This window comes from Xiphophorus maculatus, chromosome 16 (genome assembly GCF_002775205.1).
Source record: "Xiphophorus maculatus strain JP 163 A chromosome 16, X_maculatus-5.0-male, whole genome shotgun sequence".
Taxonomy (NCBI): Eukaryota; Metazoa; Chordata; class Actinopteri; order Cyprinodontiformes; family Poeciliidae; genus Xiphophorus; species Xiphophorus maculatus.
In genome coordinates, this window is record NC_036458.1 from 14,245,753 (window position 1) to 14,306,700 (window position 60,948).

General features: G+C 37.4%; 1 protein-coding gene across 2 annotated transcripts; it reads left to right on the plus strand.

The window, feature by feature from the left end:
• Positions 1–27,729: 27,729 nt before the first annotated feature.
• On the plus strand, positions 27,730–46,052 carry LOC102238414 (neuronal pentraxin-2-like). Of its 2 annotated transcripts, none has more exons than XM_023349082.1 (5): positions 27,730–29,067; positions 32,702–32,945; positions 36,498–36,742; positions 42,021–42,200; positions 43,531–46,052. In XM_023349082.1, exons 1-5 carry the CDS (start codon positions 28,618–28,620, stop codon positions 43,756–43,758), a joined length of 1,347 nt encoding a protein of 448 aa, XP_023204850.1. In that variant the 5' UTR covers positions 27,730–28,617; the 3' UTR covers positions 43,759–46,052. The 2 variants fall into 2 exon arrangements, with proteins under 2 accessions (XP_023204850.1, XP_023204849.1); XM_023349081.1 differs by having other exon boundaries at positions 27,732–29,067; positions 32,699–32,945.
• Positions 46,053–60,948: the final 14,896 nt, after the last annotated feature.

Consider the following 60,948-nt stretch of genomic DNA (forward strand, 5'->3'; position numbering starts at 1 on the left):
ATAATTTACTGGGTGCTTAAATAGCTCCTTGCTTCAGGTGAGTGGCATAAACTGCGAGGCCTTCTTGTTGGGCTCAGATAGAGGCTTTTGAGATTTGGTCTAATTGGTTGAATGAACTCAGATAAGATGAATCAACTCTCTTCTTTTTCACAGAATTACTCTCGACTTATTTTTCCTTTGTAACTTGGATTTGACTTTGTTTCACACACTCCTTTCTCTCTAAAGAACTCAGATCGTACTTTCTTATTTGATTTAATTCTTGCTTTTATTCACCTTCCTTTCTATTTTTCTTTTTGATTTTTCTCACATTATCTCGTCTTTCTGCTTTGTGCCTTCGTTTCTGTCTTATATTCCCCACCTCTTTTCCACCCTACAGCACTGCTATCTGGTCTCCATGAAACCATTAATAATGCAACAAAGCTTGGGTGCACTGAAGCTCATTTTTAAGTGTTTGTTTTTGCATTGAAGTCCGAATCATAAGCTTTCCTCAGAAGGGAATCAGTAACAACAAGAAGCCTTTAATCAACACCAATGACAGCTTACTTTGGCCTCACTTTCACATTTGTCAAGCAGTATAAATAAAAAGACAATTACACATTCTGATTTAATTTTATTGGCAATTAAAAATTAATTTTGAAGGACAGTCTTGGGTACTGTTCGTTGCATCCTTTTAGCTGGCGATCATTATTTGCTTAGAGGTTTTTGAAGTCTGGTTTTCTGATTTGCATGCAAGTGAAGGGATGAAGGGATTTTATAATGAGAGCCACTTTGGTCAGGAAGGTAAGTTTTCAATATAGTGTTGATTAACATTGCTGCATGTAAGGCGTTCGTTTTGCTAAATGTAACCACTACTTAATCGAATTAGCAAAGAACTCATAGTAAAGTTACTTATGCTCTAGGGTCACACAGGAGGATGATAAGCAAATAAGTTTCAACAACTCAAGTTTATCTCCCTTCCCCCACAAAAAAATAATAATCCAGGTAACACCAATTATCAACAAATAAAAAAAATAAATTGTCCACCCTTATAGAAATAAAATTGCTGTTTAAAAATCAGGATAGTTTTCTAAACTGTAGCTTTAAAGCTCACTTCCACAATTGCGCACCCCCTCCCAGGAGGAGAAAATTACATCTTCCAGTTAGCCCTTTAATATAACATTTCCTTCAGTCAGCTCAGTCAATGTGCACATAAGTTCTCAGTGTTTTTTTTGAAAATGTTCATGAAGGACTAATTTGTGGAATGAAAAAAAAATAAAGGATTGGGGCCCCCCTTTTTTTGTTCAGTAAACTTATCTGTTGTCCATTAAAACAGCTAGGTCCAGCAGCACCAGTCCCTCTGCGTTGTCCCAGGCTTCACAGTCACAAAGATGGCGGCGGGACCCTTCTGCTTCCGGAACTCCACTGGCTCGTTCAGATATCGGCCGTAAAAAAACCCCCCAACCTGCATGCAGAGCGTTAACCGGTCATGCAGGTACAGGTATGGAAACTGAATTAGCATTTAAAATAAACCAAAAAACGCCCAGTAATAAAAAAAAACCTTAACATTAGCAGAAATGGTTACAAACGTCACTTCATCATAAAACAGTCTAATTTCACACAGCTATGCTACTTACAGAGCTACACCTTGTACTCCGGTTCTAAAAAAACTGAGCAACGTTAGCTGAAGCTAGGTAGCCATTCCACGTAAGTGAGCAGCTAAAAATAAAACAACAGACTCACCGGAGAAATCCCAGAACAGAATGCACATCTTCCAGTTCAAAATAAACAGAATTAGTTCTTCTTCTTCTTCTTTTTCTTGTTTTATGGCGGTTGGCAAACAACTTACAGGTGCATTACCGCCACCTTCCAGGTTGGAGTATGGATCACACGCTTATACCCTCCCCATAATACCCGTCCTTCTTAGAAATCTAAAAACACTCTCAAATATTATATCTCCTGACGATTTCTGAAATATTTCTTCTAAATCTAATTTACAATTATTCATCTCATTAACCCACATCTCTCTCTCCCTTACATACTTATTGCATTCTAAAAATACATGCTGTATTGTTTCCATCTCTCCACAATATTCACAACAACCTGTACTGTGTTTATTAATTAACTTAAGAGTACTATTTAACCTTGTATGCCCAAATCTGATTCTAGAAATAATATCTTCTTCCCTTCTATTCCTATTACCTTTTCTATACCCCCCAATTCTTTTTTGAATTTTATAATAAAATCTCCCTTTTTCTCCTCTATCCCACTGCTGTTGCCATTTTTCCTTCATATACTCCTTAGCAACACTCTTTATCTCATTTCTACTTATTTTAATATTTAATTCAACAATTTTTTTATTAGAGGCTCTCTTAGCAAAACTATCTGCCAATTCATTTCCTACAACACCGATGTGAGCAGGAATCCAAATTAATTTAATCTGAGATCCTTTCTTCTTAATCCTGAAAATTACCTGAACTATATCCTCTATAATATCTTGTCTAACTTCCGATTTCATTCCTTGTGTACTAATTAATGCACTACTAGAATCTGAACAAATTACAAACTTTCCTTTTCCTATTCCCTCTATCCATTCTAAGGCTATTAAGATTGCCATTAATTCGCCTGTATACACTGTTAGTTTATCACTAATTCTTTTATTTTCCATAACATTTAAATCTAGAGCAATAAATGCTATCCCTATTTGATTATTTGACTTTTTTGAAGCGTCTGTATATACTTGGATATACTTTGAATATTCTTTATTTATATAATTTTCCACTTCATTCTTTTCCACCTCTCTTCCCTTTTCCAATAATTTTAAGTCAACTTCAGCCTGTTCTAAAACCCATGGTGGGATGGCAGGAGAGACAACTACTGAACTAACTTGAACTTTATCAATCCCAATTTCTTCTATTTTACTTAAAATTACCCATCCAAAACTATTTGTATTCTTCTTTTCTTTTTCCTGACATGGTTTTAGTGTTAAATATGGAGGATAATTTTTGCTATGACCTTTAATATTCGCCCAATATGTTACTGCTATTTGTTCTCTTCTAATCTTCATTGGAATCTCACCCATCTCAACCTGTAGAGCCCAGAACAGAATTAGTTCGTATCACAGCAGCACTTAAGAGTAATCCTAGTAAAGAAAACTTCTCTACGTCTGCTTAAACGTGCTTTGTCTACGTAGTTTACCATTTCTCTTTCTTCTTCCTTCTGCCTCACTCTTCTTCTCTGACTGACACAGGAGACATTTGGGTCTAGCGCCCTCTACAGGACATTCAAAGAACTAACAAAAAACACATAAAACATACAGACAGATCAACCTGGTGTGTGGGAGTTACATAAAACTGCAGTAACACTTTTCTATTTTGCACGTATGTTAATGAACAAACTGAAAAACATCGTGAAACGTCAAGTTCTACCATTTCTTTAGGTAATAAGTATTTGTGGCCAAAAAAACTTCACACCAGAACATTTTCGCTTCTTTTAGTTATTTTTAACATGCCAATTCAATATGTCACCTCAAGCCACTTTCCAAAACAAACAGATTCAGCTTGAAGATTTACTGTAGCTTTGATGCAGTTTAAGCCGCAACAAAAATGTCAGAGTGAAATGGAATTAATGGTAGCAACCAATCCAGATTAAGGCATAATTGGAAAGTAGTCGGAGAAATTAGCAAACATATTCTTAAAGTGATGTGGTGGTGGCAGAATCATGGAGTGAGGATGCTTTTTTTTAGCAGAGAAAAGGAAGCTGGCAGAAAAAGACTTCAGTCAGAGTTGGAGATGGGTGGAAATAAATGCATGTCAATACTGGGGTGGAGGTACACCTTTGTATAGGACAACAACCCTTAACATAAAGCCATCAAAGTATATTTATGTATTGGAATGACCCTTTGAAAGTTCAGACCTAAATCCAACTAGGAATGTGTGGCAAAGACTAAAAAAATACTTTTCAAAGACACAATCCAGTCTTACTGCTTAAGCTGTGTTGCAAAGAGAAATGGCAAAGAAATTTCTGCAAGACTTAATCCTGATAGATTTCAGCTGTAATTGCAATAAAGTCTGGTGTTAGCATCGACCATGGGGCTGTATGTAACATGCTTTTAAATTATTTTCCTGCCACTTCACATTTGTCCACTACTTTGTGTTGGTTACACTGAAGTTCATGGTTATAAGAATGTGAAAAAGATTAACTTGTATTTTAATGGAAGATGGAAAAGACAAACTTGCTTTGGTAAAAATGTTTATGTTCTTTCTTTAAGCTGGAATATATTTTAGATTAACAGACTTAAACACCACTCAAAGTAAATCGGTTTTGAAGCAGGACTGATGTGACAGACTGAACATGTTCATGTCTTGTGTTTTTGTTGCGTTTGTATTTATCGTTTTTCATTATTTACATTTGTTCAAATCACTTTAGTGCTGCTTCACTTTGTTCATGTAAAATGATGCTTCACGGCATTTTATGTATTGAATCTATCGAGATGCTTTACATGCATTTATTCTTAATGTGCCATGTGACACTCTTGTGGGAGGAGTTACAGCTCTGAAACTAATGCCAGAATTGGTGATATGAGCAGTCAGAGTAATATTTTAAAAGCTGGGATATTGTGAGGTCACCAGCTCTTCAAAACAACCACTACAGGATTGTTGTAACAGTGAGTTGTTAAAGAGTTGGTTCCTGGAAGAAGTCTTTCATGGACAATCTGTAGGAACTAAATAAATAGAAATGATAAAAAAAATCCTTCTGTGCAACTCAGCCTTGTGAAGTGTTATTGGACAAGAGTAAGTGGTTTTCTTCCACTGGTTATTGATTTTTGTCTAGGATTGTTTTCATAAATTAACTGAATGTACTTAAACTAAAGGTAGGACTTGTCTAAAATTGTCAATGTGAACTTATGCCACATATACAAAAGATGAATCAAATGAAGACTTTTTTCACTCATTGGAGCAACAAATAATCTAATAATGACAAAATAACAAAATAGGTAATAACAATGTGAAAACTCACCAGTAATGTAAGAAAGTGTTTTTTTAAAAAATACATAATATTTTGCTCTGAATATAGTTGCATCGAAATACTTCAAAGCTGTAATACCTTCAGTTTATTTGTAACATGATAATGCATAAATAAGACTCAATTTCTTTAATAAATAAAAGTTTATTTTTCTGTTTTGGTTACAGTTTGGTCACTAAAATTGGTGTAAATGATGTTTCAATTCACCTAATGATTGCTATTAGGTGAATTTGGTAGTGTGTTCACCCAGTCAAAGGAAGAAAGAAAATAAAGGAGGAAACTTGGAAGGACGGAATGTATTGCTATCAACCTTTCTTTTATACCTAGTGTTGTGAGTAAAACAAAGCTGTTTGTTACAGTTCTAAAATATGACAGATCAATTAGCACCCAATGACATACCCATTGTTAGACATTTTTTGTGTATCCACATGGGAAAAAAATCATGTTTAGCTCTACAACTTCACACATTCCTCCACTTTCCATCCATCATGAGAGATATTGGCAAGGCAAAAGAGCTTCAGGCGAAAGTCAATTAAAGCAATATTCTCCATGAAACTTTCATCTAGGAGATTGTGAAACTTTTCATGCAGTTCAGCATTCAGTGTTTGTCCTCAATTTCTTGCTTTGCCTGTTCTTACTCAGAGTAAAATAATTGCAGCAAAACCCCTTTAAATCCCCCTTCTTGATTACAGTGTGGACATTGCACATTATATTGCAGTCTCTTTCCTTTACGCCTTCCATCTCTAAATCTGTAACAAGCCAGCCACATTGCTACACTTTCTATGAAAGAGTCTCATGAAAATTCACAAAATCTAAAAATGTCTTTTCACTGCTGTTTCCTATACTTTAAGTTTTTAATCCTTCTGAAGAAAAGTTTAGAGAACGAGGTTAAAATATTCCTTGCAATTTAGTTTTTCCAGAATAATTTATACTAGTTGGCATGTGCTGTATTGTTTACATGAGTGGGAGTAAGTATCTTGTATGTAAGAGAATTGTTTTTTTGTTTTGTTTTTTCATCCCGTCTTATTACAGATAGCAGTAGCAGTTGGTTGGTATGAATGTGGTCATCTGTTCCTCCTCCACCCCTGACACTGTACAGTATGATTTCCATGAGAGCTGAATGCTGAAATGATTTTTTAGGGACATTTTTCAGATACAATGCTTGGTGTGAAATAGAACTCAGTTACTCCAAAAAGACACAATCCGCAATAAGTCTTCTTAAAGACTTACTTTGTCTTTGATGCTTACGTGCACACACAGAGAGACTTGGAGGCAGAGACAGCACAGACTGTCCTCTTAGATCATCCAGACATCAGTGACCTGTCGTCCTTGCTGTCAGTCCTCAGCAGAAGGGGATAAGTCTTTCTAGCAGCAGGCGAAGACAATGATACCTAGCCGCACTCTGAAAGAGCAAGAACATCAAATACACACGTATGCATGCACACATGCTGGATACACACCACGGAGCTAGTCGTTGTGAAGTCAAAGGAGAACTTCTGTCTTTAAGTTCACTTGTCACATTGCCAGATATACACGCTGCTGCACCCAGTTGGGAATACAGGAATAACACGCGCTGAAGACAAAACAAGAGTTCGGGAAAGAAGCTAAAAGTACAGACAGCCACTCTGGCAATGTTTTCTAACTTAATGATCCTTTTTTCCCCCCCTTTTAGTGATACGTTTTATGCAAAAGTTTTTAAGAATGCCAAAGAACATTTCACACACAAAATTCAACACTTTATATGCCCCATTTTGAGTCTAAACACCAAACGAAATATAAAAAACACATCCAAAACACCCTCCACAATCAGTGACTGACTCATCATCTGCTGAATCATAATTCCAAGCAAACTACTGCTCTGAATATGTTTTTTTTGGTGCTTTTTTCAGAGCCTGTTCAAGTACGAGCTGTTGTGTCTTTATTGTGTCTGCCTGTTTAGCTTGTAAGACGCAGAGGCAGAATGTGGGCGAGAAGAAATAGATTATGAGCCAACAGCGGAGGTGGCCTATAGAGCTGAATCAACTCTATTGACACACACCTAATTTGCTGATCCCAGCACTTGACACTTGATAGGGGGGGTGACACAGGGTAGTGCTGCAAACACTTCAGAAGACCTTCAGACCTTAAACTGAAGTTTAGAAATTGATTTTTAAAACCAAATTTTGGCTCTTTCTCTTGAAGGAGCTCTAGTCCTGAGCTGTGGAAGATTGTGTGTATAATAATGGTAAATGTGAAAAAAAAAATTGTTATGCTTTTGTTAAATTGGCTTTATTTGTAATGTTTGAGAAAATGGAAAATATATTCATGCTTACAAAAACCTTAAAACAACATTTTATTTGTAGATGTTTGTCACAAACCAATTTCAGGAAAACTATGTGTAAATTCATGCCTAACCTAACCAAAAATGTCAAGTATTTTTCTACCATCTAAATTAGTTTCATGACTAAAAACCTGATAATAACATACTGTAACAAAAAACAAACAAACAAAAAAAGAAACTTCTGCAGTGCTTTATTACATGATATTTTGATAAAAATTATCAACCATCATGAGTTTGCTATTGGTTTGATCACTAATCCTAATTGTGAGCTTTTGCTATTTTTAATATTAGTTATTATCATAATTCATTAGAGCACTTTGCCAAGATTACACAGAAGGGTTAGGTATGTAATGTAGTTTACCTACAGGTATGAAATTGAAGTAGAAAGCAAAGAAAGTGCAGCCAGACCGTTTATACTGGGGTGTAAAGTAAGACATAAACCAGACTGATGTAACAAAAAAGAAACTAAGAAAGACAGAATAAACAAAACTCAAAAACAACTCAGGATCCTAGCAGTTTTCTTACTGGAAAAAAAAAGTTAAGCAACGTTGTTACATATTTATTTCTGATAAAGCTGACATTTTTAAAGATTTTCAAGATTCAGAGGCAGCAAGGCTGTGCTGGCTGCTCTTGTTTGCATGAAGGATCCATGACCTCAACTTTCTGCAGCAAGGCATAAGTTAATATTTTTGGTAAGAAATGTAAAGGAATAAAGAAAGTCGAACTTGATGGAAACCATTGGGAATTCATGCAGAATTATGGGATCTAAAAATGCCCTTAGTTTTTGCTTTATGTATTTAAAGAACCACAAGTGAAGTATTTCTAAATTCAAGAAAAAAATATACCTAAAGCCTGAACATTTGCTAAATTTTCCAGATTTTTCCCTCATCTCCATTAAGGAGAATTTGCATTGAAATGACCTGTAACGTGTTATCATCGCCCTTTAAATTGGAAAGTAGCCAAAATTGTGTTATTCCACAGATGCAACAGCAACCAGAAAATTAATAGCTTTATCTTTTATTGGATCAATGATCCATTAAAATTCAAATCAGAGATGCTGGATCTATACAGCTGCTCTGTTTTGGCATCTATTTGCTCTGTAATTTACTATTGTACCCAAGGGTTTTGGTGAAATAATTACTTTACTTTAAAAAGGCTAAATAGGTAATTCTAATTCAGAAAATGTGTCCCAAAAGAGACAAGCACTTTAATAAATGCTTGGTCTAAAGCTCAAGCTCTTCAGAAATAAGAAGAGCTCATTTTGTTATGTTTTTACCCAACTCTATCAATTTCTGTAGGGCCATTTGACCTACCTGATGTGCTTACTTTTTATCTACTTATTTGCCTGGACATCATTTTTGTTCATTCTTGACTTGCTTTGCAATGGCTTTTTTTCTGGATCTATTGTGCATGCTCTAATTTTCAGCTAGGACAGGTGGTGGGTTCTCTTTGTTCACATTGCAGGCATTTATTTGTTGAATGGTTTTAGGGTGGATTAGGAACCAAATGTTATTTTCTTCCCCTTAGTTATCCTGAATAAACATGTTGATGGATATATGTAAAAAAGCATATTCAATATAGATGTGTTGTGGTTACTTATTTCTACATATGTTTAAATTAGAAGAGTTGTAATAGCAAATAAACAATAATTCTTATTTTATGCTAATTTTATTCAAATACAGAATTATTAATCAAATACAGAATTAGTAGCGGGCCTGTTGATGATGTATAAAATGCCTTGAAATATGTTTTTTCACTGCAATAACATAGTCTCCCATTGAAAAAATGTATGATTTAGAGAGAATGGACAAAGATCCCTCACTAAATGTGCTCCAACATTGCTAAATGCTATTTAAGAAGACTGAAGTGCTGCCTTGTTGGTAAAGGGGATTGTTAAAGTAAATGTTATTAAGAACAATTTCTTAAGACGGGATTTTTTTTTCTTACTGAATAAATAAATGCCCTTCGATTAAATGTTTGATTTTTCTAAATGCCTCAGTGTGTGCCGCTGCAGTAAAAATGAATATATACATATTGAACAGGAGTGCCAATAAATGTGGCCAGCACTTTACCTCTGCTCATCTCTGACATGAAGTTGTGTATCTAACAAATATCACAAACTACTGTAGTGTTGCAGTGACGCTTGTAAATGCTAAACAAATCCACTACAGTACTTATATTAACTTAGTCTGCAAGGCATTTTAAAACAAATTCAAAATGGCTTCATTTGATAATCTTTACGCACTCTGCTCTTATTGTTTCGGTTCATTCACAGCCTTCGCCTTACAAAACTCAACAACAGCCACTGGCAACAAGCTTCTCCATCAGTGACGAAAATATCAACATGCCTTATTCTGCCAAACCCCAAAGACTGAGTATGTTTTATTATTCCCTAATTAGAAGAGTAATAAAAGGATAGCTCAGATTTCATTCAAGTTTTTTTGTTGTAAATAATAGTAATAGTTCCCTTAACTTAACCATATTAAGAAAAAAAAAAAAGTCATATTGCGGTCAATTTGTAGAAAGAAAATCCTTATAGCTAAAGCTAAAAAATTGTTGTTGGCATGGAAATGCGGTCACCAAGAACTGGCTGTAAGCCGCATATGGCTGATGGACACCTGATGAGGTGCAATATGGGATATTTATTATGACTGGCAGTGGTTTTATATAAGGGCAGGCTATTAATAATAGATACATGACCAGGCTGGATACAATTGTATCACAGACCTTGAGCCTGATATGTCTGATGTAAACAGTGAGTAGCCTGACTTCTCTGTAGACACCTTAGCAATTATACAAACTCAATGGGAAATTATATCTTTCTACTACAGATAAAGGAGCTATAACCGAAAATAACTTCAAAGAACCTCACTTTAAAAATATGAATCTGAAAAATTCTTTAGGATTCAGAGCATGGGACTAAAATGAAAAAAACTCAAGTAGGCACCTGTTGATTTTTTTTGCATAAATTTTATGGAGTCCTATTTCTCCAAACGTAGAACCTGAATTAATAAAATAAAATAAAATAAAATAAAAAACTCAAGGAGAAGGGTTCATTTGTAGATGATAATCAGGCAGGTGGTCAAGGACCGACTGATTGAGGTTCTAATATGCATTCCAGACAAGCAGTGATACAAATAATAAAATAACAGCCTCACTGTATGTGGCTCAGCCATGCAGGGAAAAAAAAAGAAGATCCACATCCCGAGGTTCAAACAGGTGAGAGTGAAGCAGACAAAGAAAATCAGCGCAGTGGTGTGTTGTGGGATGAATGCTGTGGTGAATAATAATAATAAAAAAAAAAACAGGCAGAGAGCACAAGGGCTTTGAGCCGTTTTCATGTGTGTGTTTTAGTCTCAGCGTGTAACACTGTGGGTAAAATTAGGAATTAGAGCAGGGTGGAGAGGAGAGTTTCTGTGGACTCTCGGTGCGGGTCAGTACTCAGCGCGCAGCCTCCCTCTCTGTTTCCCTCGGAGACCGCTGTAAAAGAATATCTGATGGTGATGCAGAGAGTGAGGGGAGAGGCTGAGAGGACAAAAAGAATAAGATATCACTGGCGTTCAGAGCCAGTGGGTGTTATTTTATGCCAACAATCTCCACACTTTCTATTTAAGACATTTGGTTTAATGCTGTACAGTTGGGGGTTTAGGGGAGGGGGTATAAAGAGCAGAGAGAAAAAAACAGTGCAAGAAAGTTATTATGACTGAGATGGAAAGATGGAAGGCTGGGATTTATGTAAAATCCATTGCAAGAGTTTGTTGCCGACAGGAAGGACTTTGATTCTGAATAATTCAAGCTCTGTTTTTACACTGGTAGAGTTTAGGTTTGATGAGTTTCAGCAAATAACATGACAGGGGCATTAACATATTTTCTCTGCTACATGAAGGGGTGGTCTAACGTAAAATTGAAAGATAACTTTTAAAAATGTAGCATGCATTGATTGCATTCAAAGACAGACTTACACAAATAGAGTCTTTATAACATTTCCTTCAATGGCAGCTTGTTTCTGCTTTTCTGGCATGCTGTTGCTCATCCTTATTCATCCCTGAGGTGCAGCCAGAAGATGATGTCTTCTGTCTCATATGGGATTAAAATTCCATTAAAGTGTGTAATCACAAGTTGTAGTTGAGATTCAAAGTGCATCATTTAGATGCTGAAATCAATTTCAGGATAGACAGGCAACACATGAATGCGCGAAATCAGAATTTTGATTAGTCACGCTGTTTGGTGATGGCATTTAGGAGATTAGAAATGAGAAGGAATGACAGGCGTGGATTATACTCGCTTTGATGAAGTTTTTTGATGCTTTGTCCTAGTTTGTAAATGTATGGATCAATTATGAAACTGAAAGTTATTTTGCGAGTGAGCCTGCATTTAGAAACAGAGCAAGGATAAAAGCAGCTTTTAAATGAGAGATTCTTTGTCATCTGAATTAGTACTTTACCACTGCGACGCAGAGTTGACCTATTGTATTGACATTGACCCGAATCATCAAAAAACCCAGAGGTTTTTCACTTTACACAATTTTTTTTTAAAACGCAGTTTTCTTCAGGGACATATTTTGGGTTTTATTTAAGAAACTTAATTATGATCACAATAGGTGTTAATTTGAATTGTGTCTAAAATTTGATCCTTTTTAGTTGAAATAGTGACTTTTTCTCTTGTAGTCACAGTTATGGCTGAAGGAACGGGACAAAATGCAAATAAAAACCTTAAGAATGACTGTTTTTTCATGTCTAAATTTACATAGTTGTTAAATATCAAGGTTATTACGTTAACTTATCAAAGTCATGTTTCAAAATCTGGCTATAGTAAAACATATATTCAAGTCCACAATTTACCATATTAAACTAGAATATTCACTTGCAAGAAAAAAATCTGCTTTAAAGAGGTTTTTATAACAGATTTTTCACTATATAATGTCTGAAAATATCTTAGGTTTGCTATCATAAATTTAAGCCTTTAATTATGATTTGTTTTGGCATCCGATAATATCCAAGTTTTTTTGTAAATATGTAAAATTATTCTACACATTTTCTGAAAGATACTCCTCTGTGACCACATTGTTTTTATTTTATTTTATTTTTATCTACAACGGCCCTAGTGTTTGTCGTATGTTGCATGCTAATACTTCAGCAAATTGTTGAAAACACTTTTAATAGGACCATGGCTTTAATCTTCTGACCATTGTAGTTCAGTGCCATGCCTTGTACATGTGTAGAAACAAATGAACACAGGCAGGAACATGTACTATTCAGATAACGATGTGTAAGAAGATTGTAGTCGAATTCAAATCAGTTTTACCGTGTTTTAGTGAATTAAAACATGTTTTGGTGACGTATTAAGGCTGTATAAAATTCTGCTGAAGCAAAAATATCCATAACTGTCAGGGAAACAGGATAAAAGTGACTATAGTATCCGAAGCATCATTGGTGAGGAGGCATATGCTGTTTATTAGTACCAAAGAATATAAAAATGTTGTAAACTTGCATTTTGCAGTCATAAACATTTTTTACCATTCTGTTTTGACAGTTTAAGGTCCTCTTAATGAGAAACCAGAGAAAGTGTTGGAGTGACCGAAGTTTTCCTCTAACAGTAAAAAGCATAGAGTAGTGCTGTGCCACTCCTCCCCCTTCCTTTGCTGCATAATGACGGACTTAAAAGGACGAGAAAGTAAAATAAAGCTGTTTGGAAATATTTCTCACAGTGATGTTATGGAAACTTAGGGGACGACACATGTCCTTCGTCCTAAATTAATGCTGTTTTAAAACTAGAGTTAATAAGTTTTCACTTTTTTGGTTTGCAATTGTATAAAGTTTGCATTAAAAAGTGTCTGAATAAATCAATTCATGTCACGCTTATTTGTATAGCAAATTTCACCAATAAGGCAGCTCATAGTGCTCTACATGATAAAAAACGGAACACAGCAAGCAAGAAACTCATTACATGAGAGTAGCAAAACAGAGAGTTATCAAAATATCTATGTTCCATTTATTATTAATCAAAGGCAGGGGTGTGTTTATGTGTGTGTGTGTTTAGTATGGATTTAAAGGAACTCAATGTTTCAGCGCTATTGCATCTTTCTAGAAGTTTGTTCCAGATTAAACGTGTTTAAGGACTGAAATCTGTTTGTCCATGTTTGGTTCTGATTCTGGGGACTTGAACAAGAAACCCGAGTGATCGGGAAGGTTGATACAACAACAGCAGCCCTTTTATGTATTTGGTGTTAAGCCATTCAGTGACTTATAGATTGTCATCATTTTTTTTATGTCCGTTCTCTGAGCTACAGGGAGCCGTGTAAAGACTTTAAAATCATTGCTTGATGATAGTTTGAGCATGTGCTGTTTTGACAATATTTAGAAAATGGTATTATTTCCCCAAACAGTCCCTGAACATTTTAGGCATGTTTGGACGCACAGTTGTGTCCAAACTTTTGGTCTGTACTGTATATATATTTATATATATATATGTTTATGCAGTCAGTTCTATAGTCTTTTCAAAGTATGAAGGTTTTAGCAATATTCCTTTCAAGAAATTTGAAAAGATTGTAATTTTGTACTTTTTAAACTTGATTTGACTGTTCCTAAATAAAATACCACTTTATTCACAACCAGTGTTTCACTTTGGCTCTTATTTTTTAAAATAAACTATAATAAACATTCCTTTACACATGAAAGGTTTAGCCAGCCATTATCAACTGTTCTGCAGAGCACCTTAGCAGAAACGTGCCCAGATAAATTGACCAGTGGTGCCACATCTGTGTCACAGCATTATCATTTAATTTCTGGGATAAATTCTGCTCTATTTGTCTCACAGCTGCCTAAAATCCGGTCGTTGCCAAATCCTCTGCCAGACAACAAAACCCTGCGGATACCGGATGGAGGGAGAGACGACTGTGCATGTGTGAGTGCATGCTGGGGTGCGTGTGTGATGTGGGCAAAAGAACGCAGGAGCAGGAAGGAAAGAGGTTGAGTCAGCAGCACGGAGGACACAGAGGAGGTATGCGGCCTTCTGGGGATGGAAGCAACTCTGACAACTTTCAGAGACGCTTCACACTAATGATGACCACGCTGCTAGACGTGAAGGGCCAATTGTAGAAGAAGAGAAGTGGAAGTTTTACCATGCTGCTAATTAAAATTTCACTTTTTTTCTCTGCTTAATTTTTTCATATTCGATTAGGTGCTGCTTAGTGCTGCCAGTAGTAGATTTGCATATTTTCTCTCTGGGTGTTTAGGTTAATTGTCTGCTTGTGAGCTGCTTCAAACTTCTTAGTATGAGCTGTCACCCACACATTGACAGCATCAGGAACTGCAGGGATGATTTGACTATTTGGAAGGGTGGGTACTCATCCGCAAAACCTTACAAAAGTGTCTCACTGAGATATTTTGGTCTAATTTGGAATGTTCCCTGAGTTTGCCAGGATTTTATCCCAATATGGAGGGTGGAAATGTAGTAGAACATATTCATTAAGGCTAGGGCTTCTGGTTGCTTAAAACAGACAATTTCTAATTCAAATAAGTTAAAATACAAAGGAAAACGCCAGAGCGTTTTATGTCTTTGCAAATCCTCCAATTATCCTTGAAACATTAGCAAGTGTGCAACCTTAATTTCAGTTCAGCGGGACAACCGTGTGCAGACATACAATTACACAATAGTAAACACCATCCACACATTCACAGAAACAGATGCCATCACCCAAAACACCAACCACTGAGGCTGCCAAGAACACAGAGGGCTGCAGGCCAGCACACGATGGAGAGCATCAATAATGTTTGCTCAATGACATTCAAGCTGTTTATCAGCAAAAACACAACTTGCTCTTTGTATATCACTGTGTTAACATTATATCTGTTTGTGAGTTTTTTGCAAATCAAATCAAAACCCCATGCTGCCTTTTCCAAGCCCATCAGTCTGGCATGTCTGATGGGCTTGAGCGAGAACCAGCCCTCTGCATCTATTATACGAAATTTGTTGGCAAAGCTCTGATCAGAAAAGCAAACAGATCAACTTGCTTTGCTTTTGGGATGTAGAGTAGTGAATGGATTTTAAATTTATTAGTTCTAGAAAAACAGTACAAGTCACCGAATTAGCACAACGTTGTAAGTGAGATAAAACTAAAAGATCCAAACAATAATTCTGGTGAATTTAAAATATGACCTGATGGGAATCATTGGAAGTTTCAGCTTTGCAGGTCAGCCACTAATCAGTGATTGCTGAGAAGGGAAAACATCTGCTAGTTCTGCTGATAAAACCACATCCCAGGTGCAGATGATGGATTCTGACAAACTCAAGGGAAACTTGACAATATTCGCCATTCAGCAGAAAGATAACAGTGAATACACAAAGGTAAAGCACAGCTTGGTAGTGCACAAATCTTGAAATAGTGGAAAAGCTTGACATTGCATGTTGTGGCAGGCTGGTTATGGCCATGCAATAAATTAAATTAAAGATCTACAGGCTAAACTCATATTATCAACATCAGTAAGTCAACAAGCTGCTGTTTCATCTACGTAAGAATGTTACTCAAACATTTAGATTATATTTAGTTCAAATCTTGTAACATTAGCATGTAGTTCTGGAAAACTCACCCCAAAAGACTTTTGCAACATAAATATCAGAGTTCAAGAGTCAGTTTTAAGGTGATGTCACTCTTTTTCTTATCTTCTTATCAAATACTCTGGACAAATAAGTTACTTTAATTCTATCCAATCTTTCAGATCATCTGGGGCTTTAAGTTCTCCAAAGTCAAATTATTATTTCTCTAATTAGTAACAAAAACTGTTGGACTGCTGTACCGCTGGACTCACTTCAGGCATTTAGCTTATGGAAGTGAGTTCATCTTTATCAGTAAGGACTGAGCGTGTGCGTTGTGTGACATGAGGTTAAGAAAAGCTTTTTTGTTGCATTGATCTGTTTGTGTGTTATATACGGAGTCTGTATAACTTTCAGTGTTCATGGTGGGGATTTTGTCAAAAATTTTAAAACTATCTGTAGCTGTCCAGCTAAAGCTGAAATTGCAGCTGCAACATTACTAGTTGCATATTTACCATTGTGTGACAAGTGAGTGTGTGTTACCTTTTACAAAAAATATAGGTTGAAGAGTTGCGCACTGAGGACAAGACGTTTGAAGCAGATAACAAAAACTCAAAGACGTCAAATTAAGGAGATTTTTATGACATTTTTGACATTGTTTTTTTTGTCTCCACTGTGAGATCAGACATCAGGCAGACAAGCTCATTTATTATATAAAGCTTTGGATGCAGCCTAACCTACAAAGAACATTATCATTACGCTATGCTGCAACACTGATAAAAATGAACTATTTTCTTTCGTTAGCTAACCTCATGAGACAGATTCAAAAATATGAATGTAGGCTTTTAGTGAAGAGAATAACTAGATTAGGGTCAGTGCCTTGAAACTATTATTGTACTGAGTTTTATCAAGAGGACAAATTGCATTTTAGAAAGAAAATTAACACAGAATGAACAGAAAATGTATCTCTAAATATTCTACCAAGAAACCTATTAATCAGTTGAAAACACTGTATGTAAGAGAATAACCGGAGTTTCATGGATTACAAATTCATCAAAATTCATCATTATTTCTGAAGCAATAAGTTTTGCCAACTTGCATATTCTTCAAAATATTGAATGGCCTCTCAATAGTCATACAGACGACAATGCAAATAAAAATGTAAGTTATTTCCTATATTTCAGAGAGATATAACGCAGTTCTCTTGTCCATATAATTTATTCAAGCAGCTGGAGATTAGAGAGCACTTAGAAGGAGAGCGGACTCCTTCATTGTTCTTGTTGCACAATCAACACGAGGACTCTCAGTGTGGCTCTAGAGTGACTGATCGTAAGTTAATACATCATTTTTAAAAGTCTGATCAGGTTTTTTTTTTCCAGCTACCTTTTACACATAAAGTGCTTTAACACTACAGTCCAGTTCTTCTGTTTGACCAATTTAAATAAAAATTAACAATCAACAATGAAAAGATAATAAACTCAAGTGAAGAATTAAGTGTGCTTTCACTTTTATCCATCCTCAGGGATGCATCATCTTTCAGCTGATTCATTTAATTTTTAATGTTTTATTTAACATTTATTCTGCTGGGTAGAAAATACCACATTGTGAAATTGTTTGTTTAAAAAAAATCAGCAGTGAACAATTGTGTTGGAGCAGGGCTGTACTTTAAAGATACAGTGCAGTGGCTCTCAAGAACTGGAGTTGGATGTACATGTGGGCACTTGCCCAGGGCTGTGTTAATTGTGCTCTGAGCAGGTTTGCTATTGCTTTTATGCATGTGCAGTCAGTGATGAATTGGCATCCCCCCCATGTCTTCAGGACGCAGAGAATAGCAAAACTGGCATCTTATGTACTTATTGCAGGACTGCACAGCAATCTGTTATTGAAATGGTTAATGAGGGCGAATTTACAAAGACCATCACTGGTGACAATAACCAGTTACTGGTTATGGAGTATTTGAGACAGTTAACTCAGCTGTCTTTAGTATAGAACAACTTTTTTCATAAGATCTAACTCAGCTTCATCACCCCCTTTCACTCACCTCCCTGCCACACACACACACACAAATACTCACACACCCCATCCCACTGGTGACTGAACACCAGGGACCAAGATAAAATAAGACACTAGCAGAGCAGGAGGAGGTCGTACAGCTAAAAAAAGAGAAAAAAGTAAGCAAAGCAAGTAAAAAACTTGCCTGTCAGGTATTATGTAAATCTTTCTCTCCATGGATCGTCGTTACAAAGAACAAAACTATATGTACCTATATAAAATTAAATAACTTTTTCAACTGCATAACTTTAAATGTGCACTGAAACTAGATGATGATAATCTTTGGTAAGATTCTGACCTTTTCCCTGCGATGTGAGAACTATGATCTAAGATCACAGACTCGCATCCTGTTTGACATGACGTGGCACTTACAGCCTCCTGTGACTACAAAGCTGTGTGGCAAGAATTGCATAATCTCTCGTCAGGCAAAGTTGAGGAGTCTTGCTTAGTTGTCACAGGATAAAACATTCTTCATTCATTCTTTGTAGTTTCTGGGGTTATGTTGAACAGGATTAACAGCGGTTGTCAGTGTGCACAGCATGAAAAGTAAGTTCGGTGTAATCTGTGTGGAGAAAAAAAAACTTAGAATTTAATACTCCCGAAGTTGTTCATGCTGCAGTGAGTCCAAAAGTCATCCACTCGGCAGCTGGTGTACCGAAAAAAGTGAAGCCTATTTGGAAGACATGACAAAGGAGCGGCTGCTGCCTTTCTCTTGGCTTCCGCCTGCCGGGCGGCACTGCTTCACAGTTGGTCCACACAACATCTGGCAACGTCACACATCCAGAAGGTCCCGTCTCAATCTGTTGTGTCCCCAAGGTGTGGACTCTTGCAGGCCACTTCCGCTCCATATGCCCTTTGTCCTGCCCGTCCCGAGTCCAACTACAACATGCAGCTGCTGAACCTTGGCACGCTTGATCCCCTGTGGCCAACTTCTAATCAAAAGCAGCCATGGCTAGCAGGCAGCACCTGCAGTTAGGATTTTATGAGAACAGCAGCAGACCATTTGGGATCCTCATAAATGTTATTTGGGCTGAGAATTTTAAGCATGAGTTAACACTTTCAGAGACCTAAATGGCATTGTTATTAAAGCTTAGGAGCGGTGGATTAGTATCAGTTACCTCAGTCCTGTGCTGCTTTGCAGTGAGTTTATCATGAATCCAGGTTTTCCCATCTTCATCATTATGAAATCTTCATAATATTTTATTTTTGCTTTGGAGGACATTGACAGTGCGAACAGAAGGGGACTTGCTACTGCAGATACTGAAAACAAAAAATAGGATTCAGTATGCAGTGACCTGAGACTTGGACTGCTGTGACAGTTCACCTTTCAGAACAAGTTACAAGCTGAGACTTAAACCCCAGGGAATATCCGTGGAAAGACCTGATGGACATAGTGCTAGCCATCCAACCTGACAGAAGCTGGGAGCATGAAAGGGAAAAACTTGTCTGGATCCCAGAGTGCAGAACCTGTTGAGATTCACAGGGGTGTTGATGTGACTTACTGGAGTTGGTTTTTACTTTGGCTTTATTTACAAGTTCCACTCTGGAGTTTGTATATTTTTATTAACCAAAGAAATATACAAAATAACTTCCGTAAAAACAGTAGAAATTAGAATACATTTAATTCTAAATGTTTATATAGCATTCAATATCTTGCAAATTTAGCCCTACCACTTGAAATTTTTTATATTTAGTTAGGTTAACAAGCACAGACTTCAATTTATTTATTGGAATTACCAATACAAAGCAGTGCTTACTTGTGAAGTAGAAGGGAAAAAATTTGCATTTTTCAACACGCAAATAAAAATGTGAAAAAGTACACCTTGCACTCAATGACTTCATTCTTCTGCCATTTCATCCACAAACAGTATGTCTCTGCAAACATTCCCCATATACTGTAGAAACTAAAACTTCTCTTTTGCAGAATATCTCAAACTTAAATACATTGAATCTGTCACAATCAGTTTTCCAATTTTTCCTCAGATTCTTAATTAACTTAAGTTCTGGACTTTGACTGGGCCATTCCGACACTTGAACACTTTGGCACTTTCTACGTGCTTGTGGCAGTTGTCCTTCTGAAAGATATCTCTGGCTGTCTACTGTCTTTAACATTTCCTTTATGTATCCCACTTTAACTGTTTAAGCTTCTAACTGTTCTGATTATTTTTTTTCTGTTTCTGCTTAAGAAAACTTCCAAAAGTATAATACTGCCATCATCGTGTTTCATTGTTGCAATCAAGTGATGAACAGAGCTACTTTGTGTTGGTTGCAAAATGTTAAAATGTTCAAAAGTTAAGTGGTATTAATACATGGTTAAGACAGTATAATTGTACTCAAATACATTAGATTCAGTCATTTTCCATAGATAATACTTGTAGCCCATTTCTACAACATCTTAAGCTGAAAATCACCAAAGTTCCTCAGTTAAAAAAACAAAAAAAAAAACTGGGCTAACATGTCGTGTTTGCACCCTGCCCTGGATACTGATTTGATTCACTGCAGTGAAGTCTGTTTCAAGTGCTTATCTGAGGTTATTTTGGTATCAGTCTTTCTGGAATTTTACACCTGCTGTCAGTAGTATCTTCATTTGAAATATATAAATATAAAAATATATAAAAAAAACAATCTTACATCTGATGATGGCATGTAGAACCGAAGATGAAGAACATGACAAAAATACAAAAAGTTCATTTCACTTATCTCTTTATCACGTTTGATTGAAAACTACTTTAATCCTGTTGCAGGAGGAGAGGTTCAAGACTCATGAGGATGGACTGCTCTTGCTTTGAAGGTTAACTGATTTCCTGCAGACCGAGTTGTTTTTCTGATCACAAAGCTGCGAGACGAGGCCAGCAGATCTCCGAGGGTTGGGAAGCAGACGACGTGTGAATCCTTCTAAACTTTGCAGAGCTCAAACTAAAGAAAGGGATAAAAGTTCTTTTGCAGCTAACAATAACTGTGATGGTCGTGCACACAGGCAAGAAGGTATTTTTAATATTTAACATTGAAGGTATAGAACAAAAGATACACTGCAATTGGAAAAAGTACACGTCTCTTTTTCTTTAAATTCATCTTAAAAGAACAGACTTGAGGGTACACACATATATATCAGAGCACAAACCAAACAGACTGATGCAGGCTCATGTCTTACGGCCCGGCGTTCATGGAGAAGCATGTGGCATTTGTGGGCGGCCATTCCCTATAGCAGCATGTGGATTACATAATTGCAGCCTGTGCGGCTCCCTGTTTGTTTTCATTTACAGACAGAGCTGCACTGCAGGTGCAAATTATTACTGTTTCGCATAATACAATTCTCAGAGCTTTGACAACAGCACAGAGTATTAGTACAAGGACCATATGCTTCTGATCAAATAAGTGCAAACAGTGAACTTTTTAGGAGCATTAAAGATCTGGGTAGTAATAAAGGACGCAGTGGTCCCAATTTTCATGTCACGCCTCTATAGTGAGCTCAAGATAAGTTTATACACGTTCAACAATCTTCTTCCCCACACTCTTTTTCGAAGGTAAGCACTTGAACAGTTTAATAGTATTCTCTAAACAGACAGAGATTAAGTTATTTTCAATTTGAACTGGATGAATCTCTCTATCGCCTCTGTTCAATGCCACACTTCACATCAAAGAAAATGGCAGGCTTATGAGAAAGTCAATCAGTCCTTGTTACTTTTTTTTTTTTTTTTGCAGAAGAAATCTGCAACACATTCAAGAGCAAAACCCTGAATAAAAGGCCAACAAATATAAACACGAGCTGCAATAATTACCTGATTTCTCTTGGATGTTCTACATGGGATTGAATTAGCAGGGAGCAGAGATTAACATGTCTATTTTTCTATGCCATATCCTCCTCCGCCAGCTCGTTTAAAGAGCCTTTCATGAGCGGGATGCATGTCGGTGTTACGAAACCACACTTCAATAAGACAAAAACAGGGTGCCTTGAGAGGTCTGCTTGTGATTTGGTTTATATAGTTAGTACTGGCTTTATAGTTTTTCTTACCTCCAAAAAAGAATAGGAGATAACGTAGATATGTTTTTAAAAAGAAGGTATATTTCACAGGAAGCCAAATCCTACTCCAAAACATAATTTAGACAAAAATACTTGATATTTTTACACTTTCCCAAATTGTTATTACTGATTGTGTTGTAGATTATATTGAAATCAAATAGCAAAGCAAATAATTATTTGGAAACCTCAAACCAGGGCTGCATATTTTTTTTTTTTACAAAAAATATCATAGAACACTTCTGTAAATATTATACTTCTCACTATGAGTATGTAAATACAGAAAATGCTTGCAATTTATGATTTTTCTTTAGAAAAGTGTAACATCGGTTCTATATCTCTTTAAAGGGACATTCCAAGAAACTGGCGATAAATGCAAAGGACTGTTAAGTTAATAATTTAGTTTGGTACATCCAATTATTATGAGGAAGAGTACCACAAGCCTGCCCAGCATTGTCCAGATCGGTTTGGGGGAAGATAAGAGTATAGGAGCAAAATTCAGACATCCAAAAATCATCAGCAAATAAACACACTTAGTAGAGCAAGGAAAAACACAAACTAAACATATGGTAACAGCTATGCACAAGGAGCATTCAAATGAATTTGCTGCAAAACATTAAAACAGTCAGCAGCATATTGCCAAGTATGAGTAAATCTGACAGATCGGCCCACAATATTCCTCTTTGTTGTTGTGGCACAAGCAGGCAACAGCTGATGTGTGAAATGAATGAAGTCATTCAATAAGTGAAGCAGCAGCAGGAAGCGTGTAGGAAACAGAATTATTCCCCTGCAAATCCTCAAGCGACACTACTGTTGGCAGATGTGCCAGGTTATGAAATGCTCTGTGCTCTGGGTTCTGAGCAAAGATCTAAAAGGGGGTGGCAGGCCCTCAGACCGTCACAGGTGCATTAGTCTGACAAGTATGACACATTATGTGAGTACACCACTCGTTGTTCCTCCTTTCACTTATTTTACATTTTACATCAGCCAAATGCATTTCATATTATCATCTTCTGTCTCTTTTTGACGGGAGGCACATTAAATGGAAATCTTTCTAAAGCTCATTTCACAAAAATGTTACTTATTTCGTAATTCCACTAATCATATCTTCTCTGCTGGTCCTTCCATTTACATGTGTGAGTCCATGTTTGTGAGCATGAATAAACTGGGCACCCTTGTTTGCGAAAGATCTCTGCGGGCAGCTGGCAGCCGTGATGGACTCTGATTCACAGGAGCATTGGCCTCAGTCATGCTGCTGGAGGTGGCCAGCAGCATGTGGCTCCGAATCAGGGGAAAGAGCTGGCGGCAGGAACAGAGGAAGACAGAATCATTGTTTTGAACAATGTGACCGACTGAGTGATCCGACAGCCGTTGTACTGTGTCATGCAGCCTGTGCGTGGCTCCCATGAGAGCTCCTGTGTGTTCGGCATCCATCGCACTCAAGTCACACTCAACCGGTGCAACTAAAAGCAGAGAAACATCACATGGTGAGTGAGACAGAGCACACATGATAAGAGTGTGTGTGTGTGTGTGTGTGTGTGTGGGTGTGTGGAGGGGGATCAATGCTCCTTATGGTTTTTCCATCTCTGAGGCAATGCTGCCAGAAGCAACAAGTGCATAGAGCTGCACCTTGATTTTTTTTGCTGATGCTACTGCATCAGCAAAAACGTAACTATGGTTTTATACCGGATATCACACTTTTTCAGGTATATTTGCTTGGGTGACCCTGGAACCAATAAGGAAATATAAAGCTTGTGTACTGGAAGATTTGTTGGGGAAAGGCAGATGGACATTTTGAGCTTTATAAATAATTTACTTTCCTCAGACCTTGTAGCAAACTTCAGCAGTCAAAGTCAAGCACTTTCATTTTCACCTATCTTCATTCTCTCATGATACATGAGTGATGGAAGGCAAGGAGAGATCAAATTGACTCACATGAGCTTCAGGAGGGTCCAGTGGACTTCTAAATTGCAGTGCACCATTGCGGCTGAATAACTTCGTAGAAGAACATAAATACCCACGAATGAGGGACCTTTTATTTGAGCAAATGTAATGCAACATGAATTGATTTCAGCGGAACAGGAGCTTTGTGTATTCAGCTCAAGTGGGACACAGTAGCTAGCATTATGACATCGAGGCTATATTTATTTGATTCACATTTTTTATCTGTTTGCAGTTTTTTGCATTTTCAATCCCCTTCTGTTTAGTTTATAGATATAATTGTTCAATTTTTGTGTTTGTTTGAAACATTTTCATCCTTCTTCTCACTTATTCCCCTGTGATCAAAGAGCACACTTTAGTCCATGTTTCTCATTAATTTAATCAGACTCACCTGCTTCCTTCTTCTGTTCAACACCTCTCCTGGTATTTATCACCTGGTTTCTTAACAGTCGTTGTCTAAAGGCCTGTTTGTCGGGAAAAACAGGAAGATTTGATTATTTTCTTGAGGTGAAAAGAAACCAAATGCTTTCTTTTAGGACGAGATATTTTCTACTTCAGAGAAGCAGAGTGAAACCATAAGTTGTGATTTTAATGAAAGAAACTTTAACTTGTGGCTACCCAGATGGACACTTATGCATTTCAACACGGATCTGTTTCCAACCAAACTGTACTAGGGAGGTTAAATTAGCTGCAACCGATTGCAGTTAAAGCAGGCATCTTTATTTTTATGTTCATTAGCAAACTGATCGCAGACTCAAACTGATGTAGCAAAATTTTCCTGTTGATGTGAGATTTTTCTCTCGATTATTGGCATTACCACAAATATTTAGACAAAAAAGGTTTTAGAAAGTAGAGGAAATTAAAAAGCAAAGGCAAAGCATAGAACGACTGTAAGACTTTTACAGCTATTTTTTTTTTTATTTCTCTATTTTTTAAGCTATTTTTCTGTCTTTGTCATTTTTTTTATTTCTGGTTTACCTCTTTGATCATTTGTAAGTGATCTTTCATTTTCTGGAACCTTGTCAATGTTATGACTACCAGTTCTCATTATGATGGGGACAATGTTGGCAAGGCAAGTAGGAATTCATCATTTAATTGGTGGGTGGTCAGTTTGAGCTCCTGCTCTGTCTTTCTCTGTCATTGTGTCCTTGGGCAAAACACTTCATCTGCCTTATCTGCTGCTGGTGGTCAGAGGCCCCCGTGCATGGCAGCCCCAGGGCAGCCGTTGCTACAGAGTAGCTTACCTCCATCAGCTTGTGAATGTGTGTGTAAATAGGTGAATGATTGAATCTAGTGTGCAGCGCTTTGGGGTCTTTTGGACCTGATAAAGGTCAGGTCATTTACCATTTTCACCATAATTGATTTTTTCTTCATGTTTTCTTTGTGGTGTGTGTTTATTCCCACTGATTCAGATACGTTACCATCTGAAAACCATAAATTCTTACTTTCTCTGATTCTCAACAGGATTCTAAAATATTAAATATTTATTTCTATTGAGTTACACTACACTCTATTACTGCAGCTCTATGGACACTGTGGGAATCAATGCCACAGCCTGTAAGAGCGGAAATCACCAAACCAACCCAGTTTTGATACGTATTAATTTGGATAGTTGAAACTCAATGTGGGAAAAAAGTTCAATCCCCGCTGACATCCTAAACCTCCCTGAAGCGCTTAAGAAAGTAAAGTTCTTTCTCCCCACGTTCACCAGTTGCAACATGAAAGGAAATAACTTTATCCCATCAACTTTGAAGTGAAAGTTGTCATCTCTGCTCAGTCTTCAGCATGTCTCCCTCTTCACCTCTGCCAGTTACTTCCTCACCGAGGCGGGGCGTGCTGGATTTGAGGGTAACTGGGAAAAAGGGGGTGAGTGCAGGATAAGGTTACCATGGTGAATGTCTGCCCGTTCCCATGAGACCTTCCATATCCGAAGCCACTTTTTCTGGTAGTGACTTCAACAGCCATTCCCTGTCAGGTCAGACTCTTTGCGCTCCCTTTGTATGCTGGTTGTGTATTAATGCCAGCTGACATTTAGCTGCTAAGGCTCTGTGAGGAGATTTTGATATGATGGGCGTTGATGGGCAGCGTGGTAATTTTGCACAACAAGCCTAGGGCTGTCGCTGTCTCAAGGCTCCGGGTTTTAAGGAAATATATTGAGGAAATAAAGATTGATGAGGCTGTTTCGGGAGGGAAAATATGTCTCTGAGCTACATGACAGCTGTGCCGAGCTCGGTTCATTCTCTGACTGAAGAGAGCGTCTCACTTTGAAGTTTTTTCCCCACTCCACACTTCTTGCAAGATTTCTGACAGACAGCTGCTGCCGTGTCTCAGTTTTAGAAAACATGACTGGAGCTCAAATCAAAAGTCGCTATGATGTGTCCCATTGTGAAAGGGGCTAATGGCTTCATCTGTCACTGTCAAATATTTGCTTGCAGATTTATGAAATGCGTTGTTAGGTTGCCATCTGATCATCGTGTACATTGCATGCTCTGGCACTGCGGAGGGATTTCTCCTGGATAAGTGGGGAAATGATCCCAGCTTGAGAAAAGAATTGGAAACCGTAGTTTTCAGAGTTTCACATGTCTCCACACAAATGTAGGAGACTGGAGTGAAAGATAAATGGTTACATGAGGTCTACTTGGTCTGCGGCTGACAGATTGAGCAAACTAAGCAAGTCACATTTTTTTTTTACCTGTTCAATTTTCTATTTGTAACAAAATAACTTCCTAGACAGATGAAGATGGGCGCTAAATGATTCTCTCAAAACTACTTTTATTTTCCTTTCAGATTTTATCCTCCTGGGACAAAAACTAAACCACAATCAAACAACACTGACATATTTTTCACTGAAAACATTGTTTTCTGTGAAAATGATCATATAATTTTCTTTCAGTAAAAGGGCAGGGTAAAATTGTTATTTAAATAAAAGCAATTATGAACCTCAACCCCAAATTGACACCAGAATAACAAAAACATTTTTACTGTAAATCAAAAGTTGTATAACTCTCTCATTTCCAGTCTTAACCTGGATATTTTGGCCAATGGATATTTTGGTTTAACTCAGTGGGGCACCAGACCGAACTATAGTTTTAATTTAAATAATGTAGTATTCTGTCCAGCAGCATTTTGCTTATTGCGAATCCAAAGAACTGCATAATTGTGAAGTTGAATGTGACAGTTTTAATTTACAAATACAAGTGGCCATTTGCACTTTTTCCCCAGAGAAAGTACTTTATAGAACCTCATTCTGCTGCGAGTCTTTTCAAGTCTCTAGCAGCTTTGCCCGTTGAGCCAATTCTTTGCAAAACAGCTTCAACTCAGTCAGAGTGGAGGGAGAGGATCTGAGAAGCTCAATTATGAAACATGCCACAGAAAAAAATTGATGGCTTCTTTATTTTGACTAAACCATTCTAATGTTTCTGCTATATTTAGGATTCTTGTCCTTCTCTAAAGCGAGGCTCAGTCCCAATCTCAGTTCTTTCCCAGCCTCGAGCAAGTTTCTTTCCCAGTATCGCCTCATGTTTAACTCCATCCATCTTAGTATCAACTCTCCAGCTTTCACTGCGCTGCTGAAGAAGGCATACCCACAGCATGATGCTGCCATCACCATTCTGCTACCACCGAGGTGTGAATGGGGTGGAAATGCCTTCTGAATTGCAACATTAATTCTCCTCCTCAAATAGCTGCTTTCAATTAGGTAATCAGAGCTGGGGATCTCTGTAGCTACTTCAAAATTTCACCACGGGTTTGGGTATTCTGACTGACTCTCACATTCCCCAAACAGTCAGTTAGCATTAAGTTTTGTCATATTGTTTTACAGCCTAAAATGTTCAAAGGTACCGGGAGAAGGAATTAAACATGTTCCATGTGAAACTTTGCGTACTTTAAGGCGACCAAAAAAAGGAAGCAACACTTTTCTTCAGTCAAGCTGTTATCGTGAATAAACGGAGGAACGCTGGGAGAGAGAGAGAGAGAGAGAGAGAGAGAGAGAGAGAGAGAGAGAGAAAAACAACAACCTTGTGAAGTCCTCTTTTTTTTTACATCTGCCATCTTCAGCACATATCTAAAGAACTCACGTATAGTCAATGAGATGTACTCAAAGCATGTCATGGCGTGATTTGGATCCGCTGGGATTCGGCGGATGACGCAGGCTGAGGCTGAATAACCGGAGCGCACGAAGTGATGAACGGAAGCGCCAGTGCGCACCTCCCCTATAATAATCTGCTGAGCGCCGTCGCTGTCTCTTCAGCACCGCTCACTGACAATTCAGCGGAGCGGAGAGGAAAGACAGGCACAGCTGAGTTCTCTGCGACCTTCTGAGGATTGTATTGCTGGAGATAACAAACCCAACAGGGTTCAACTTTGCTTTTTGCTTTTTTCTCTTTCTTTCTTTTTTCTCTGGAGTAGATTTATCAAAATCTGAATTGGCCGAGTTTTAAATGCTGGAAGATTTGGTTGTCTTTGTGTGTATGTGTGTATATTATAGCAGACCGACCATGTGGTTGATGAACAAGTAATACTATGGGCTTTCACTGCGGATTTATTTTCTTCAAATCGCTTCATAAATTTTAGGTGTTTTTTTTTTTCCCCGTAAAACTTTGGATGTGTTAATTTTTTTTTATATACTAAATTAATAAAATCGGTGTAAAAAGTTTATTACATAATTTCAGGTGTTTTTTGTTGTTGTTGTTTTTTGTGAAACATTTTTACTTTCCTGTTCCTAAAGGGATTAGTAATTCCCATTTCATCCAAGATGCTGACTTTAGTTTTTGGACTTTTGTACCTGGTCAGCGGGCGCACGGTGAGCAGCCAAGATGTAACAGGTAGTCGGTTCGTGTGTAACGCAATCCCCCCGGGCGCAGAACCCGGCTGCGGGTATGGCCCCACAGGCAACCGCGTCCAGAGCAGCAGCCCCGTGGAGGATGAGCTGCGCAACACCATCATCCAGCTTCGGGAGACTATCCTGCAGCAGAAGGAGACCATCGTGAGCCAACAGGGAACCATTAAAGAGCTCAACTCCAAGCTGGCGCGCTGCGAGGCGTCAGCCGATGAGATGGCGCAGGGTAAGTCCCGGGGTCAGGGCTCCAGAAGGAAGGAGTACGGGAAGAACACCATGGGAGACCTGCCCCGGGACCCCGGTGAGACTATAGACCAACTGGGCAAAACCATGCAGACTCTGAAGGGTCGGCTGGAGAATTTAGAGGTAAGACGGCACAAACACGCAACAGCATAACACAAAAATCCACCATTTTATATCACACATTCTTCGTGACAGTAAATCGAACTGTCAAAGGTTGCTTTTCTTCAGTAATTATGTTTAGTGAAACTCAGACTTCATATCGATTCATTACAAGCAGAGTGTTATATTACCAGCACTTATTACATTTCGATGATTATGGCTTACAGTGAATGAAACCTTAAAATATCAGTTTCTCAGAAAATCGGAAAATTATATAAGACAAATATTAATATTAATATAAGACAAATACGTGTTTTCTTATATAAAGAAACGTTATATTATGGCCATGTTGTGGCCCACACTGCTCACTTGACAGATAACAAAGGCACAAAAGACAATTGCTATAATAAGCTGTTTCTTCACAGTATGCTGTATCCAGACATACTAATCGAAAGCTTAGTGGAAGGAAAATATGTGGTAGAACATCTTTTAGATTTCTGTGGAGTAAAGATCACTTAATAGCTTAGGTGAGACTCATAAATCAAGTATTGTCACTGGATTCAGTGACTCGAGAGTAACCACACAATGACATATCCAGGACACTTCATAATTTAAGACACTCCTGAACTAGAGACAACATTAGGTGTCTTGCCAGGGCTAAGGAGAAAAATAACCTATCTGTTAATGATCTAATAGATTAAATTAATTTAATATTTCATTAAAAATTCTAAATTCTTCTAACCTTCTTTCTGCTTACAAACATTATGGCCATGCTGATGGGTCCAGTGGGGGCTAATACTGACCTCACAATGCCTGCTATAATGTCCACAGTCTTGACTGACCATCAAACTCACCTCATCTAAACCCATAATGAATGAGTTTAGGACTTACATATCTATTGTATTTTTCTCCATACTTATCAGGTCAAACCACATAGTGGAATACGATATCACTGGTCAATCTATCCGCCAAATTCTTATATTTTTTTTGTGTTGTATTTATATTTATTTATATTCTTATATTCTTTATTCCTATTCCCTGTTTCTTGCATAATTTAAGGTTTTTCTTGCATAATTTAAGGTTTTGGTTACTAACATTTAGTGTGTACCTTAGTATTTAATTTGTAATTTTCCTGAGGGAGTCTTCCCAAGGGATCAATAAAGTACAAGTCTAAGTCTAAGTCTAAGTCTATCAATCTTCTCCGTGACACTACGTTCATTTTCAGAATTTATGTTTTCATTAGCTGCATGCTCTCATCAAAATCAACAAAAGTGAACCTTTCTAATTATATATATAAACTGTGTGTAAAAGTAGATATAACTTTTGGGTAAAATTGCTGAAATAAATGAGATTTCAAGTAAAAAGTTCATTAGGCATAAAAACACCACTCTTGATCTAAAATGCTAACAACGTGTCTTACTTAAACAAATTCTTTAGAATCCTACCACATTATATGTGAGTTGCAACAAATTTTAACTTACTGATTATGTATCATTCATTTGATTTGTAAACATGAGTTGCAAGAATGCTGGTGCTTGGGGCCCCCTAATGGTTTGGAGGTTCTAAGCAGCTACTCTGTTTTCTAATTGTAAACAGTCATGCCAATGTCACATGACTTGTTATGGGTTAATCTGGTGCTTGGGACCTCTCAAACCAAAGAGGTCAAAAGGTCAGGTTTTATGCATGTACCGTCTTGATGCTTTTATTGATCCAAAGACATCCACTAAGAGAGATTTATCTGTGAGATAATATTGAAAAGAAAAATACATCTTGTCAAAGGTGAAGTATTTGCACGTGATGGTGGGAATTGCAATGTTTTCTTGAATAATGTATGCGCCTGTCCTATGGGATTCACACACTTGCTTATTTGCAGTCATGTGACTAATTATTCATAGCAGATGATTAAATTAATTCCCCGAGATTTTAGTTGGTCTACAGCAATAAAATTTTCAAAATCATTCAAATATTTAGCGCTTTTGTCATGCCACACCTGAGACTTTTGCACTGCTTGTGGCTCTTTATTCACTTGTTTTGCTGTTTATTATACTTTCCAGAGGGCTCAAGGGTCACGCTCAGCCACTAATGAGGTGACCTGGAGAACTATTTGCAAATAAGCAGAAGGCTTGTGCTCTGAATTTATTATTGTGGACAATGTGTTGCATTGATCCATCTCTCTGCTGCCTTGACCCTTATCTACCTCTCTCATATCATAAAAGTTTACTACTCTAATCAAATTAAGAATATGCTAATAGAGAACATGTATATTCTGCTGAATTCCAAACAGGTCTATTTTAAACGCCCTTGATAGGCTGAACCTTAATTATCATTACTCATCACGTCCTGGTTGCATGTTTCCACAAGAAGTGGACAGTTTCTCACTTATGTGATTTAGATGAAAATTTGCATACCTCGGGAGGTTCTTTACATTTTGCCACATCAGGGCCACTAACTTCAATAATTCGTTGAAAAGTGGGAGAAAATTCTACGTCTTTCTCAAAATGTTTTTTTAACTAACAAAAATTTGAACTATGTGGCAAGCATTTGCATTTCTACCACTGAAAGCTTTGTACATGGAAAACATCTGGGAACATCTGCTTTCAAGTCTTGTCACAAATGATCCTAATTTTCATTTGGAGGTAGCACTGTACTTTGACTAGGCTGTTCTAACACATGACGTTGTACTGACCTAATGTACCCCATTCATTGTAGCTCTAATTGTATGCTTAGAGTTGTTGTGTTGCTGCAAGGTGAACCTCCATGTTGGTCTTTGGTCTTTTGCTGCCTCTGACACATTTTCTTTCAGGATTGCCCTCTATTTTGTTCCATCCAACTTCCCATCAGCTCTAACCATTCCCTTTACAATTGCTCAAGAAAAGCATAATCATAGTGTAATGCTGTCAACACCATGTAGAAGCTACTGTATGTTTGGGGAAAATGCCCAATGTTGCCAATATCTTTCCTAATCAGGGCACAGGCACTTGGATAATTATGTACGAGGATCTAAGCAAAAGATTTGAAATACAAATGCAAGCTAAAAGTCTAAGATTTTGATTTGCAAAAAATGCAGGAAGCATGTATGATTTCCTTCAACTCATTACACACTTGTGTTTGTTGATCTACCACATATCATCCCAATAAAACACATGAAAGTCTACTGTTGTGATGCAGTATGACTATTTTTGGAAGGCACTGGGTTTGCATACATGAGCAGTTGCCTTCTGGACCAAAAAGCTACGCTCAGGCATATAGATGGTTGAATTTTTCAGTAAAAAAGTAATCAGACTGGGAGGTGCGCCTGACTGCCAGCAGAGTAATATTTGAAATGGACATTTGAGGGCAGTTTTTTTACTTGCGTGGGCACATGATGTTTCCCATGTTCCAAAAAAAAAAAAAAGAAAAAGAAACAAACCATCTGTCATCGTAGTGTCAACTTGGGGTGACGTCTACCTTTAATACCCTGCACACAGCCACTGGTGTTTGGCAGGTCGCCCATACAAGCCATAGGGACACGCTGTCTTCATTTAGAGATTGATGCATCAAAGACAATGCTGCCAAAAAGATAGCAGAGCTGTCTGATCAGCAATCTACTGCACTGACGGCTAGCAGGATTTAATGTCTGTCTGTCTCTAATCTCTGTCTGTGGTGTGCCTCCCAGCAGCAAAGCCTGCGCCTCCCCAGCACAAACTCATCAGCCGGAGGAGCCTCGGCCCTGACTCCCCTGCCACCAGAGCTCCGCGAGCTGCTGCGCCAGCGTCTGGGGGCACTGGAGACCCAGCTCCTCCGTAAGGTAGCTGAGCTGGAGGAGGAGAAGAGCCAGCTCTACAATGAAACCGCGGCCCACCGCCAACGCACCGAAACCGCTCTCAACTCCCTCATGGAGAGGATCGCGGAGCTCGAGAAAAGTAAGCATGAGGCATCAGGAGCTGTGAAAAATTGTGCAAATTTGAATGCCAATTTCATAATTATATATAAATTTTGCCTTACTAATTTAGCAGCGATTAGTCAATATCTGAATAAGGTTTCAATGATGTAAAGATTTTCCTTCACACTCCTTTTGCTCACAGAGCTATTCTGCTGGTCTTAAAAGTAAGGCTTGGAAAGCAACTGCTAAATGTTCTTAATTAGTGTAAAAACTATTCAAGAAGCGTCCGTCCTCCTGGGTTGCTCTTTGATGGTAGATGTCAAAATACTGAAAATGTTTCCACCAACAGAAGAAAAAAATGCTTAAGAAGTCTATTTCACATTTCACTGGACGTTTCTTCAAGGTTTCACAGAATCGGTCAGGCAAGGATAGTTTTCATAGCTGATGTTAATGTCTCAGTTGCATGGAAGAACATGTGTATAATATAGCTTGATATAGAAGCCTCTCAGTGCAGAACCTGTTTGTGAGTTTAATTTAGTTCAATTTCCATCACATCAATGTCAGAGGATTCCTGCTGTGAGTTCAGATGGGATTTATTGTGTTGTTCTGTGAGAGAGAAAGGTAAGGATTTTACCTACAAATAAAGCTGCTGCAATGGCTCCATAACGCAATTTTTCTCTCCTCCCTGGACTTGCTCTGAAATATGCAGAGACAGCGTATCTACTTTTTATTTGAAATTGACCCTGTAGGACAATAGCATTTTGTGAAAGAGGCTACATGACGGGAAATGCTGCACAAAATGAATATGCACATGATATTTGAGATTCTTGTTCTTGAGAGGGAAAAAAGATTAACACATATCTGGCAAACAGAGCCAAAAATCATGGGGTCTGAGTAGTTTACATTCACCCATCATGCACCCAAAAACATTTTTTCTAAAATTTGTTTTAATGCTTGTGATGATTTATTTAATATACTCATGTTCCAGTGTGAAATAATTTATATAACTCAAACTCTCAATAAATTTTAAAAACAGGAATTGGGTTTGTTTTCATTGTAAATGTTCCCTGAATTATACACTCAGTATCAAATACACATGCATACTTATGAATGATTGGTTAAAGCGGCCCCTCTTCTCAGCAGACTTGGTAGAGTTTGCTTGAACTGGTTGGTTTGCTGGCATGAAAGCAGATTACACAGCTGATTGTGTGTGTGAATCTTTAGTTGATGACTTGAAAGATATTATAACAACCTGATCTTAAAACATCAAATTTCATAATTTATTAATATTGTGTTATAGAGTAGATGTGCACTCCTGGCATTCAATTAGTTATAACACAAATTCAGCCATATTTAATTTGAAGATTTTATTTCACAGGAAATATTGTAAAATATGCATTGTGACATTAAATGGAAGTTCAGATTGACCAAATGAGATTGTGATTTGTGGTTAGTGATTGTTCATGAAACAAGACCTTAATCAATGAGCAGAAACATGTAAATAACTGATAATAGATAAAGCATGGAATAGCGCTGAACCTTTCCTGTAGGACCTGTTGCCTACAAATATTACTTCAAGAGTTCATCAATAACTAATCCAGCAGGTCATACAAAGGTCTTTCTCACTTTGACCAAAAACATTTTTATGATCCCCAAGACTTTTGGGACAATATTTCTGTGAACTAAAATGACAAATCAGAATTTTTTTATGTATGGTGTTTTTGTACTGGCTAAAAATAGTCAGTCCTAGTCAAAAGTCTGGTCTTAAATGCAATTGAATTACAGTTGTGTGACCTCAAGTAATCTGTTCATCCTTCACAAAGCTCTAATATGACTGAAATAAAACTATTCTGTCACGTAGACAGGGTCTAAACACAGCAGCTAAACTAAATGCATCAGTTAAAGACTGATTTCCATTGTTGGGAGCAACAGTTACTATGTTTAGCGGGGAATTATTTTCTCACATGGAGCCACTTTGGAGAGCTCTGTTCGCTTAATGAATGAAACCATCATTTAAAAAACTACACTTCTTTATTTACTCAGGTTAAATTTGCAAGTGAAAAAAATTGTAATCTATAAGGTGGAAAATACTTTTTCATAGTATTGTATGGGGTGTGACATTGATATCAGAGGAAGATAAACGTGATGTGGTCACACTGTGTGGTTACTGCAGTGTATTGACTTGCACTAATACGTGATGTGGTGGGTTTAAAACCATGTTTTAAAGATAAAACAAGCATTGGAAAAGCTGTAACTTCCTGTACAAGCTAATAGTAATAATAATAACATTTAATGATAGGTTATTGTTTGATAACGCGGCAGCACAAACGTAAGCACAGTCAGTGCCACATTGCTGACTTTTAATGTTTGCTGCTTCTTTGTCACTTTAATGCTAATTGTTCAATATACTGTGGTATTTGCATGTCCATTTTCAAAAATTACACCAGTTAAACAAATAACTTAAAAATGTTATACTTGTTCTCCATTTAAGATTAGGATTCTACAATTACAAATTATTTTTAGATGTTTTCAGCCACTAAAATACCAAATTATGGAAGTGTCTTAGATATACATTAAACCATTTCAGACATTTCCACGCGTTCTGTAAAAACTAGTATCAAAGTAGGTCTATAGAGACCTCGGTGAATATATGACTGAAGTTCAACTCGCTTCAAATTGTTGAGGTAACAGAGAAATTGCAGGGAACATCAAAACAACTAGATCTCTCTCTTACATTGATTAATGTTCATGAATCTAACATCAGAAGGACACAGAACAAACAAAAGTGGACATGGCTGCAAAAAAGAGAGTTTTTTTCGCTAAAAGAACCTCAGGCTGATTGAAGTCTACTAAAAAAATAAAATAAAATTAAAAAATTTATAAAAATCCAAAGAATAAATTTAGTAAATTTGGACTAATGGTTTAAACCAGGCATACTATTTTTGGAATAAAACCTATTGGATTTGTGTGATATAATAGTTTATTTAAAAGGTGGTGGTGTTAATATCATGTTTCTGTCTGTTTAAGGAGTAGTTATTATATTAATAAATTCTCTACTTTGTCGCCATCTTAATGTAGAATGTTTGAAATCCCAAGCAAAAATTTTAATCACAAAGCAAAACCATTGTCTTATGTTTTGGTACTAAAATTGTTCTTAACCTTAAAGAACATTTAAGGTTATAATGTTCTAGAAAACATACATTGAACAGTGAAAGGGAAAAAATCCACTAGTGTCTTAAAGTTGTGGTTCTATCCATAGTAACAAATAACAATTCCAATATTTTTGAAATATTTAGATGCCATTTTTTGGTGCATAAATGATGATCCCATTAGAATCTGAACTCAAAAGATGTTGTTCTTTTCCAGCTTGTTGGTTTGTTTTCTTGACTTAATGATACATATTACTGTTCTGTTATGTACTTTTGGGATTATTTGATGTAGACTTGTGATTTAAAACTCTTTTCTTTCATTGCAGTTTAAGACTAGAGAGCAATATAGACATGTCCTTCCCTACTTTCTCACATTATGATGCTTTATGAGACGAAAACTAATCATATTTATGCTCAGTTATATATATTTTATCTGTCCATAGGTAATAATGCCTTTAAGTCTCCAGAGGACTTCAAGGTGTCCCTCCCTCTTCGCACCAACTACCTGTACGGACGCATTAAGAAGAGCCTACCGGAGATGTACGCCTTCACTGTTTGCATGTGGCTGAAGTCCAGCGCCAGTCCAGGCATAGGAACCCCTTTCTCTTATGGCGTGCCTGGACAGGCCAATGAGATAGTTCTGATTGAATGGGGCAACAATCCTATTGAGTTACTGGTCAATGACAAGGTAAGTCTACAAATAGAAGCAAAGTTTACTCTTCCTTACATTTTCCATACACGATTAAGCCTAGAAACATGTTAAGTAAAACTTAAACACTGCTTTGATCTGCTGTGTGTCTGATTATTTTTCTGCTTAACTTTGCATTCTGAGCTAAAAGGGGTAAGTGGGTTTGTTTGGTGCCACTTGAAGGACCATTTGTAGAATAGTTCAAACACATAGACAACTATGAAAGAGATGTTCAGCTACTTTTATATTGACACAAATATTAAATATTATCTGGAGCACCATAAAAAAGTTTAATTAAAATATTTTTAAAGCATAAGGAATAATACAAATATTTCACAGTCTAATGGATCAGAAATATACTAAAAAATATCTTAATAATAAACTACTTTTAGCTCACTTTAAAAGCATAATTTATTTTAAAAAAACCAAAGCAAGGCAGCAAGAAGAAGAGAAGTTACTTCACATGTCTATTTCTGAAGTGAGTGTGCAAAAAGGCACTGTTGAGCTTATCGGTGCCTCCTGGTGGCATGGATTAAAAGAGAATCTCCTGGCAGCTTTAACTCTATCAGTTAAGAATAAACTTGCAGAGGGAGAGGAGTTCTGTCTTGGCTTTGAAATGGCTGATTTTCTGTAAAGAAAGATTAAAAAAATTTAAAAATTCTGCGTTATTTGCCTGCCAACACAGTTGGTTCAGTTATGACACTGATAAAATAAAAAATAAAAAAGACAAAGTATAATTACTCTAATTTGCTTCTCTGTAATGTGAAACAAGCAGGTGGTTCACGTGAGCTCATGTTGAGAAGGAAATCATTGAACATTAATTCGGAATACTAAAATTTGTACCATATAAACATTTAATATGGCTGACCCACATTCCACTCAAACCCAGAGATAACTGTATTCATTAGAGAATAGGGGCTGCTGCGTGTGCTCATTTGATGGCCTTATATTTGGACTTCATCCATTACGCTAACCATACAGTCAGTGCAATTTCAATTATCACAGCACTCAGTATGGTAAGACAAGGGACATGCAGAATTTCTGGTATTTGCTTTGAAGTACTTGCATTGTTTCAGCAAAATAAGCTGCAGGAATGAATTCAGTTTTATGCATAATGGCTCAGTTGGAAACCCCAGACTCAGTTGCTCAGATTCTTGGTTAAAATGATCCCAAACTGGTATTCCTACCCGACTCTCCTGTTTACACTGGGTGTTATTGGCACAGGCAGGTCTCCCCACAGTTTTCTTCTCAGTATGCATTATACATGGGTTCACGTCGGCTGGATCAGAGAGAGATGGTGGAAGGGATGAGCGTGTGATTGGAAGAAAGTAGGAAGGGCTGAGAAAGCTGCAGTGCTTTGGAGGTTAATAGAGACCAAAAATGTGAAATACAGCAAAGACGCCACTTTCTATGAAAGGTTCCCATTGGAAAATGGTGGAAATTTTAAAGGAAAAAGAAAAGACTTGTGGAAATAAAATAAATTAAATTAAGTTTAGTAAATTTGAGGATCATGTATGCAGAATTTGAGGATAAGTGTGTTGAATTTACTTGCAGTGTCCAACAAACTGCATTGTTTATGTTGCTCATTTTACTGCATATTAAAGAGGAAGCAGAAGGTTGGCTAAACAATATTTAAAAGTCCAGTTGTCTTGTTATATTTTTATGTGTCATTATGCAGGTTCAGAGTCGCACTTGTTACACATCAGCTTCTTCCCCCAGATTTTGCTTCCCTTTGCACAAGGAGATTGTTGATGTCCAGTACTGTTGCTTCCAGCATAATCTTAAACAGACTTGTGCTTTTCCTCCAGCCCTCCACAGAACGAACACAGAAATATTGTGCCATATTGCATGCGTAGTCTGATGCTCCAATCCCTAATGGTTCTGGTATTTTCTGAGACTGTTTTCCGAAGGAGAAAAAACTAAATCCCCCCAAAAATGTTTAAATGATTTTCAAAATCTCTGTGGCTGACGCAACTTTGGTGACATCATCAGAGATATTGCCTAGATTTGCTCATTCTTGCTTTAACTTACTCAAAAAGAGTGATTCTCATGGAAAAATGTGTTTCTTACTGCTGCTGGCAGTAAGTAACACCAATATAAAGATGTGGAAAAGCCATAAAATAAATTCATCTTATATTTCAACACTGTAATAGTATAATCTTGCACTTAAGCCGTAAACATTCAACTTTAATTTTGAGAATATTTATTCAAAGGAGAAGAAAAATGTTGAATAACTGTCTTTAACAAAACAATCAAATTGTTGACAACCTTGCTATAAATCCTCTTTCCCACTGAAACAGTCAGCTTTTAAAGTATTTTTCAAGATCGGAGGATAGAGGGATTTCTGATCGTTGCTCTTTCCACAATTTCTCTAGTTTATCCAAATCAGTTGGTACTCTCTGCTATTCAGTCCACTCCACAGGCTTTCACAGATTTTAGGTCTGGGCACTGAGATATCAATGGGAGAAATTTGTGTTTTGTGAACCACTTCTGCTTTGACATAGCCAGGTGTCTTTTGGATCAACATTCTGTCTGCAGACCCAAAGTTGACAGATTTTCAAGTCCACCAGATTTTTATGTAAACTCTCCTGGTATCAAAAAGGTTATGACACCATAAACTCTTGAAAATATTCTCAAGGCCATTAGAAGACAATTATGTCCAGAGCATCACAGATACTCTAGCATAGATGTGAGCTAAATCTTTGTTTTAGGTCAGACCCTTCTGGAGTACTTGTTGCTGGAAATCTCAATCTGAAGCTCATCTGACCAAAACCTACACTTTTATTGCAAAGGCGATAAAAGATGTATTTATTTGAAGGCACTTCTGAAATCGTTCCCAGAGGACCAGCATAATTGTCTTCATCTGCAGCTGTCTTTGTTCTAGGCATCAATCATTTTCTGGTTTCAAGGTATGCTCATGTCATAATTTCAAAACCACTAACAGTTTGGATCAGACAATACTGTCGTACAGGCGGGATGACAGAGACATTGCAAAGTTTTCTCCGATTTACTGGACAACTGTCAGTCATATGGGTCCAAGTTGCAGCATTGCAAATTCAAATCACAGCTGCCATTTTCTTTATCCATCTAACTTCTTTAGAGTGTTAGAGGTGACTTAGATGCAAAATTCACCTTTTTGTACTTCCATTTGAGTCTCTACCACTTATCAAAACAGTAAAAATAAAAAACTTATTGCCATTTTCTGGCAATAAGTTAATGTTTTTGGTGTTACAAAAACCTGCCAAATATAAAGTCACAATAGGCAGGTACTGTCCCTCACCTAACAACCTCAGCGAAGCGCAGCCCCTAGCAACCGAAGCAGAATTCTTCCCACTTCATTGCTGAAGATGAACATTTTTGGTCAGCTGGTTTTGTTTTTGTATGCACTGTACAATGGCTACAGGAAAAGACAAGTGTTTGTTGTTGACTTACTATTCAGAAACCATTCGTTGCGTCCTTGATGGTTGTGCAGGAGGCTCCACTTCTTCAACTTCTGGGTTTGACTAGGGGGGCCAAAGATGCACGGTTGTACCAGTGTGCATCTGCTTGCAGCCATTTTCCCGTGCATAATGTGTGAGTGTAAACACTGAGCTGGCAATGTGGCCAGCAGCAGCCTATTTGCATAAAAGTGACAAGAGGTCCTAAAACAGCTCAGTCTGAAACAAGCTCAAAATAGGCAAAACTGAGGAGGGGAAATCTCATTATCCGAGAATGATTTTGTGCAAAAAATAAAATGAACATGTTTTATATAGCCCGTCGACCTATGCTAACTTGATTAAAAGGAAGACCTTTTAAGTGTGAGCATGTCTTTCACTGAATTCTGCAACGGGCATTGAGAGTAAGAATATCTGTTTTTAAAATAAACTGCCTACTGCAGACAGACTGCTGAGTCAATCAGTTGTTACCGTCAGGTTGTTTTGCTCTCCATGGTACATGGAAAGAGCTGACTCTGTCATGAAATGTAGGGCTTTGATTTTAGGATTACAAAGTTAAATCCATCTGTTCTGTTGGATCCCAAGATCATGTTAAAAATTGGGAACTTAATGACAATCCTAAGAAGTATACTTACAGTCCAAAGTTGAAAAAGATTAAATTAAGCGAGTAAATAGGCTACTGATGAGGATGATTAGTGGAAGAAGGAACAGGCTATTCTGTTTGACAAAAAAAGAAACACATAGAGCTCAATAACATAACATATTAACAACTCAAAACAGAATCAGGGCATAGAAGTCAGATAGAACTCAAAGTCCCACAGAACATGAAAAATATACTACAGTATGATTCCAGCTTTCCTGGTACAAATAACATTTAAATGCAGCCTCCAACCTTTTTATTTTTTGGAGCAATTTTCCAGTGCTGGCCTGAGGCAAAGATGTTATTATTAAGGTTTTCTGCTTTGGAAAGCTTTCACAAAACCTTATATGTATAAAAGCACTGTTATTAAATAATGACTCAAAAACATCATCTTTTATATTTTGAAAATGCAATCATTTAACTAAGCACGAGTGAGTCATGGTTTGTCCTACGAATATGAAGCGCGATTGCTTTGATATTTACATGATGAGGAATATTTGACAAGAATTAATTTTCCAGTTTAATATCCAAAAGCTTTGGTTTGCCTGTATGATAGACACATTATAAGAACACTCGGGGCATTCCCTGTAGTCCTACTAATGAAAGCACACCACCTGGTGCCTCTAATGAGGTCAGTATGCTTTGTAATTGCAAGTGTGTAGAATTTTATTTCAATCACTTCCATTTTCTCAAGTCTCTTTGCGTCCAGAGCTACATCTGCTGTGAGACATATGACTACGAATCAGTCCTCTAGGCTCATCATAAAAAAGGCTAATGAGTTACAGTGCACACTCATGATCTCGTGCTTAGTGCCGAATCCTCAAAAGACAATGATGTCATTGGTTGGTAAAATAACTGGTTGTTTTCCTTTGATCTATGAACAAAGCAGAAACCCATAAGAGGACAGAGTTTTGCTGTTAGCATTCTGATTGCTTTGAAGGATGTTCTATCCCTTGATGTCACCTAGGTAATCTAAATTTTAAATGTCTCTCTTGCTCAGAGAAGCCTCTGTGGGAAGCTGCTTCTTTTGAAGCTGTAACCCTTCTAATTGCTGTCCTTGTTTCTAGCATGCCACATTTTAACTCATGCCTTTCCTCAACCCATCCTGCTTCCTGTTTTCCCTACCCCTCATCCTCACCGTCTCTCCTTTGACCTGTGTCTGTGACTCACATCATCCTTTCCTCTGCCCTTAACTTCCACCCAGGTGGCCCAGCTCCCTCTGTCAGTGAGCGACGGGCGCTGGCACCACATCTGCATCACCTGGACGACTAGGGACGGCTTCTGGGAGGCTTATCAGGACGGCGAGCGGCTCGGCACTGGAGACAACCTGGCCCCCTGGCACCCAATTAAACCTGGAGGGGTGATCATCCTGGGCCAGGAACAGGTGAGCCTGAAGGCTTAGTCAGTAAAGAACAAGTGTGTGTATGTTTTTGTACCAGTAGGATCATCTGTGTACTCTCCCTCATCCTGAGTGCCAGATGCACAGAGCAGGGAGCACAGGGGAGGAGGCATTGAGTCTCTTCTCACGCTACTGTGGCCCTCTTACTATCACGTCATTCATCTACTCATAAACTGCTCTAAAAAACCCATGGGAAGTGTCACTGCAAATCTCCATTGATTAACTCCAAGAAAGTTGCATGTGTGTCCTTAAGGAAATTCAAAAGAACATGTGAATGAAGTGTACTGAGATATGTATACTCATGAAGCACCAGTTCAGAGCCTGAGGGGTTGGCTTTGGTTTCCTTTCCACCAAGAAACTCAATTGAGATTGCTGCAGATTGCACAAGGATGGGAGGCTGATCAACACTAAGGCATCTTAAAGCTACTTGGCAGACTTTTTTAGTCAAACTAAAACTCTCTTAACTGGATTTAATGTTATTGTCCCATAAATAACAATCAGTCACGGGCAGTTTTATGTTTGTTCTGCTCTTATGTTTTCAGTTGTACTGAGTTTAGGTCAAATCTGCCTTGCAAGCTTCCTCTGCTCTATACTTTTGGTGACAATAGGCAACTCAAAGTTTTTCGCATTTTTTCGTTCATTCATTTTCTCATTATTGGTCTTTCCAATCAAATTCTTTCTTCACATATTTTTACCTGTTTTTTGAAAAGCTGTAGCAAATAGTTTGAGTCACTTGAAAGTATTCTGTATGGATTCCATGAAAAATATGGCTACAATAAAACAGATAGAATTGGTTTGTAAGAAAAACGAGAGCACACTCCAAAACGAGAGCACACTCCAAAGGGCAGAATTCATTATTAAAGATCTTCAGCAAACATTTCAACCAAAGTTATTATGAAGCTATACAGGATAAGTGCTGGCAAATCAACTTAAAATTTAAATGTTTTTTTCAAGTGAAGAAAAGGTAAGGAAGCCAGTAAATTTGAAAGTCAGACCAATTAAAGTTCTGTTGATCTTCACTGTCGTCCCCATCATTTGATTAAGCTTCACAGTCGACGGCAGCATCCACCATTGCTTGGAGTAAAGTCAGAGTCAAACTCTTGCTCAACCTGGTAAGGTTGGCTGAGAATCAATATTGAAATCTATTCCACCCAAATACAAACAAAGAAGGTGATTGTGGGAGTCAGGATTCTTCTGAAGATATAGAAGATAATTATTTACTAAGCAATGTTAATACTTACCATGTAGAAGTAGTACTTAATATACTGTTCTTAAAATCTATGTAATGTAAATTTTGTTTTGTCTTTCAAATAAGGACATCGTCGGAGGGCGTTTTGATGCTACCCAAGCCTTTGTTGGCGAGCTGAGCCAATTCAACATGTGGGACAGAGTACTGCGGCCGGTGGACATCATGGGTTTGGCTAACTGTTCGGCCTACATGCCGGGGAATGTGGTTCCTTGGATTGACGCCAATGTAGAAGTGTTTGGTGGTGCAAGTAAAGCTGCTCTCGAAATCTGTGAAGACCGTGCTTTTGATTCCTAAGAAGGCAATTCAAGGAGTCCTGCATGGCCAAAAGGATCTGAATTTTGAATATTCAGATATTGTCTAACCCTACGGGTAGCATTGGACTATCCACCACGGTCTCTAAGGCTTGGTGTTTATTGGATTTAAAAGATCACGTGCTCATCAAATATGAACCCTGAAGACATTCCCGGATACGTCAAATTGATTCTCTCTGCAGAGGAAGACGCCGAATGCTGTTTAATATGTCTGCTGTTAAGATATGACCTGCTGTTGTCTTGTTTTTTATTTTTCATTCGCAAGCTTACTTGTCATTTGACAACTCTTTGAGAACATCTCACGGTGGTTCTGTTCCTTATTTTGACAACACTGCACTGTTTCCCTTGTTGAATGTGAGCTCAAATAGGCTTTGATGTGCTGCAGAAAACTGTGGTCGAGCACTACATGCTCTGAGTTTTTTTGGCTGCTAGAAAAGCAGTGAGAGGCCGAAGTAAATACCAAAATGAGGCAGATGCTTATGGGTTTGAACTTCACTATTGTCCAAAATAATATGCATGAGTCTGAGCAGTGCATGCTTTCTGTCAACATGCACAGTGAGTATGCTGCGTCAAAACAGGCTGATGCAGCGTGCTGCCAACATTATGTAAGACCTTGTGTGTGTGTGTGTGTGTGTGGGTGGGTGTGTGTGCGTGTGTGTGTGTGTGTGTGTGTGTGGGTGTGGGTGTGTGGGCGTGTACGATCCTGTGCTTATGGCTTGTCTTGCGTGTAAAACAGACCAGAAGCTTATGAGGGAGAGAGGGAGGACATTTTTTATTCTTGCAAATCTATGCTTAATACCTCATTGCCCTTTGAGCAGCTGCCATGCTCACGAACAGCTTTCTGAACGGGGCTGGCTCTGCCCAGGTTAACAGCGACGTCGGACAGCTGCCCAGTCCTGGCTAAATGACAGAACTGTGGACGCCAGCTGACCACTCGGCGAGGACAGGGACTTGGTCTGGCCTTCAAGGACAATCCCTAACTCCCCATGTGGGTTGTAATTATCCAAGTTTATGAATGAATGCAGCATTGAGTGCTCCTGGTCTCCTGATGTTTCTGTAAGTGTGTTATTAATGATAAAACATTCAAATGTAGGGTCTATGTCAGATGGGAGTAGCACTCTACAGACATTTTGAATGTTACTACTACATGGAGCTTGGTCCTAAATGTCTCATTCTTGACAGATATAAAGGTTTTGATCAACTGATATATATTTTTAAACAGAATGGAGTGTATCTAATGTATTTTGACATTAATCATGAATAAAACTAATAGTTTTTGGAGCTTAAAATTTGTTGTTAATGTTGAAATGGACAGTTTTTAAGGACCCTTCTTTTCCCCGACGAACTAGAAGGAACGTAAAGAAATAAAGCTAAAGGTGCTTCAGCCCGCCTTTTTGAGTTGCAGTTTTCTTTGAGGTCTGATTCACCAAATGGCAGTTTCATAAATCCTAAGATTTCTTTGAAGAATTTTAACACAGAGAAAGGATAAAAAAAAAAAATTGCAGCAGGTTTTTCTGCAGTAGTTGTGAATCAAACAGAAAATGAAGGAATTCCAGCATGAGATTACTTCAGTTTGTGGATCAAAAAACGCGTGACCAGACTTTATGTGACTTTTTTTATGATCACAAATAGTTTATGTTTTAGTACAGGGTACACCTTAGATAAATACACCCCCCCAAAAAATCAGTTTTTTAGTAGTTGAATGGCTCAATATCAATGAGTTGAAAAACACTTGTCTTGATTCTGATCTTTGGACATGTCTTGATAAAAGCCTAATTTCCCTAGAGTTTGGGATTAAATATTAAAATAGAAGTTTTCCTCTGATTAAAAACAATATAAGTAAACATGTATTAACACCAAATGCTGAAAAATAAATGAAATCCTGTTGTGAACTCTACTTTTGAATGTTTCTGTTAGCAATGCTTTAATGTAAAGATAAGAATTTTTTTTTTCTGTTCAAATTGTCTGTTCTTGTAAACAAGTTATTTGCATAGTTATATGCAAATAACTTATCAGAAGCAGTCATGCAAAACAGCAAGAATGCTACAAATGTTCTGTTGGACTGGTGAATGGCCTTTTGTGAAAACCATATGTGCTTTTTTTGCGAGTGGAGACTTTAAACTTTCTGTCAGCTTTTGTAGCACACTTTCATGACAGCGCAGAAATGCCGAAAATGTGTTTGTGTTCTGCAAACTTTAACCACATGAAATTCTGCAACTGTCTGTTATGATAACTGATGTATTTTTGCACTCAATAAACGAATAAGCAAGCTCTTGAGACGTGACATTCGATACGGCAATTTCATAAAGTGACAAAACAACTCAACCGTTTTCAAAGTTGAAATGGATAAATACAAAAACCTTGGCAAATGCCCAACTTAAAATATAGGAACTGTTTTCAAAAGAATCAAGTGAAAAATCCTGACACAACTTTGCCTGGAGGGAACAGCAAGTAATGGTTTACTTGTTTCTGTATTCAGGCTTTTTCAGGAAATAATGGTAAAACGTTGAGTCGTTCACCACGCCTCATTCAAAATCTAACTTCTGCCTACTTAAAACTTTCCTTACATTTCACGATATTGCACTTAAAATACTCAACTCCCACTCACGCAGTCTGTTGGTCTAATTAAAAATTGTACTGTAAGGATTTTGTAAGAAAATTACTGTACAAGAACAGCTAAAGTAGTTAAATAAAACCATTTTGTGTTATTTTATTTAAGTTCAACTAAATCTTCCTCCCAAAGACTATTTCAGTCAAGTTATTTGACTCCTTGGCTAGGTTTTAACCTACATTAATTGTGCTTTAGATGCAATTGAAATACCTGGACTGTTGAAGGTAAGGTTTCATTACATGGTGAGCCACTGAGGACTGTACTTTAGGTCTATGCTATTTGTTTCTCAAGAGGCACAGAAACCGATCTCCCATGTTTAATAATTATGAGTTTGGGTACAACTGACAGATGACCTGTCCATAACAGGACCAACATATTAAATGAGACAAAGCAATACTTATGTCATAGTTTGGCTCACAAAGAGATACATTTTTATCTGTCTTGTAGTTGCTATTTTGAATCTAAACAGAACATGTTTTATTGACATGATACATTACCTGTTCTGCAAACACTTATGATAGTAACACAAATCTCAAATTTTTTGAAGAGTGAAATACTTCTAAAATGAATGTCTCATCCAAAAAGTGCACAGTTCCCCCCTGCATCCACTCAAACCACAAATTTTCTGAAATTGATTTGTTTTATATTGTTGGAATTCACTCTTTATCTTATTAGCCTCATTCCCTCATGTCTAAATCACTATAAGTCTCCAAACCGAGATAGCCCTCTCTGCTGTTTGCTAAATAAAGAAGTCTCCGTACAAGATTGTCTCTTAAACAAAGCTAACTTTTTCCACACCATTCACATTACGTTATTTAAATAAAGAAGCAGCAATTTGTCCAGTCAGTAGAAATATCATTTGCAGGACTGGCTACAAACCTCATTAGATTATATGTCCTCTAATCTGGACAATGAAATGTCAGCAGTGGAGAAATCCTCTGGACTGGCTGGCATCCAATTGGAAATGAAAAAAAAAAAATCTGCCCTTGTGGATTATAGAAGCTGCTGCAATATAGGACACTGCCAGCCTTCTCCTCTCTTCATGCTGTGTGCTGGTGTTGATGCACCAGGGGTCCTTTTTTTGTCTCAGAACAATAATTTGACACCCCATAGGCAACTTACAACGCGGAATGTCTGTTAATATTAATTTTGTATTTCTTGTTTTCTTTTATGTCTCTAATTTTTATTTTATTGCCGCTCCAGTCATGCAGACACTAATGTTCTGAAATGTTAAGTACGAATTAATTATGAATACATCTACATGGTTAAATAAATGATAAACTAGTTTGATTAAAGCACATGTCACTATAGCAGAAACAATAGCAACAGAATTACTAACAAATTGTTTGTGGTTTATCAAATCTTTTTAACAATCCGTTGTGTGAATTATAAAAATAGTAAAAATCAATAATGCATCTTTGTGTAGTGAACTTTGAATGCTTTTTAAGTCAATAGACACTTTACTAGTTTTATATATTCAGCTGTGTTCAAAAGTATATGCACAACTCTATTACAATCCCAATTTCTCACTGATGTTTCAATAGAAGACTTCTTAAAATTCTTTTGAACTGTGCAGTACAAGAAGATTTAATCTGGCATTACATGGAATTGCATGAAAATGCATTTTTTATGCTTTATCATGCTCTTGCATGTCTGTGGGTAAATTTCTTCAAGAACGTGAAGCCAAGATTTTAAGCAGCAGTTTCCAGCATCTAAAATCATTAACGCATCAGCTGCTTCTGTTTATCTGTTTAGGATGAGTCTCATCTCAAACATTAAAACACGCATCTTTGACCACTTCTTTTTAAAATCCTTTAAGTCTAATTCTGCGACAGTTATGAATTTTGACGTTCCTGTAAATACTAGTGTCAATTCGAGCAGCTAATGTATTTCTCTTTATTTAAGCCCTACAAAAAGCAAAGGTATCTGGGTACCATGAAAAACTCCACACATTCTCAGGAAGAATGCCACAGAACTCGGCTACAGATTTAAACTTGCAACCTTGGTGCAGTGTTGCTAAGCACCGCTCCACTGTTCACCCTCATAATTATTTCTTTTCCAATATCCGCAGTTTTTGTTGACACACCAATGCAGCCTGTTGAACTAAATTAAGATAAAAATTATTTTCACCCCTTACGGCAATGCAGATAAATTACAGATGTTTTTAAGAATTATACATAATGTTCTCTTCTCTTGTTAATGGTGACAGTAAAACAAAAAGTGCTGCATGCAGACTTCTTGGTTTCTGTGCTAAATTAATAATAGAAAACCGTTAAAAAAAAAGATGTTAGAGGTAAATTAATGGTTGATAACAAAAGGCTTCATGTGTGAGTTTTGCAGTTATAATCTGTCTCTTTGACAGCAGAGTGACTCAACAGGATAAAAAACAACATGTGTATGTATGTCCGTGTATTCAGGCTTGTGGCTGTGAGCTTTGCTTGTGTGCCGAGTCTGAGGAATGGGATTCGTTGTAGTTATTGAGTTTTTCTCCCGCTGTGGTGGCGTTTGAAAGGGAGATTTCTAGCCCAGCGAAATCCTGCGGGGTTTCTGAAGAAATGATCTCCACAGCTGCTGCAGATGTAATGATAACAGTACATCACCAGAAACAAATTACCACTTTAGTGCTGCTGCCAGCTTGTCCATTTGTTTATTGCATTTAACCAGACGGAGTGACAGTGAATAATTATTTGACCTATTCTTCATTAGAGCTCTTCTTCACATCAATATGTTCTTCACTCGCTGCTTTGGATTGTCTGCTTTCTGCAACATTGCCCAAGGTTGTGTTGGAGTGTGAAAACACACAATTAAAATCAAATCACTCTGAGTGCATTTGATAAGTCATTGTATACATGCACATATCTGCGAGGGGTGAAGAAGCTGGGTATAAGGAATCAAAGTGTCTGTGTGATTTTGAGCAACGTGTTTTTCCACATGCAGCGTCCCTGTTGGAGACAGCACAGAAAAGACTCTGAGAAAAACAAGTTTTTTTTTTTTTTTTTTTTTTTTTAATGAGACTGGAGGAGAACTTTGACTTTGTAATTAAAGTTTGGGCAGAAAGCAGGGCTATCTTTTGGGAGCTGCAGTTTTCTACGATTTCACATACTGTTAAGACCCAGAATTCCCCTTCAGGTTGTATAATTTAATTTATTAAAAAAGTACACTCTGAGTTTCAATAAATGCAGCTCCCATCTCTGGCACAAAACTACTCTGTGTGTTTTGGCTGTTTGGCTTCTCAAGTTAATTTTAAAATCAGAGACACGTTAATTCATGTCATTATTTGTTGCAGCTGTTAAGATCTCAGTTAATGAAAGAGAAAATGAAATATGCAGCTGGAGTCGGATATTGACATTCACAGTTTAAAAGCTCTCATAGCCTTTTTCATTCACTGATGTTATATCAAACTAAAGTTATTAGGGTCAGATAAGATTACCAAAAGTATTTCTATTTGCTAAATACCAAAATCAGAACAAAAACTTTAACATTCTTAGAATTTTCTTTGCATTTTCTTTTGTATTTGGTGGAATAGCCGTTAAACTTTGTGACTTGGGTCATATATTTGGGGTTTCCTCCCTCAAGAATCTCACAAAAGTCTACAAGAATTTTGGTCCATTTATCCAGAGTTGGTAAATGAGCCTGGTTTTTAAGCTGCCTTGGCTGGGAACATCTTTGCCAACATACAAAATTTTCTGTGATTTGTTGTCCTCATGCCACATGATTAATATTGCGGTGTCCTTACAATGTATTGCCCATTCATAAGCATTGCAGTCCATTTGGGTTGTTAGAACATAGGATTTGAAAATATGTTAAAATAAATTTCAGATCTGACATTTGTGCAGACAAAAAGAGAACATTTTAAAGCGAGGCTTTCACATTTCCCCTTATCAAGGTTTCCGACAAAAATCCCAGATGTAGCTGTAAATTTAAACTTTCACTGTAGGGATATTTTATATCATCCTGTGCAAGCTTAGATAATTTTGAACAGCTTGTGCTCAGGGTAAACAATTTGCTTTATGGCTGTGTTTCATGCTCTCCGTGTGCCTATCCGATACTAAAGAGGAGCTGGGTTTTTTTTCTGGAAAATAACATTTGTTTTTCGTGACAAGCTAAAGATGAACTGGCATCTCTAACCAGCATCAGCAGACTCTTTGATCTTTAAAAAGGATGGATTGCAAAGTGTCATATGCAGCTGCTGTTTTCCCGTATGTGGTGATTCATTTGTGCATACCTCACACTTTTGTGCTCATGTCTTTGAAACCTACTTTATTTCTACAAAGCAGATACTGAGAACATTAGATAGAAGTAAAAAGATCTATGCTGATCTTTTGCTATTTGTTCTCTCAGAATCGATAACAGACCAAACCATGTCTAGTAGAAAGACACATGATAACCTTTTGCTTTAAGTGTAAGACTTTATGTAAGAATAATATTTTCAATTTTAAGGTCAGCTATGATTAGCAAAATTAAGGTTTTCTGTTTTTGCTAAATGCTAAAATAACAAGAGTGAAAGTTATTTAGAGAATTTTTTATAAGTTTATTTTAGCCAGAAATTGTTGTATAGCTTGATTTGTTTGCTGCATTAGATCATTGATCAGCACCAAGCTCAATGTTTTGGTCAAACAGGTGCATTTTCAGACCAATCAGACAGTATTTTCCCATGCGGAGGGCCCATAAAAAAGTACATGTCCAAACTGCTACAAACAGTCAGAGGATCATCAAGGCTGACCTTCCCTCCATTCAGATCGTGGACAGTTCAAAGGTTAGGAAAAGGGTGGCTAGCATCTCTGCAGACCCCACACCTGCTGAACATAAAATGTTTAGGCAATTAACTTCAAGTGGAAAAAAAAAAAAATCACAGAGGCAGTTTCCCCCCCACAATGTCTCTCTGTTTTGAACATTTTACAGCCTAAGCAGTCAGATACTCCAGAGTAGCTGACTATTTTTTTTGTTTCTTTTTCTTTAGTAAAAGTTGAATGTACACACACATACATTTTTTGTACTTTTTGCTCCTTTTATCTTTTACGACATTTTATTTACTCTTAGTTCACTTATTTATCCTTAAGGCATGTATTCTGTGAGAGTGTGACAACAGAGTGAAATTCCTTATTTGTGTACACAGTCTTGGTCTATGAAAAATGATTCCAGCTGATGTGACTGAGTCAGGTGTGTAGGATGCCTTGTTCGCACACACCTTTTCAGCTCTACCCACAAATGGTCAAAAAGACTGATTTGATTTGGGCACCGCAAAACCCTGACTTTGTTGTTCTTCAACGAGTTTGTAATTAATTAGGTGGTTTCATGCAAATCTGCTGTAAGCAGGTTAAATAAACCCAGAGAGAAAAAGGGAGTCAATTATCCTCGCTGTGTTTAAAGGAAACTCAGTTCACTCCTGAATCTTCCTCTTACGAAATTGGGCATTTGATGGATTCAGGTACTGTTCAATTTAATTATAACATGTAAAGTCATAATTAAATTTTAGTCTTAATAGAAAATACTGTGACGATCACTTTTGATACACATTAAGGTATTTCAGCACTGCAATATTTTGTGTCATATTCATCTATTGATTACTCAGTGCCATAGGTCTTTTACAGACTTAAAAAGAAAAGTCTGAACTGGACCATCTTGTCTCAGATGAAAGATTTTCTTTTAGAGCCAAACACAACAGCAATGTCTCAGTACATGACTGATATAGTGTCCATACTTCCAAGGCTGACTCACTTTATTATCTTTGGTTATAGGCAGCTTTACTGTCAGATATAATTTTGTAAAGTAACCTATGTTAGGGAAGCTTTTGTCTAAATCTTGGGATGATAGAGAACACTATGTCCCCTACAGAGCACACCGAGCTCTCCTTGAAACTGCACAAAAAAAATGCAACAATTGTCTTAAGACAAGGCAGTGACTCTTGTACAATAAAAATCATCTTCTACTGTAATGGGTAGGAACACAATGTAATCCAAGAGCAGCAGGTGTGAAAATGAAAGTTTTTTTCTATATTTTTTAAGACATTTAGAAGCCAATTATCACTTTCTGGACTATATGTTAAATACAATTAGTCACCGCTTTATTATGTGATGTTGATTCATGAGATAAATTCCCTCAGTTGCCCAGTAATATTGCAGACATGTGACTCTTTATGATCCTTTTATCTTTGTAGAATCTAATCTCATGTTGGTGGCTTGACTTCCCCCAGGAGGGCCCAGGATAAGTGTATTATCTAGATCATTCCACTGCTGCTAACGAAATCACCAACAGCCAACGTTTCCTTACCCAAGAGATAAACCCATCCTGCCTGCAACTAGTTGATGGAGTGTGTGTGCACGGGCATGCATGCACTCTCTCTGGTCCGATTAAAGCCCTGCTCTCCACTGACATTAGCAGATCATGTGGCTTTCATCAGAAAAGGGATTTCAGGACAAAAAAACATTAAACCTGTTTTTTTTCATGAGCATAAATCCATGCAGGATCTAAATATAGACCCTGGTTGTTTGCTTACTATATTTGAATGTGATATTCCTCCCCCCCACTGGCTAAGCGTAAGGCCTTCCTGATTCTGCACCAAATTCAAAGTTTATTGCTTTACTCGGAACAAAAGACAGAGCAAAGGCTGCGGGTTCGTAAGACAGATGGGGAACAAGGCTGAGCATGATTCAGGGAATAGTCAGAGGAAGGAAAAAAAAAAAACAATAGCTTGAATTAGACGTATGAGCTTCTGGCACTGAGGGAACCAGTGGGATCAGCAGATTCACCGTTAGCATGAAAAATAACACCAGTGTGTTGGAGAGTTTTGTGAGCAGAATGGATATGTTTCAATATAAGTGAGTCAGTTTTGTTGCCTAGATCCATCACATTCTGTCTCCTGTCTCATGTGGACTCTAACCTCAAGTGTTCAATGAGGCAAAATGGACACTTGATAAAGGGACAATTAAATGGCGAATGGACAAGCGTCCATACTGTTCAAACCCCTATAGATCGCATTAACTGCTAAGTCAACTAAGTTGTATTTGTTCTTCTAGCACAATTTTCTTCTGAGTGACAAATCTAAAACAAATCAGTAATTCACGCCTCTTTATATTCAATGAGCAGAACAGTGAAATGTCATTGAAATGCACAACAGGGCGATGCGTATTGTTTGACAGGCACTTGGTGAAGGGTTGGTCTGCGCCAGACAACCCATTGGTCACCTCAGTTCCAAAGGCCATTATTGATCACAGCAAGAACCTGTATGAGCGATTATGCTGATGTCCCACAAGAGTTTCAAGGTTGCTTACATCTGCAGCACTAAGTTTTGCATAATTGAGAACATTAAGTATAGACAAGCAGTTTGTCCCAAGGACATCAACAGCAGTTTCTTTGGGCAATTTTCAGCAGTGGACATATTTCATGAAGTTAAACAGATATGGACATATGTTTTATTAATGAAGTAATCCTAATTCTTGATTTTATGACCACTCCTCTGTGGTTATGATATAAGTGGAAGGATGAATAGAAACATTATTTTAGACTTTTAGATTTTTGGATAGAGACATAAATGATGCTGTTAATACTTTTTACATGATAAGAGTATGAAAACACTGGATAAATAAAATAATTTTCAATTTATATTTAATTAATGTTAAGCTGATTAAATCAAACATCAAAATGCATCATTACAAATTTATGTTACCTTACTGAGAGTATCTAATTTTACAGTAAAATTTAAATAACTTAAGTTCATTTACAAATCTATTCAATAAATTTGAATGTTTTTGAAAAGTTCATTAATTTCAGAAACTCTGTTCAAGAAATCAAATACATAATGTTTTTATTACACACAGATTGATATTTCAAGTCTTTTTTGCTCTTAATTATAATTTTCTGTCAGAGCTAATGAAAACATGGCATTTAAAATAACAATTTTACATCAGACCAATAAAAAAAAGTTCAATATAGAAATGTGGGCTTAACAAAAAAAAAATAACTTAAGAGTTTTTTTGTTTATTTTGTTTAGTTTTTGTAAGGATAACCTCTTGAGATGTAGCATCACATTTTTAAGAGGGGCCTTATAAAACATCAAATAAATATTTTCCAAATGTGCTTTTAATAATGAGCTTCATCCAAAAACATGCATTTCATTCAATAAGACTGTATATTGCACCAGTTCTCAACAATGACAACCAACAAAGGCACTTTACTAGAAAAAATGTATCCAATTCATAATTATGTAAAATCGAAGTTTGTATTGATTCAGTTCAAAACAATACAGATCTTTCCATAACAACCCAATCACACAGACAGATTCAGTTACATAAATTCAAATTTTTCATTTATTTCAAATACAATGAAGTTAGATGCCATTGATAATAAAAAAAAATGGTTGGTGAAAAGTTAACAACTATGGAAGTTCAGCTGAGTTTATCAAATCCCAGAGTTTACACAAATTTCTAAAGTTTCACTACAAGTAAGTAGAGAAGGTGGAAAGGAATGACTGTATGTATAGACACAACATGCTGGAAGCTCAGAGAACAGAGCAGAGAGAGCATACACAGAATACAGAGTACACGACACTAGCTACAATAATAACTTAATCAATGGCTTCAACCAGAAAATAGATATAACTAAAAACAGAGCCAGTGATTGTGTCAACGGGAAAGAGAAACAAGGAGAGTCTGAATGTGTGTCTGTGCCAATGTCCAGGAAGGAGAGAAGAGTACATTCTGTGAAGGAAAAAAGCAGAGCATGCATGGTTAATGGTTTTAATAGCTGTTTCTATGGGTTCATCCAGGATACATACAGATAAACATGGATGCACCAAGCCAGGGGCACCAAAAGACAAAAACAGAAAAAACACATTAGGTGAATGGCAGCAAAAGAAGCTAATAGCTTCTAAGATCTTTTTCATGATCACTTCATGGTAAAACAATTTCAGACAAATATTTAAAGGGCATGTTGCTTTGTTCAAGGAACTAAAAAATACATAAATAAAGCATGCTGTGCTCTAACAAGTATGTCTTTATGTGTCAGTTTTTTTCCCTGCCAGAGTCAAGTTAGCTCCTTCCTTACTTTGAACTAACTAGCACATTATATTCAAGTCACTTTTTATGTTCCCTTAGTTTTCCTTTCTCATATATGAGATAGCATTTATTTTATAACTCATCACATCACATGTGGCATCCCTAATGGACTCTCATGGGATTTATGGATTATTGTCACATGGTATGCAGCTGAAGGGACTGAAACGTGCTACGTTATTTCCTCTGGTGTTCACAGAGTGAAAGCAGCAGTGAGAAAGATTTGTGTAAATATGTGCACACTCAAGCTGGAATTACACATCCGGGGTTAATAAGACTTGGAAAAATGCACAGGCATGAGCGACCTTAAACATTCTTTACTTTCTTTATTTTCCACATAAATTAGATTTTCTGACAACACATTGCTCTGTCGGTTTAGTTTTATTAATCTGTGGCAAATCCTCAGAATCCTTATTTAACAATACATATTAAAGTATAACTATGTAGAATGGTACACATACATCCACAAGTGTTGAGGTAGTATTATACAAGCAGTGCAAAGCTTCCTTCTTCTGCCATAATGACACTTTCCAAATGAGCTTTAGATTCAGAGGGATTAGGAAGGTGTAATTAACCCACATACAAACCTGGAGTATTTAGAGAAGACATCAATATGACAGAGACAACAACTAGCACATGCGTGTGCATGTGTCGATGTGAAGAGCTTTCAAACAGATTGAGCCAAAAGTCCCGCTTGTGCAGTGCTTTGTAGCTAAAAGTGACAGGTCTCATCTTGTTCAGACAAGAATTGTAGGCGAGATGTCGCGGTGCCGCATTACAAGCTTTCACAGCTTTGAGATGTTTGGTGTGATCAAAACTGAAATCCAAAAGGGGCTCTGCATAAAAACAGTGATTATGGAATCAATGTTCATGCTAATGCCTGCTGCCACAAGGCTTGGCATAGAGTTTCTAAATGACAACTGTTTGTAACTTTGAATTATTTCCCTGCTTGAGGCTGCAGGCAGCTGTGTAGAGTGCGTCAAATTCTGGCTCATCTTTTCTTGTATCTCTTCTGGAAAAATAAAGTGGATTTGTGATCTGTGACATTTCTGAAACTCAATGGAGGTTTCTACAGTTTTGACAGAAGGTGATTTTATTTGTCACTGTCGCAGTCACGACTACGTGGCCTGTTTACTGGCACATTGTTTGGTATTAATCATAACCAATCAGGGCATCAAATGACTTGATGGCATTTGCTGATTACATTCACTGTCTGGATACAGGATTGCAGTTCATGCATTAACCTAAATAAATCCCATGTCCAAATGTTGAATTGTCTCAAACAAAGATTTGAAGTATGACGAAACATCATTGCTGCTGTGGAGTAAATGTTTCGTGGTGGTACAGAAGCAGAAAGGGGCCTGTTTGACTGGAGACCTTAGTTTCAAATAACATAGCTGATTTGAGAGATGTGTGGCTCTTGACATTCTGACTGCTATTACATTTTCACACACTGCTGATCACAATATTACCCAGAGCAGGAAGTCGCTGCCGCGTTTCCCTCAAGATCCCAGACCTTTTTAATCTTATATTTGATTTGTTATGGTTCTTTCCTGTGAAATCATTTTAGAAATGTCTTGAAATCACTTTTCCTTCAGTACAGCAGAATAATTTCACTTTTCAGTTTTTAAATTGAGTACATTTTAGAATTGTTTTTAACAAAATTATGTGGGTTGCACTGTACGGGTGGATCTTTTGCTGGCTGCATTTATCTAATCACCTGCTGGGCTTCAAAATGAGCTGTTGGACAATCTTTTGATGCCTGGTGATTCACCCTCCTCCTTTGGACACCTTCCTCCTCTATCCGCCACAACAGCTCCACATCCACCTGCATGTCCGCTCCTCAACCTCTCCACTGCTCAGAGGTCGCCACCAGTCCTGTGCACATTTGAACACGACTCCACCAGATCTCTGCACAACTTGGATCTCTGTCTGTCTTTCACCCCCACTTCTAGGCCTCCTCACAAGACAAATATCTATTCCTTTACCACCATCTTACTATTTCACCTGCACAATATCACCAATCTCACAGTCTCCACCTTGCAGACACTGGTTAAGGAACCCAAGAGCCCCAAGCCCTTTGCACCGTTTTTCCTTTCTTTGTAAATTAATTGTTTTCTTATTTTTATTTTTTATTTTTTACATTGTGTCCTATCCATGATTATGCGAATGTGTTAGAAACCTACCTAGAAATATAATCTAAATTGATCAGACTTCCTATTTACCTGTGGAATGAACATAACACGGCACAGATCTTGAACGTAGCATTTTGGTGTCATCAGGTATTCATAAAAGAACATTAGACTTTACTAAAAAGCCTTTACATCACAAATGTATAAATGTTTGTTAAATTGTAGTGGGACTTTAACTGGAGCCACATGTTTTGTTCAAATGTGTGAAATCTTTAGCTTTTTAGCCTGATTATCAGCTTTTTTGAACAAAGTTGTTGCAGAAATCACAGGAAAGTTACTGACTGTTGGCAGAAATCAGAAGTTTGTCATCATTCAATGACAGAGCTCTTCCCTGATCACAGATGACAATAATCGACAAATATCGATTATTGTCAGAAATTTTCTGGGAAACCTTCAAGTGTGGCAGCTACAGTGTGGTTATTGAGCAGTTTTTTCGAGACATGAGTTTTTCATCAGCTGTTTTCTCTCTCTCCTCCTCACTTTCTTTCTTCATGGTCCAGTTCTCCTGACACTCACCATGACAGTTAAACTATTTATTATTGCACTGAAACCTCTGTACTTTTCGGATTTGCTACAGCTAAAAACAATGCAGTTTTTTATCTATTATTGTGCAGTATGGCAAGACTTAATCTCAATTTTTATTTGACATGTTTGATGCATATCTGTAGTGGTCATTTGGAGTGAGCCAGGTGTTGTTGCCATCTATAACAGGACAAACAGGAAAAACAACCATGCACAGACACACTCATACCTAAGAGCAATTTTAGAGAAAGCTATTAATCTCAAAAGCAGGCATGCTTGGGGAAAGATAAAAACTCAATGCAGAAAGACCCTAGGCCATGATTCGACTCCAGGACCTTCTTGCTGCAAGGCAATAGTGCTACAAACTGTTCCATCATCTAGCCCTCTGGCATTTTTGTTGTTACATATCTGCAAGGACAAACAGGTATAGACAATGGGTGGATCATGCAACTGAAAGTTCTTTCCAGTCCATCACAGAGCCATCACAGTCAATAATTAATCTAACATGCAAGTCTGAGGCTGATAGAAAAAAGGTGAGGAAAGGCCGTATATGCACAGAGTGAATGTGCAATCGCCCCTCAGTCGCTCAGATTTGAAGCCAGAACCTTTGTTCTGTAAGAGAACAGTGCTAACTATATAACAACCTTGAAGCTCAGAAAGTACATCATGTAACAAAAAGCTTCCAGTAACTAATTTGCTTCCTGCAGCATGCTTTGCATCAGATCATTTTCTGCAGTATCTAAGTATAAAACTGAAGGATACCTGGACAGATGACTCAGCACTTTCGAGAAGCAGAGGTTTCTCCTCGTGAGCATAAAAATTTATACTTTACTTCTTGTCAGTTCCCGATGAAAATGAGTTCAGACACATGCTTCTGTCACAGAGGAATGAGGGAATGGACATTAAGTCTGTGTTAACCTTTGAAACCACCTTCTTCTAATAATTCCAAAGTTTCATTTTACTTTTAGATTGATGCCGAAGAATTTTATGCCTTGGAACAAACTTTGATTCCAGGAAGCTGCCCCTGAACAGAACAGCTGAAGGAAGGCTGTTCATGTGGTAATTTTTTTTTTAATCTTTTTATCATTTTTTTTTGTCTGTTGAATTTTAACATCTGCAACGGATTATTCTTTCTGTTTAATATCAAGTAGTGTAGACTACATGGAGCAGTAAGCTCATTGTCTACAAATATTCAGAGATAGACAACAAGAGTTTTAGCCCTGGGTCATCACACTGTCCCAGCTGACAGAGACTAGATTTATGATTTTACTTGAACAAATAATGAGCTCCAACATAGCAACCCTTTGGAAATAGAAGTGTTTTTTTTGCACACCAGGCTGTGGTGTTGGTTGAAACTGATGAGTATAATGAAGTGTTTTGTGTCTTTGCCTTGCACAGTTTCATTCTGTCCTTGCACTATTTAAAGATCAGCATGACTGACGTCAATAACTTAAGACACAAAGAGTTTCTGAGAATTATAACTGAAATAAATACGCAGGCAAAGGTGATTACATTCTCCGTATTGTAGAAGGTAAACTCATTTACCATCTTCAAGGGCGGAAAGCTTTTTTTTTAACTATTCCCATTGTCTGTTCACTGCTTCTCTGTAAATGCTGCTGTGAAAAAATATGGCGTGTGTGAAAAGGAGGTGGCCTTGCTGGCAGAGCATAAGCAGGCGCTATTGAATGCGTTCGTGCACTTAGGTTTTTAGTCACAACAGATGAGGAGCTGTCCCTCAGAGCACATTCACAAGAGTGACTATAAATGACCAGAAACATTAGCAGAGAGTACAGACCAATACAAGTTAAAGTTGAAAAACATAAGACTTGGGAATGGGATAGGATATTCTCTTTCAATATTGTGACACCTTTTTTTGCTAATCAGCTAATGCTGGTAATATAAATTTTCCTCATTCTGTTTGACAGTTTAACAAGATCTATGATTGAACAAATAGTCAAAAATTCATTCTCTGACTGGGAAAAAAGTATAACCAGTGTTGCTGCTGGTGGAACTTTGATTTTAGTTGTTCTCAGAGGATTTTGTCATCAACTGTTTACAAAGAAATAAAGGATAGACAGCAACCAAGATGATGCATTGTTTAAGCACACTGTTTAAAACGCAACAAAAACATGAGGAATAGAGGATCATTCTCTATGAACAGGCAATATAAACTCAGACATTGATAACCTAAGAAAACTACTGAAAACACAAGAAATCCAGACTGGAATATATTGAAACCTTTGTTGACACACCCCAATTTTTGTGGGATAGTATCCTCTGGACAGCTGAGACAAAAGGTAAACATCTGGAGCTGTCACTTTTTGACTGCAGGGTAGCAAGAAGAGTATTCACCTTTCAATGAATAGGTTGTAAGTTTGGTTTTGTTTTCAGGTCTTGGTGCAGTGATATTTTTTTAATATCAGTCTTAACTTTCCACTGTCACTCTGACTATATGACTATGCTTCTTGGTTGAAAGCTGAACCTCTGCCTCAGTATAAACTTTTTTCCAGCCTCAAACAGGCTTTCTTCCAACCAGCTTTTCTTTCTATGCTAAAGAAAGGTATCCCCATGGCCATTTTATGTTTAATGTGGTATCTTCATTATACTGGGCAGTGTAATTTTCTCTGCAGAAATATTATCTTGCAGTCAGACCAATTTTTTATAACTGTTTTGGGGGGTAAACTGAGGTAAAAGAATCCGAGAACCTTCTTCTGCACACTTACTATCATCTTCACAATTTGCCCTCCTACATTTTCCTGATAAACTATAAAAGGGACATGCCACGTCTTTCTTACACA

What these genes read in the sequence shown, in the direction of transcription:
- LOC102238414 (XM_023349081.1), top strand. Translation starts at nt 28,618, where the DNA reads ATGCTGACTTTAGTTTTTGGACTTTTGTACCTGGTCAGCGGGCGCACG. An exon ending in GTCGGCTGGAGAATTTAGAG is followed by an intron (nt 29,068 to 32,698) that starts GTAAGACGGCAC and finishes TGTGCCTCCCAG; the next exon opens with CAGCAAAGCCTGCGCCTCCC. An exon ending in TCATCCTGGGCCAGGAACAG is followed by an intron (nt 42,201 to 43,530) that starts GTGAGCCTGAAG and finishes CTTTCAAATAAG; the next exon opens with GACATCGTCGGAGGGCGTTT.